Source organism: Centroberyx affinis, unplaced genomic scaffold, assembly GCF_046629955.1.
Source record: "Centroberyx affinis isolate AG114_WGS23_722 - 3 ecotype Tasmania unplaced genomic scaffold, CSIRO-AGI_Caff_v1 ptg003943l_1, whole genome shotgun sequence".
Lineage (NCBI taxonomy): Eukaryota > Metazoa > Chordata > Actinopteri > Beryciformes > Berycidae > Centroberyx > Centroberyx affinis.
Window position 1 is genome coordinate 24123 of NW_027281769.1, and position 72089 is coordinate 96211.

The 72089-nt window shown below is 39.5% G+C and overlaps 1 protein-coding gene across 1 annotated transcript; it reads right to left on the minus strand.

The window, feature by feature from the left end:
- Positions 1-34788: 34788 nt before the first annotated feature.
- On the minus strand, positions 34789-60108 carry brinp1 (bone morphogenetic protein/retinoic acid inducible neural-specific 1). The gene is made up of 5 exons (XM_071541734.1): positions 60066-60108; positions 59434-59670; positions 58469-58705; positions 52029-52251; positions 34789-35929 (listed from the first exon to the last, which is right to left on the minus strand). The coding sequence occupies exons 1-5, from the start codon at positions 60106-60108 to the stop codon at positions 34789-34791; spliced, it is 1881 nt and encodes a 626-aa protein (XP_071397835.1).
- Positions 60109-72089: the final 11981 nt, after the last annotated feature.

The following is a 72089-nucleotide window of genomic DNA, read 5'->3' on the forward strand; positions in this document are numbered from 1 at the left end:
ACTGTCCAGAAATTTGACTAGGTCAGGACACTGGTTATGGACCTTGATTAGCTGCCATGTAATGATGGATCATACATAGTAATACAAGTATACACAAAGCATCTCTTATTTTGTGCGGTCCTCAGAATTTTATACTAAGGGCTGCACATACAGTCATTATACACTGTATTTTTGAGTAAAAGAAACATATCAGGCAGACACAGTCACCCTTCCAAAACGTGATGTTTAGAAACATTTTACAAGTAATTAGTCATATAGTTAAACACATGTACATTCTTGATATATGTCAGCTGGCAGTGAAATTGAGTAAAAATGACCATCATGTCACAATGGCTGACTAGTATGGTATCACCATAGACTAATTACCTGTTGTACAAATGATAATTTGTTTTGCTTCAGATTCCTCTCAGTGGCATGCAAAATTAGGGCAAAGGTAAACCCATTGATTAGTGTCGTGTGAACTCAGCACCTTTCAACAATGAGGTGAGCGTGCCATCCCATTAAATTAATTAATTACCTTTTGCCATTTGGGAACCGTATAATAATTTGTAAAAATGTGCCTGGGCCAGGCAAGGTTAATTGGGCATTTAGCTCTCATAGCGCTCCTCTCAACACCCAGGAGGAGCTTGTCCCTAAAAACAGAAGCAGCTCCTTAGTAAAAGTAGCACACTGACCCTCCCTTGGACAATACCTGGTTGCTTGTCTCTGACCCCACCCATGCTGGTGCTGACAGATGAAAAGGTGCATACGGGTGACTCCACAGTATCCTACTCCATAGTAAACCCTTGGCTTACTACATTCTAGGAGGAGGAAGGGTAGAAAGGTGTGGCAGGCTTGCTGTGTTTTGAAGCTATGATTGTTGTGGGGTGTGTGTGTGTGTATCTGCCTGCCTCCCCTGACAGAGACAGATGGAGTGGGAGCCACCAGATTTACCAGAGGAAGCAGTTTATAGAACACTGTCAGGGGGGAATAGGCAGAGTTTCTGAAATACAGATCTGAAGTCATAGCCATCAATCTCACCAATGCCTGTATAGATCATGCAAGCTGGAGAGCTAATTTGTTGGTGTTCACAAAACAACAGATATGAGTGTATCATGCTACACTATTCTGAGGCCTTAGTCAAGTCAAGTTTATTTATATAGCCCTTTACCACATCATATATATGGGCTTCACATACCATATACATGTCATATACCATACTACATCACTATACCATATACCGTACTACATAATATATATACATACTACATATACAATACATCATACGATACTACATCAAAAACACTCCCGCTCACATTCACACCTATGGGCAATATAGAGACTATTTCACCTTTGGAACTGTGGGAGGAAACCCACACAAACACGGGAAAGGACCATGGCCGAGAATTTAACCCAGGACCAGTGCTAACCACTGAGCCACCGTGCTGCCTAGGGACAACCAAGCACAAGCAGCTTCATGTGAAGCACCAAATGGTAAATGTGAGGCTGTGGTCATCAGTATGTAAATAAATTCCCACATTCTGTCAATCCTGGCAGTGAAATTGGTGCAAATTGATGACACTGGCGGTCCTGTGTTAATGGACAGTCCCTGGGAACTGTTAGCTTTTACATACACATTGGGGAGCAGCAACATGTGATAAAAATTTGGCCATCCACATTCTGACCCCCTTTTAACCCACTAACCTCATTAACTCCCTAAAGTTTCCTCTGCTGAAGTAATTAGTTAATACATGGAAATGGATTCGCACTGATTTATGTCATCATTGTTGAGTGTTATGGTGAAAATCATATAATCATGTTCTTCCTTTTATAGCATTCATGATTTCAACTGTGTAGCAGTCCATATTAATGTTTGATTTCCACTTTAGTCTGTTCTGTATGTATTCTACATAGTGTAATACATGCAGCACTTATAGTTAAATGCCACATATCATGGCATTTTTCATTATTATTATGACATCAAACATTATTGAATTTGACAATTAAATACAATGTAATTGGTTTAAAACAGTATTTCTACCTATTTAAAATCTCACGCTTTTATTTTGAAGGCTAAACGGCCAAACCGGAAGCCTTGTTTCTGGTAATTCGAGCTAGTCTTACCCATAGAGATATAACACTAGAGGGGCCATGACGTCATTAAGCGTGGGATAATCGTCCGCCATCTTAAGGCTCATTTATGCTCCCTTTATGGACGAAAATAAATACGTCCGTTTCAAACGATGTAACCGTCACTGCCCACATACTTCCATGCGTCCTCTACGTTGGCATAGATGTTCAGCAATACATCCACTAGAGGGCAGTAGAGAGTCAAAAGTTCAACTCACGTTCAATTCCTGTCCAATCTCCTCCCAGCTGTTCTGTATCAATTGTTTGTCCCTGTGCCCGGGCGAGGTAACATCATAGATATGTTTATAATTTCTCACCAACTCGCACAACCTCTCGTCAGAGAGTTCCGCCATTTTTTAAATGTCTTCGTCGTGTCTCCCTGGTCTCGCTTGAACTATTGGCTACACTGCCCCCATGATTTCCGGTGGTACTGCGTTGGTACTGCGGTGGTACTGCTCCGTTTCGTCCATAGGGTTAGGGTTAGTAGGCCGTAAGCTTTCAGAAAACGTGCACAAATACGGACGAAATGAACGCAGAGTACAGACAGAAAGCTCCGTCCGTATCCGTATTTAACGTTGAACATAATTGAGCCCTTACCTGGGTCCAGTTTACCTGTACAGCTGTCTATGGGAAGCAACCATTGTTGTCCTGATCTGGACCTGCTGGAACTGTTGCACTAAAAGGACCAAAGAGACCAGAGAGGCTGGCATCATCTTCCACAGCTGTAGTATTACCGGTGTCCACTTAATGTTGAAAACATCAGTCCTTAGTTGGAGTTTAGCTGTTATGCTTTCCATCAAATATACACTTTTTAACCTTTCCCTCCATTGTTGGACAGTTGGTGGCTTTACATTTCTCCATAACACTGTAATCATCTTCTTTGCGATCAGCAGCAACACCTCAAGTAAATATGTCTGATTTTTGGTATCTATATCCTCTGGAGTCTCTCCTAAAATAAAGAATGCTGGCTCTAGAGGCAGGTCTACCCCCATGATTTGCTTGATCTCTGCCTGAATGTCTCTCCAATATTGATACAATTTGGGACAATCCCAAAAAATATGGGTATGGTCGCCAATCTTCCCGCATTCTCGCATTGCTGTATCTCGCTAACACAAGAGAAGTCTTAAATACTCTCATTCTAGTTTTCCATTCAAACTCCCTCCAGGTAGGACTGCTTGTTAGCCTGTGACCATCAAGGCATGTCTTTTCCCACATTTCATCAGTGATACAAATATTCATTTCTAATTCCCATTTCTGTTTCGTTTCCATAGTATTTCCTGTTACGTTATCTTGAAGCCATCTGTATAAGTGGGCTATCAGGTTCTTTTTTATCACTCTATCCATAGTCAACATAAAAATCGTTTCTAAATTAGATGGTAGTTTGCATATCTGCTCCCAATCTGCATGTGTCTGTAAGTAGTGTCGCACTTGAAGAAATCTAAAAAAATCCATCCCTGACAGACCAAATTCTTTCTGAAGATGTACATATGATTTCAAGGTTTCCCCACAAAAAAGCTGATCCACAATAGTTAGCCCTTTATCTGCCCATTTTCTGAAGCCGTTATCTATTTTGCTAGGTAGGAATTCTGGAATAGCCGGTATTTTTAATGATCTGGATATAGAATTAAAAAGGTTTAGTCGTTTTCTAATAACTAGCCAAGTTTTCATTGTGAATTTAATCCATTCATTATCTACTTTTAATTTCTTCCAATATGCTTGACTCAGGAATGGTAGCCCTTCCAGGGAAATACTGGGGCATGAATTTTGCTCTATACCCACCCAACCCGTTTCCATATCATTTGTTATCCATGCTATCAGGGTCCTCAGCTGTGCTGCCCAATAGTAGAATTTAATGTTGGGCAGATTAAGGCCCCCTTTTTGCTTTGGTAGTAACAAAGTCTTGAGTCTAACTCTAGGTTTTTTATTTTGCCATACGAATCTTGATATCAATTTGTCAAGAGCGCTGAATGCTACCATAGGGACTCCTACTGGCAAAGATTGAAATAGAAAAAGCAGTCTGGGCAAAACATTCATTCGGATAGTTTCAATTCTACCAATTAGTGATAAGGGGAGCTACTGTGGATTTTAAGTTGATTCAAGTGTAGAGATGTTTGTTTTTACTGTAGTAGCCTAGTTGTTTACATGATGGCATCTATATAAATTATTTCTTTATTGATTATAATCTTAATTGTAGACTAAGATGCCATGCCAATAAAGTAAAAAAAAAAATGTGAGGGCTTATGTCCATTATTACCTGCTTAAATTGGCTTAGAGCTGTCACACTAACCACTTAATGACATTACATTTGCCTTTTATTGTATATTTTATCAGGGTATATTGTTAGGTGTGTTTCAGTGATGGTGATATTTAATTGCTGCCAACATCTGTCTATTGCTACCTAAACAGATCATTTGGGGGTTTTACATTAAAAATAAGCAGATTTTCATATATACTCTTAATACAACTACTCAGTACCAAAGAGTACCAAAGAAATCTGAGAATGATAAAGTCTTCTTGAAAAAAGGATTCATAGTTTCTGTAAACTAAATGCACCATTAAAATACTTCTAGAAGATAATCTTTATGATTTAAAACATAATAACTTAACATAGTTTAGCTATTTTTATCTACAAACTACAAAAAATGCTCATGTTTGGTACCATTTTAGACAGTCACAGTTGTCTTGCATACAGTGAGCCAAATAAAAAGTAGTAGTGATGTCTCAATAAAAAAATATTAGCATTATAATGGCAGCATAAGGCACTATCACCATTGATTCCAATTACAGTCAGCTGAGAAGTTGACCCAGGTAAGATGGCTGCCATATGGCCCCATTCCAGAATAGGAATTCTCTTTGACATGTCCCCTCTAGTGTTATATCTCTATGGTCTTACCTATCTAGTTTCCAAGGCCGGGGTGCGCGCAAACGTGGTATTTTTTATATCAACAGCGAGAGTGATGATTTCAGCTAAAGAATGGTGTAAATGTCGGTCTTTTCAAGTCACTTTGGGATCGTTTGGCTTCAAGAGATGCCGAGGGCATCACAAGCCAAATTCAGGTCTGGCAGTCAGTCAGTCAGTCAGTCAGTCAGGTAACACTCAGTGAGATGATGTGCTTCGTCAGATGGCCTCTAGACGGCGTTTTTTACTGTGAGATGCAGTGTTTCCCATACAAAGGCACAAAATCAAAAGTTGCTCAGTGTAGGCCTATATAAATGGATCTAAATCGATCTCTAATGTGCCTGTTGTGCGCATCACGTCATGTCTATAATTTGGAGATGTACAGACAACAGACCAGCAGCACTGAACTGAATCCACAGAGTCTCCCGATGTGAAAACAAAAGTGCAACTTAACATTCCACAGTCAGTAACGGGGATTTGTAGACAGTAACTATTTAAGTATCGTTAGTGGAGGTAATTTAACCGTGTCGCAGTGCTTCAGTGCATAGAATTGAACATGCGCCGTGGGTCTGTATGGGATCTGTGCTTGTTTAACTCTGAAGACAGGACCCCAGCAACTTTAGTTTTTTTGGAGAAGGCTGCAACGTACTTCAGCTGGGAAGCTCAGGGACTGTTGTATAGACTAACAAACTTCACCCGATTTTCCACTGGCATGGTGGTGAGTATATAATGACAGAATTTTTATTTTTGGGTGAACTATTCCTTTAATAAAGGAGAGGATGTATGGACCAACTACTACATTGAGGACTTCCTTCAGGAATTTGGTGGGAAGAACATCCAGCATGCATGTCCATAGATAATTCTATCGTCTTCCAGAGAGCACCCTGTAGCAAAAGTCAGTAAACTCTTGATTGCAATGGAAAAGAGAATCCTCAAGGTGAAATTCAGTTTGAAATATTGTCCCCAATTATACATCTATGCACTCCAACAAACATAACAGTAACTGTTCTTAGGTTTAAATTTAGATATTTGACTCTAAATGTCTTTCACCCAACCAGATGAAGTAGACATCAGTGATGATGATTCCAGTGAATATTTCGTATGACGGATCACATCACTGACGGAATTTAGATAAAATAAAGATAAATGATATGAATGAAGATAAATGTTGTCTTTTCCCTTTATTTTCTTCTCAGAGTGCACCAGAATGCTTTGTTTATATGTTAAAATCACAAAAAATTTCTTCTGGGGGAGAATGCACCCAGACCCCCCTACAGGGGTTTGGTTTACAAACGTCACCTTTTTCACCTCTTATGAGTTTGCAGGTCTGGTAGCACACTGCATGCAAGGAGAGAAGCACCTTAAGCTAGTGTGGCTAAACGTGACTAGCGTAACGTTACCTAAATAAATTATTTGAACAACTTTTTTTAGTGCTTGTTATCTGGCAAAATTTTGTTGATAATGATAAGATTGATGTAGGAGTAAAGTTAATGGATAAAATCAGATTGTGTGTGTCGTGGTTGTCAAGGTAACGCTATCTTTGACCCTCGTTTTTCCCTTGTTAGCTACCATGAACCATCGGCACTGACTGCTGAAGTGGCACTAAGCAAAACTGATAAGGTAAGAACTAAATTCAACAGCCCAGTTTTTGCTAGCCTAACCTTACTTTTTTAGTCTCTCCCTTCATTTTACTTTACAGCCCCTAGATCTACTAGACAGCATAACACATCCAACTGAATGGACATTTTTTGTTTTCCAGATTTTTATGTGCAGTGTCTTTTTTTGTACCATTTGGTCTTTGTTTTCTTTCTTTTTCTTTGTTTTTTTTCAAAACCACTATAGTCAATTCTACCACATACAGCAATAAACTAGTACACATACGAAATGTTTCTAAAATGTAAACATTGTTATTTCTCTGCAGACACCATTCCTAGATATATTAAGCAAGTCGAAGTACACTGGAACCAAGCAAACTTCAGGTTTTCATGTGGGATTGATCAGTGCCTGTGTAATTTAAAGACATTTTGCGCATTACAGACACATGTATCGAAACCACACAAAACCTAAACCAGCTAGATTTCAGTGGTGTGAATTTAAATTGTCAGGTTGAGAGATGTGCTTTTATTTCTGTAAATTTCTCAAGTCTGTGAGTATTTAAAGTGGCATATTAGGGATGCGACAAAAAATTGTTTGCCCTTTCAGTACTTCAGAATGAGATCTTCATTCACCTCACACCTAAGCAGGAAACATGCAATGGACCAGGTAGCATGTAGAGATAGAGATGTGGCCAGTGATGATACTGGCATGCATGATGCTGTTGATATGGGCAATGATGACATGACACAGACTGTAGAATTTCCTGAGGTTGCATAAAGGGAAGTAATTCTTCTGGGTATGTGTGTGTATACATCTTGAGTACTGTTGTCAAGTAATTGCTACTGTTGCTCTTCAGCACCGGGCTGCCGACAGAGATGAGCTGTGGAGGACCCTCCTGAACGAGACCAGAAGGCATCAAGCCACCGGCCTGAGGACAGAGTGAATAGGCCATCGGGACCCTATTGACACTGACTGCATGGTGACTATTGAACAGCATCGCCGGGGGGACTATTGCTGGTTGAGGACAGATCTCTATGGTTGTTTTTCCATATTAACTATACTGTGTTGTAGGTTTTAATCAGACTTGTTAGAGCTTTTAGTCTTTTGTCCTGTTTAAATTGACATTGTTTATTAAAATGATTGACCTTATTCTCAGTGTCTGTGTTAGCCCTGGGTTTCGCTTGCCTAAATATACAATTAAGGCTAACCTCTGTTCATGTCATTTATTCTCTGCCCATTGTATGATGACTGTGGTAAGTTTCCAAATGCTTTAGTTCCTCTGGTATGCTATGGTTAATGTTTAAAGCAATAGTTCACCCAAAAATGAAAATTCAGTCATTATCTACTCACCTCCATCCCAGTAGAAAATTGAGTGAAGTTTGTTAGTCCATACAACAGTCCCAGAGCTTCCCAGCAGAACTCCATAGCAGCCTTCTCCAAAACAACTGAAGTTGCTGGGGTCCTGTCTTCAGAGTTCAAAAAATAACTGGAAATAACCATAAAATGACTCCATACAGCTTGTCCAGCATAATCCAAGTCAAGTGACTTGAAAAGACGACATTTACACCATTATTTAGCTGAAATCATCACTATAGCTGTTGATTTAAGCTCAGGTTTGCGCGCACTGGAGATACGAGAACTGGATGCATAACTCTTTACTCAAATTACTAGAAAACAAGACTTCTGGTTTGGCTGTTCAGCCTTCAAAATGCACGCGTGAGATTTTAAACATGTAGAAATACTGTTTTAAACAAATTACTTTGTATTCAAGTTTACTTTGAGTTATGCATCTAGTTCTTCTCGTTCTCGTATCTCAGGTGGATAACTAGCATTTTTTAAGTCTTTCGTGACAACCCGAGTTTATTCCTTGTTGGGCAGTTGATTGACCATTTTCCAGGTGGACATATTGTTGTTTGAATATTCTTTGAATTTATTGCTAAAATATCTTTGTTCTTGGATACCTTTCGTAGATGGTTATTTGTTTTTATGTTTTTTTTTAATTCACTTTAATTCACAGATACATTTTCCAAAATGCTAACCTCTAAACCTCTCAAAACTCTAATTGCAATTCCCGAAACAGTAAAAGCTCTCAAAACAATTTATAAAATCCAATATTTAAAAGACAAGATATAAAATAGTCCATAAAATCCCAGTTGCTAGTCTTCCCTTGCTGTGGGCGCATTGTCAAGGATAAAATCAGTTCCAGAAATAACAGATGAGAGTTCAAGCTATAACAATTGTAAACTGCTATAACACTCAAACTGATCGTCCGCCTCCGTTCCGGGCACCCTCTGCCATGTGGCGAAACCACAGGGTATCGTCAACTCTGCGCCAGCCTCCTCTTGGGCGACCACTCCAGCTCACGGCTCCACGCCCATCTCTGAATCGGGGGACGTTAACTGTAGGCTTGTCGGCGGAGTGCGGTTCGGTCTCTCCCCTCCTCGTCTCCCTCTGGTCTGGCCACACAGGTACAGCTAGGCCTACTTCGCACGCTGGAGCTGGAACAAACCGAGGAATCCTCAGTGCCACAGATACACATCGACATCAAAACACATTCACAGCAGTTCCGTGCATTGTCTAGTTTCCTTCATTCAAGAAGTGATGCACCCATCAATATTTGTCTTGGTGGTCCAGTTGAGGGAAAGCTGCTGCACCACCACCGGAGATGGGTCTACACTGCGGTCCGACCGTGTTCTCACTCCTGGGAAGAGCCAGCCACAGGTGAATCTTGTTTGCCTTCATCGAAGGGCAGAGCTTGGCATGGACGAATCATTGTGGTTAATTAGGGGAGATGGAGGGGACAAGCAAGACAGTGGCAACATGCAATGTCCAACTCTAGATTAGTCCTAGCCTCGTTGGGACTGGCACTACACTGCGTGTGTGGGAAAACAATCTTTGCAGCACCACTTTGACTTCATTTAGTCAAGGTTTCCAGACTGAATTTTGCCAATCTGACAAGCTTTCTTACATCCTTGACCGCTTTTCTGTTACACAAGTAAAACATTGTTTGAAAGTATTTGCAATTAAGTATAAAATCTCACCTATGTGTGGCTTGTCCTAGTTGTTTTCTTAGGGATGTCTTAAAAATGGCTGCCACTCTTCTTCTACGCTTTTTCAAGTCAAAGTGCCACAAAGATTGTTTTCCACACGGTTTTTGATGGAAGTGGACCATTGACCAGTGGACTGGCACGCAGTGTAGTGCCAGCCCCAACGGGGTTAGATTAGTCCATGCTGTTAGTGTGCACTACACAGTGAAAATAAACACAGCAAACCAAATAAATACAAATTAAATGCAAGTGCAAGAAAATGCAGAAATTAGTTTAATTAGTATTAGTAACACAAAATCACAGCAAAAAAATCACACAAAAGAGTTACATTATGTTGCGCCTACTCACTCTGACGAACACTGACCCAAAAAATGCTAAGTTAAGTAAGCACTCATTCAAAGGCTTTTCAATTGTTTGAAACTTAATGGGGAAATGACTCACTGGAATTACATGTCACACTGGCCTCTCTTTTGTACAAACACAATGCTTGTTGTACATAGTATTTTGCATGGAATGATTTACGCAATGAACTGCGTCAATGAAGTGTGAAATGTACATTGCTAACTGACAAAAGTACAATCTGTTTTGACCAGCATGTCAAATGAGAATTGCGTCTTTGCAATGACAATTGCTGTTTTGCAAAATGTGCTTTAGCATTTGCATTTTGTGTGAATGCAATGCGAGTTGAAATAGTGCCATGGCCAATTGCATAAATGTTGTGGGGTTTTGAGGTACTATTTTGAGAAATGCATATAAACGATTGAGAAAAACTGTAACAGAGGATTTGTGGAGACTGGTTGCAAACCAAGGATTCCAGAGCCCTTCAGCAGCTTTCTTGCAAGGTTTAACTAAAGGAAAGCAGTGATAAAATCTTCTGAAGCGCTCAGTATGTTGTAATATTATACATTTAAGGCTGTTGTCCATTCCCACCTGTTCTTTTTTATCTGACAAGAAGAAATTAAATATAGGAAAAATGATCTGAAACAGCTATAAACAAAATACCTGGTTTTGTTACATTATTCAAGGAATAATAAAAAAAATTGTTATCAATAAGGGTGGCAGATGAATTGGTCACCCTTGTTGGATTATATTAGATTAGATTAAATTAGATTAGATGGACTTTATTGTCCCTAAGGAAATTTGTCTTGGACACAGCTGTATAAAATACACATAAAAGTTGGCTTATAAATGAGGGGATATAAATAGCTGGAGTACAGAGTATTTTGGGCCTCATGCAAGAACATTTTCGTATTTTTATGTTAAATTTCTCTTACTTTTTTTCATGAGGTGGATTTGTACTAGTGTGCCAAACGCTCGTATCTTCAGAAAACTGCTGTAAATGACCTGCATAAACATGATGAATGGCACCTAAATGAACGCGCATTCACGACAATAACATAACTGACGCCCCAATCATGATATATAAGGTTAGGCGTCCGGCCCCAAGCTTCATTCATAAAAATGACATGGAAGACTAAGAAGAATTCTCTGAGAACTCTGAGATTGAAGTCCTACTATTAGAAATAAGTCAACGAAAACATATAATATTTAATAGCCTAATTAAGGCCCTGCTAAAGCCAAGGAATGGGAAAAAATTACTTGTTATACAGTGTTGTCTGTTGTACGTTCCCTTACAAAAAACAACTACAGTATCCCTATACATTTTAGATCAATACTAAATAAATATCACAACAAAACTATAATTCCCTATAGGAATATTATAGTGATACCACAGAATACAACTAGAAATAACCACCTCACGGTTGTATGCCTCCGCCAATAAACCTTGTTTTATCATTGCAAGGACAGTCTTTATTTATTGAACATATATAATTAATGTGATTATTAGGTCAACTTAAAGGATTTTGGTGCCTACAAAAGTAAGTGACAGCACTTAGAACGTATGTAGAATACGCAGCATGTAGAATGACCCAACATCGTTTTCTCAGCTACAGTGGTAAGCAAAACATTATGATGTTGATTATGATGAAGTGAAGTTGACCTTTGAACTTTTGGATATAAAATGTCATCACTTCATCATTTTATCCTATCATTTGTGTGAAATTTTGTCATAATTAACGTATGAATTCTTGAGTTATGGCCAAAAACGTCTTTTGTGAGGTCACAGTGACCTTGACCTTTGACCACCAAATTCTAATCAGTTCATCCTTGAGTCCAAGTGGACATTTGTGCCAGATGTAATGAAATTCCCTCCAGGCATTCCTGAGATATCGCGTTCATGAGAACGGGATGGACGTGAGGTCACAGTGACCTTGACGTTTGACCACCAAAATCTAATCAGTTCATCATTGAGTCCAAGTGGACGTTTGTGCCAAATTTGAAGAAATTCCCTCAAGGCGTTCCTGAGATATCACGAGAATGGGACAGACGGACAACCCTAAAACATAATGCCTCCGGCCATGGCTGTCGGCGGTGCGGAGGCATAAAAATATCATGATAAGGTCACTATAAACTCACTATTGAGTACCACAGCCACAATAATTCCCTATCGGAGTATGATAGGAATATTGTAGGACAATAGTGATTTTTCGTTAGGAAAAGAAAGAAATGGCTTGACATGAAATTAGGTGCAAAAAGCAAGGGGATCCATGACTGCAACAAGAGGGGGCCAGGAGGAAGTCTCTGTTACACTGACAGATGAAAGAATACCTGCCATAATTGGCAATGTGGCACTGTCAGGTGTTCAGTGGAAGATGTCCCCCTGAACAGCGACTTGCAAGCTGCTGCAGCATATGATGATAATAGGCCTATGCATGAGTCTAATGGTAAGACCTAAAACCATATTTCTCTTTTTTAAATTTTGATTCACTTGCACATTGCCTAGAACTCAGATTTATCTCCCTCTATAATGTATATTCCCCAATACAATCTAAACTTGCCTTTGTCTCACCTGAGTGTCAAATAACCTGGCAATTATTTGTGTTTTTTGTTTTCTCTTTGTATTGAGCGCATTTATAGGCTCATATGAGATTTTATGCAGCACTGGTAAAATAAATTACGCACTACCTTCTTTTGAAAAAGCCAACAGTGCTCCCTTGCTATTTTTTCCTGTGTTTTCACAGTTAAACAGGATAATCTCAAAATAGTTACATTTTGAAGCGTAATTTATATATTGAAACTCAAAATGTCTTCAAAGTAATGAAAGAGATATAATCCATCGGTCAATAACAAAGTTTTTTTGATTTGGAGAACTAGAGGGCGACATAAACCACAACACATTTGTAAATAACACACAACAAAGCCACTGCACTACAGCGGCCTACTAAGGACAAATGGAAGGATAAATGCTAATAGCTACACGTACCTGCTGAGAAGTCTCGCCGGTTACCAGTCTTGCTTTGCTAGAACTTTCTCCCTCTGAAGATTACATGTCCCACAATGACAAGTGAAGAGGTAGGTAGCACGTTTACTAGTTTAACAAATTTACTCGCTCACTTCATTGATTACGCCATTACGAGCATTTTTTTTTTCAGGAATGGGAGGGGGTGAGGGCTGCTTTTAATCAGCGAGAGAAGTGCCAAGCTAGTTTTAAAAAAGTTAAAAGCTACTGAAAAAGCTTTGTTTGAAGCTTTGTTTGAATTTGACAACAAGTCAAAGTCAACTTAGAAAAGAGGTGAAAACAGCAACACAGCTGATCCACGTGTGGATATTGGTTTACATTATTATGTCTCATATTGGTTTATGTCATTATGTCTCAATGATTTCAATCACAAATACTTTATTTCAATCAACATATGTCAACATATATCAACATGGATATGTGCTGGATATGTAAATATATGTACATACATGTTCTATATAGGCCAACAATACAATAGGAGAAAAACACAAAACAAACAAAAAAAAAAAGGATACAAAATGAGGCTGCATCCTGCCGCATATTTGTGTCTGACCACAGCACCTCATCTACATCACAAGCCATGTTCCCATAGACCGGTCGTCTCAGTTTTGCAGAACATCCAGAAACATGATGTTATTGGTTTGGGTACAAGAACATATATTTTTTTTTCTATATGAAATGACACATTACTGCAACATTGGCCAACCATCACTGAGTAGCAAACAAAGGAAAAAAAGGATAACATGCATTCAGTTGTTTGATAATCCAGCCTTGTATCCAAAGAGCACCTTACTACATACATTGGAATTCAGTTGAGCACTCCTCCCTTTTTTCATCAATGAGTAGCATAGGCTACAAATTTAACCCTATCGTATACTTTAAAGAACAATAGCATAGTGTAGAGAGTAGGCAGCTTGCCTGTTCTCATTTCTGAATGTCCGGATGATGGAAGCAACAGTGTAGCGGCTCAGGTTGGGCTGGACTCTCTGCCCAGCCTCCCTCATGCTCAATCCATGGACCACATGGTGAACCAAAGTGGCCCGGATCTCATCTGAGACAATTGTTCTCCTTGCTCTTCCTTGTCCTTGTCCTCCTCTTCCTTCTCTTCCTTTCACTCCTCTTCCTCTAGCTCTCACTGCAACATTGGCTTCCATTGTTCTCAAAAACAAGAGAGCTCACCTGTTGTCTTTTTTATAGCGCTAAAGCTCTGATTCGTAAGTGAACAATTCAGCTATTAGTGTTTGTACTTATGATGAGTGGATGTGGCCAACTGGAAAATGAAGTTTTAGCATTTGGAATGGCAGTGCTTTCCAAATTCAATTTTATTTTTGAATGTTGTGCCTAATGTAGAGAGTGTGTAGTGTTTTGCAGAAAGTGTGATTTAGAATTGCGAACTGAGTGAAAACCAAAAAATATGCTTGTATTTTTCCAGACTTGGTTTAGGGATTTGATACAAGCATTTCAGGTTTTAGTGATTGTGTCTCAAGTTCCAGTTTAATGTGTATTAACAATTGTGAAAAACTGTAAAGGACCAAAGAGAATAAAACACAGGACAAAAATCAAGAGGAAAACAATAGTCCAATAATCAGGATAAAGCGGAGGCAGATGGGTAAGTAGTAAGCCTGTGAGAAGGGGGGTGGACGATCAGCTGGTCATACTTCAGGTATATGCAATGTTATTACATTCCCTTTTGTTCTTTTTTCCACCATTCAACACCCTCACACTAGCCTGATATTCAGACTGAATGGCCATTTCGTTACCACTCCATTATTCAGCCCGAGATTGCCTCCTTGTTGGCCGTTTTCTGTGTAGGTGGGGGTTGATTTTCCCCTAACCAATCACTAGTGACTGACTTATCTGGCTGCTCTGACGTTATTTTCGATGCAACGTGATCTCACAGAAATTCGTGAAATGAACATGACTTGTTAACAGTAAATTACGTGTTGGTGGAACATAAAGTGTTACATTTACATTTACGTTTTCCCAGCACAAAACGGTTACATAAAGGACACACGACTATATAAACAGGAAGTAGTGTGACATTGAAGTAACATGATGGCCAGTAATGGTGTTGTGGCATATGGATGATGAGTTTCCCTTTGATGCCGGCAGACTGGTACATAATCAACATGCTACTCTTACTAGTTACTGAGGCATACCTTGGGAGATTCACATATGCTCTTTCTTCTTCTAGAATATATTTGTTTGTGGTGGATGTTGGGAGAGAGCATTAGTTGTCACCAGTATTCTAGTTTTGCTCATTCTTTATACAGTGGGAGTGTTTTAATGTTAAGGTTGACTTGCTGCTGTGCGTACTTCGTGGGGGTAAACATCGTTTATAGGAGTTTCCCTTGTTAGGGTCAGTGGTGCTTAGGGGGTTTGTAAATTCTAGTGTGTACGGTGAAAGTGGATAGAGCGTTTGTCTGGACACCTCAGTGGCCCCCGACAACTAGCTGCTTGAAGACTAGGGTTGATGTTGGTAAGTTAGTTTTGTTTGTTAGTTACTTTAGGGCTGAGGAGTCTCCTTATGTGTTTGGGCTATCCTGGTCCTTGTATTACACACAGTAATAATAGCACTTGTTTGCATTATGGCTTTCAGCCTTGTTTTGCACTAGCTTTCAGCCTTATGTTAAGGTTGTAATTGGTCATGGCTTCTGTTGTGGATGAGTTTCTTTGATCTCCTTCTGAGTGCTTATTTGATCAGTGTACTAAAGAACAGCGTCCGGAAATAGCTGAGTACTATATAATTGAAGGAAGTGATAAATGTTTGAAAGAAAAAATTAAAGCCATTTTGAGAGTAAATGTAGTAGATACTGGAGTCCTTAAGATGGATGAAAGGCTTCAGCCTATTTGTAGTCCAGTGGGTTTCAATTTTGAGCAACAAAAAGAGTTGTTGATGATACAACTGGAGCATGAGAAATTTAAATGGCAAAAAGAATTTGAATTACAACTGGAACTGGAAAAAATAAAATAAAAGACTGAGCAGGCAAAATTGGAATTAGAACAGTGCAAATTGAATCTAATCAAGGAAGGTAAATTGTCTGATATCTCCTTTCGGGAAAGTGGTGTTGGTTCCACTGATGCTCATTCCAGCTTTGACATAATCAGCAATTTAAGGTTATTTCCAAAATTTAACAAGAAGGATCCAGACACTTTTTTCTCATTGTTTGAGCACCTGGCGGACTTGCATAACTGGCCTGATGTTGAGCGCACTTTGATGGTCCACTGTATTTTTACTGGTAAAGTGCAAGAAGCATATTCCAATCTAAATCTTTCTGATGCTAAGGATTACGTGAAAGTTAAAACTGTTGTTTTAAAGGCATATGAGTTGGTTCTGGAGGCTGATCGGCAGCATTTTAGAAACCGGAAGAAAACTGACAGTGTGCACGAGATTTAGTGTCTCACTGTAATCGCTGGTGTTCTGCTTCAGGTGTTTGAGGATTTGAGGATCTTTGTAATCTAGTTACTGGAACAGTAATAGTAATAGTAAGTCCACTAAATGTGATCATGTAGGGAAATATGACCCAAACAGAAATTGTAATTGCTGTCAACATAAAGGACACAGGAAAAAACGAGTCCTGTTCTAGTCTAAACAAAGTCCGACAGTGCACAAATAAAATCAGCTGCATTTGCTGCTCCAAGTAGTTCAGTTGTTATCTCTTCAGTTACAGATGCACTCTAAAAACTTGAATCCTAAGTGTAGTGCTGGTTATTTTGACTTCAGATAGGGATTGTTTAAAGTATCACATGATAACGTGGCAGGACATTTGGGAGTCCGTAAAACCTATGACCATATGTTGTGTCATTGCCTGGATATTTCCACTTACATAAAAACATGTTAACTTACCAGTAAGCCTAATCAGGTAAAACCTGCACCACTATATCCCATTCCTGCAGTTGGTCAGACGTTTGAACACTTAATTACTGATTGTGTTGGTCCTTTGCCTCAGTCAAGGTCAGGAAGCACTTATGTACTGACTGTAATGTGCCAGATGACCAGGTATCCAGCTGCCGATCCGTTCTGCATGATTACAGCTAAATCGGTCGTCAAGGCTTTGACACAATTCATCTCTGTATTTGGTATATAGAATGTGTGAATGTGTAAAAAAATATTTAACAAAATAATTTGTAAATGTGTAGAAAAGATTTGTAGTTGTAAACAACATTTTGTGAATGTATAAAAAATTTGTGCATAAATTATTTCAAATGTGAGGTTGCAAAAAAAAAAATCAGAGTAAACAGATACAGATTTGTGAATGTGTAATAAAAGATGCAGAGTAGCAAACTGTGCATGAAAAAATGTCAAAAGTCGGTTCCTGTTTCATTGAGGTTACAAGCACATTTTTGATCCTGTCTTGCCGAGGGAGTCTGACTAGCCAATGGGAACGCTACTTTTTTGACTATCCAATCCTTTGCCTCAGTCCAATCAGGGAGTGAGTTTTACTATCCAATCAAGGGACGAATGGCTCTGGTGCACTGCGGTCAGTCAGCTGCAGTCCCCCTTGCTGTCGGAGTTCGTAGCAGCTAAGGATCTACACAAACCACCAACTCTATAAAAGTGGCCTCAAATTAAATTCAGCATTTACTAGGTCTGTGACGGTTACCGCATTACCGCAATACCGCGGTCATTTGACACCTACCGTGGGGTTGAGCTCATTACCGTCATCACGCCATTTTTTTTTTTTTTTTTTTCAAGTTTTATTGGATGCTTTGTTACATAAAATATTACAGGCATCTCATATTTCTTATAACATATCTTACAGTATATATTGTATACAATAAAAGGAACTAACCAGCATGAATATCATTTGTTTAATGTCAAATATTTATACACATATAATCTGTCCATTAAATCCTTTTGGGAACGTGATTACGCAGCACCTGTCTCTCTCCTCTGCTCTATTCCTCCGACCACAGTCAACACTCTTACGGGATTTCTCTGAAGCGGTTCTTTGGCATGGTTTGTCTGAAAAAAGTCTGTTGTCGAGTAACTGCCGATATTCATGTTTGGATATCCGTGGAAATACAGAAGCGCAATACTACTGCGCAATGAATGCTTTCAGTTGATCCACGGACAGACTATCGTACGTTTCATGTCTCTGTGCGCCTCATCGCACTGTTGTTCTAAAGGTATGCCTTTAAAGCCCAAATATTTGGAAAAACTCACAGAAGGATGAGACCATAGCATTTCTAGTGTTTGAGAAATTTTAATTTTAAATCTCAACGCCAGCCGGTGTAAAAAGGTGCTTTAGGGACAGATGTGGAATGGACATACATGTAGCCAGTGGTGTAGTGGTGCCTGGAGAAGTGGGTATACTCTTAATTTATGCCCCAATTTTTTTTCTTTTAAAGCAGCCCGTCCAGCAAAGGATAAACGCCCTGTGTTATAAACAGTGACATGTAAGACTACTCTTCACCCAAAAATGGGCAAGTAGTATTTGCACATTGTCACTTAACTTCTGCTGCTTGACTTCAGGGAGTAAGGATCATTATGAAATCATTATGCAAGTAGTCTATGGGCCAGTAGTTTCTTTTGTAAACTGTCTCTTGAAACAGCTGATTTGCAACAGAGTGTAGGCCAGAGTGTGCCACCATTATAAAATTAACATTATTTGTCGAGGGGCAGTTTGCAAATATTACTGGTCCTACACAGGCCTAATGCATGAATATAAGATATATTCAAAATGAGGCAAACATGGTGTTTCAGTCAGAGATTAGTTTATTTTTAACAAACATTCAGAATGACACAGCCGATTTTCAAAATCAAATATTTCAAAACTGAATTTGACAATTCTCAATACATGTTCACAAACCAACTTTAGGGAAGCAAAGATTGCCCAGGTGCTGGTAACAGATTATTGACGGGCAAATTCACAAAAGGATTGCGCGGCTTTTGCTGACGCTAAACCTGTGCAAATAAGACAAAAACGAAACCGTGTAATTCACAAAGCACTCGCAAAGGGTGAAATGCACCGCTAACTGTGCTGCCACACAATTGGCGTCTCGGTGCTCCTGTGCTATTTGCACATATTTAAATTAGGTAATATGCATACATTTGGTGCAAAATTGGCCCCTTTCTATGCAAATCAGTCTCATTGCAAAAACAGTCCAATTCACAAAGATCGGCACTAATTGCCACACGCAGTTACAGTGAAATTATTAGCGTCTTCAGAGAGTTGGTGGTAATTGAAGCGCATTTATAAGGGGTGTCACGCCCAGACTTTCCAGTGATCATGGCAGCAGTGATTGTAGCCAGGCGAAGGCATCGTAATGCCAGGCGTGCTTGTGAGTGGATATTTCGAAGGGGACTATCACTTGTTGATTTAACAGAATTGAATTGACCTTGCAAATGTCTCTGCAACAATTCCACCTTTGTGTGACCTAAAAAATAAAATTGTCTGTAAATACAGTCTGTAAATAATATTTTGACATTATTATTATTATTATTACTATAGAACTTTAACACAGATTGCTTCACAAACAAAAGCAAATAAATCAGTACAACCAAACAGATGAATGAAGCTCCCCTACATGCCATTTTTGAAAATACATGAGCAAAAAATTAATCAAAAATAAGGTTATTATATAAACAAATTTCTTCCCTCTATATTGCACTATAGTTATATACTATAACAGTATAATTGCACTATAGTTATTACTACTTCCCTCTAATAACAATAATAATAATAATAAACATACCTTCACAGTCCTGTAAAAGACACTTGCCTCTGTCAATTCCCTCCTCCAGGCCAAGAACTTGTTTGTTCTGGAGAGTTTGCTACACAATTTCTTCAATGCTGTTTAAAGGCTGTTCTTGAGGTGGACCTCCGCCTGTTTCTGGAGCTTGTGAGGCATTGAATGATATTTTCTCCTTTGTTCTCCACTTTAAAACATGCCATCTTCTTTTGCAGTCTGAAGGTGTGCGTTTGGAAACACCGACAGCACTGACAGACTGGGATGTTAAATCCCAAATATGGTTTCTCGCTGTCCCGGTAAATTTCTTGCCTGAAGTTTTGAGGAATGCCTCTGCACCACGTCTCGCGGTCTAAAAATTTCATTTTTCTCTTTCTCTCTGCCATTGTCCTGCCTACTGTGTTCTTTGGCGCAAAGGCAACATTTATACTTTGGCACATTGATAATTGTAATCAGACACAAAACAGGGGCAAATTGCACTCAGTTGCAACACGTGATGGGCGTGTTTGCGCTGGCATTAGCGCAGTATCTTTTGTGAATCGGTCCTTGAGACGGAGCAAATAGCGGTTTAAATGATACGCAATTCATGGTGCTATTAGCAGCCACAATCCATTCTTTGTGAATTCGCCCCTGAGTGTTTGTTGCATTATTATTTGAGGTAAACCAACACCCTAAACCTAACCAACCCAACCAACGAAGGCAACGAGTACTAGCCAATCAGAGGCAGAATAGGGCAGGTCATGCCTTCGCCATCCTAGGAAAAAAAGCACACTAGTGAACTAAAAGGGCACTCAGAGAGCGCAGACCTCCGCCACGGTTCGTGCTATTATTGCTTGTTCGTGAATTGGATACGGATCCGCTCCAAAATTGAATGGGTTCTTCCTTGGACCATGCTACACCCTTCCATGAAGTTTCATGAAAATCTGGCCAGTACTTTTTCCGTAATCCTGCTAACAGCAAAACAAACAAACCGCACCGAAAACATAACCTCCTTGGCAGAGGTAATGATGTGGGGATTTAGAAGTGGGTATACGAAATGCCGACTGAAAAATAAGAAGGTATACGCCGTATACCTGTGTATACCCTGCACTACACCACTGCATGTAGCGTTTATTTAGAGTATAAACCTACATCAGAGAGGCTATAACAAAAGGCTACAGCACGATTTTCTTGCTCATTACTTATTCATAACTACGAGTCATAGGCTATATGAGGCGCTCTAGTCGGCATCCTTCCCCTTCGTCTCGTGAGCACTGCTCCTCTCTGCACCTCAAACTACTTCTATTAACTCTTGTTCTCAGTCTTTATCATTTCACAGGAAATCATGAAACAAAATGTAAATTTGATAAATGTATCAATAGCCTACTTATACAAAATATAATATTGATAAACAATATAAAATGTTGCAGTGTCTGGGGTTGGAGGTAAACCGCCACACCGCGGGGGGCGCTACTTTTTCGCCCGTAAGAACATTTCAATACCGTCAAAGCCCTATTCAAACCATGGGGACTCAATGTTTATAGATGTGCAATTCAAAATGCCTCCATTTTTAGTAGTGTTTTATCTAGACCCCCTCCTCTTTTGGACAATGTAATTTGTTCAATACCAATGTATTTCAGAGCAGGTATCGGATGGTTTAGTTTCATGAAGTGTGCCGCCACTGGAGAGGTGTCTTTTTTGCATCTTATATTCCGCTATTCTTTGTTTAAATTCTGTTGATGTTGTGCCTATGTAGGCTTTCCCACAATGGTATGTTAGCATGTATATCACTCCCTTGCTATTACAAGAAATTACTCCCTTTATTTGTATTTCCATTCCTTTATGTGGATGTTTAAACCAGCTTTGTTTTGTACTGCTATTGCATTGAGCACATGCCCTACATTTATAATTCCCCTCTGGGATTGGGGCCAATAAGGATTGAGCTGGAGATACTTGGGGGACATATTCTGAATGTACAAGTTTATCCTTCAGATTTATGCCCTGTTTAAAAGCTACCCTTGGTAGGTCTGTATAAAAATGCTTGAGTTCTCTATTCTTTTGGAGTATGAGCCAGTATTTCGGCAAAATGTCTTATTTGTTCAGAACACTTTGTTGTTTGTTCTCATTATAATAGATTTAACCTCCTTTTTAGTTTTTTCCTTTTTTTTTTAAATAAATGAGACTGTCCTTCCCCAAAAAACGACCCCATAGGTCGTTTGTACAAGCAGCTTATTACGACATATAGTTATGTTTGAAAGTTTAGTGACCTCTAGCAGTTGTGTAAATAACAACAATGTGCTACGTTGGTCTGTGTCCACGTCACGTGACTGTCAAGTTTTTCTCTCAGTATTGAAATAACATGGTAGAAAGTAAGGGTGTTGTGGTCGGGGATAGTGGATGGGCGTATACGTTTGCCTTCGATGTCGGCGGCCGGGGTTCGATTCCCAGCGTTTCCAAAGGACATACAACCATGAGTCACATTTTAATGTTTTTTAATTTAACCATGACCAAACCATTTTCCTAACCTTAACCAAGTTGTTTTAGTTGCCTAACCATAACCCAAGTTGTTTTATTTGCCTAAACTTAACCCTAACCTTAACCAAACTTGTTTTACTTGCCTAAATTTAACCAAAGTGGTTTTAATTGCCTAAATTTAACCATTAACCAACCTTTGGGACGTAATTCAATTTGTGGGTTTTCAAATTCATCAAGGTCATGTTCATTTCACATATTTTTGTGAGATCACGTTGGAAACGCTTCTGTGGATCGTATTAGAGGGTAGGAACAAACGACCTATGTGGTCGTATGGGTTGGAGGACTTCTTGAAATAAATATGGAAATAATACATTTTCATATGATTTTTATCATATGAATTTTTATCAATGTATTTTAATTTATTTTTAGAACTTACTTATTATTACTATTTTATGTAGGCCTACTCCACTGCACATTGCTGGATACTTGCTGGATATTTTTTCTGCCCAAATAAAATAGATGAAGGATATGTAAACACTTAGGTCATTGCTTGTGATATTGATTATTCTAAGCATTTATTTTACATTAGGGCTAGGGTTACATGAGAGGTATTATTATTTGGTAGTGGTAGTAAATATTTAAGAGCTGTCACAACTGCAACAATGCAGTCACAACCGAAACACCTGCTTTTTCTGCAAATGTAGAATAACAAAAAAGGTGCTGTGAGGCTTTACATAATGTAATTAATCGGAAACTATTAAATTCATATGATCAAATTTGTCCTTTTTACAGGGAAACTTTGCACTGAAGTTTCATTAATTCAATTTTTTTATTTGATTTAAAAATTGTATATATATATATATATTTTTTATAATTTTCAGTGAGGTAAATTAAAATTATCAATTGGGTGTATAATTTCAAGGATATTGTCCATTATTCCTTGTCTGTCATTGGTTGTTCTTTCCTGTGGTTCTGTATTTTCGTTGCTTGTTTTCTCAGGTGGACTATAGAATTCTCGCAGTCTAATGCTCCTAAAGAACCAGAATAAATCAAATTTAATTTCAAACTCGTTAATGGAAGAGGTGTGAACAAAACTTAGGCCAGAGCTCAAAACACTAATTTGTTTATCAGTTAGCGGCTTACTTGATAGGTTGAATATATTTATCTCCGCTGGTTGGTTTGTAGTCGCAGTAAGATTTTGAGAGACACAGGGGCATTAGACACCTTTATTCGAGAGTCGGTGTTGCCTTTTTCATCTGAACCAGATCTTATCTCTGCACAAAATTCAGCATGTCTCAGCATGTCTTACTTGGTACAGGGAGAAGTAAGTGTTGGCATACGTCTTCAGTTGCCTCTGGATGATGTCAATGTCCAGGTAATGACTTGGCAGGGGTGAGCATGACTGGGCTGAGGGTCCACCACGTAATGTTGTGACACAGTTGCCAACTAAGTGTTCTCTCTCACAGGAACCTGTGGAAGGCGTTACAGATTTCCTGAGGTAATTACATCCTGTGCTGTAACACGTGACATGAGTCGTACAGTGTCAGATTCTAGTCGGGAGAAGGGTACTCATTCAAATAGTCAACAAAGGGAGCAGAGAGCTGACCTACCTTTACAGGAGCTGTGTGATATCGTTCTGCCTGCTGATGAAACAGAAAATACTGCCCAATTTTATTTTTTCCAAGATGATCTGTTGATAAGAAAATGGAGTTTTGTTGGAGATCCAATCATCCAGAGTGTTGTGCCATCTAAGTTCAGATAGGCAGGCTGGATGGGGCAGCGTTGTGGCATAGGTGTCTCCTGGAATTTGAAGCAAGATAATGTATCACCTGTCTTATTATCTAGGCCTGGGATATGAGCTGCTCTAAGTATGAAGTTGCCTGTAACACATATCCAAGTGACACACCTCATTAATGCTACTATTGTGTATAGTTCTAAACAGGTGGTAGATTGGATGCTTGGAGGCAAGGATAACAGTTCTTTGGGCCACATATCTGAAAACCACAGATTTTTCTAAAAGCCCCCAAAGCCAATGCAGGCTTTGGGGGCCCCTCTACATGAGATGCTGTTCCATTTTTTGCATAGCGATCAGAATCTTAGATCAGATTTGCATCCTTCGTCTAAGCTAATGTGATCATGCAATTTATCCACTGTTTTTGTAAAGTCTACGGGCCTGGAAACAAAGGAGTGTCCTTGAGGAATAATTCTCATGGCAAGATTTAATGACCTAATGAAGAAAGTAGATCCTGTTTAGATATAGTAGGCTGTGTCTCGAGACAGAGAAACTTGCATGAGAGTGGAATCTAATGAGATGCCTAAAAACTCAATGATTTTTTGAGGGCTATGGTCTTTTCTTTGGAAAGAGGAACCCGTAACTTCTTAAAAGTGTCCTTAAGCATGGGAGTGCAGTGATCTGGTTTAGACTGGGGATAATCAACTATGAGGTAATTTGCAAATGTTGAGGAGAATCCAACAGAGAGTATACGTATCATCAAAAACTACAAGGGACAACAACCAAAAGTAAAAAATCTGAACCTCTCACACCACCTAATGCCAAATAAGTGCCACTGTAATGGATGAAGAGGCATAACTTTAAAAGGCAAAGCAAACTTAACACCAAAGTGTCTGTGATATCAGCTTTTCTGAGCCAGGTGCCTCTGAGCCAGGTGTCTCTACCTGCTTTATAAACTTAATGGGGTTATCAATTGTGGCATAACAGAGTGAAAACAGGGCGAGAGGAATCAAGCTATTAATGTTAGGCGTGCTGCAATTGTGGGAACGTCAGGTGCTTTAATAACAGATTAAAGATTATTTCACATATGAGACATCTTTGGGAGAAAACACAACCCGCCAGAAACCCTTGAACTAACCCAGTAAGTACATAATTAACAAAACAGCGATTTGGATGATTTTTTAGAGCCTTGGATAGCTCACCTTGCTACCCCAGATTCATTTTTGCTGAGAGTTGGTGTAGGCTGGGGCTGGAGCACAGTTTTGGGGCACAGACTTGACTGTATGGGAGAAGGAACCACATATGGCACAGGTTAGGGCACGGTGACTGGTGAAATGCCTCTGAACAGACCAGTCCAGTCTTTGATTGAACTTCTGAATGTACATGGTGGCGTTTGCTGAAAATGACTTGTGATAATCATAGAAGTACCTCCATAAAACAGCCAGGAAATTACAGAAATTACAGCTAAGTCAGTCATGGCCAGGCTTTTTGATAGCCTTATATTTTATAGCATTATCTTTTAGAACAGCAGATATTTCCCCACAACATCAAAATCAAAAGTTGATTTTGCTGAGAGGCAGTGATCCATGACATCAATTCATAAATACATCTTATAATATCTTGTAGCAATAGCAGGGATATGGCATGTGTATAGAGTTATAGGACTATGGGGTGAAATGTTTAAAAACAAGAGAACCAAGACTTAAAACTTTGATGTCTGGTGCTGCTTCAGTGAGGGGACTTATTGGTCGTTTTCACACTTTGTACGTTTGCTTGAGTCTGAACCCGAGTTGCCTGACTTCACAGATTTATTTTCCGTCACGAGGCAACTGAAGCGCATGCACTTGTTTTTATTTCCTGAATGAGTACGGACTGTGTTCTCACTGATGTGAACTGTACTACAGTTTGCTTGGAACTGTACTCAGACCACCTTGTACAGGCAAACTCAGGTGCGGTTCCCTGGTCCACATCCGAGTTGAAAAAGCTTTCACATTACCAACTTTTGACATGAACCTTACCTGGATTTGGACTAAAAGGCCAGTGTGAAAAACCCCATAGTGTACTCAAAGAATATTTATTTTTACACCTTAATGGATAACGCTGGGCTAAACACCGTATTGGCTTGTTATGGCATAGCTGCATAGTTTTTCATTGGCTGTTGAGGTGGTCCGTTAACTTTGTGTAATTGAGGAGTATACACTACCAGATTACGTACAGATTCCACTCGTGAACATCAAACGTGTTTGATATAATCGTAGTGCCTCCGACCCTCGTCGGGAGGCAAGAGATTAGAGTCTGTGTTCCCCTCATACACTTATCTTATTATATGTGCCAACTGACCACTCCGACTGCCCCAAAATCTGCGGACTAGTGCAGACCAGGACAGACTCGGTCTGATTGTGAATCTTGGCTAAAATCGGGGCACTAGTTGTCTAGTGTATCTCCAGCTTAATACGTTGCAAAGATGTTTGCAACAGTGGGTTCACTGTTTTTGGCACTACCGCTAGGAGTCAAAACCAACAATTTTCAAATCCTACATGTAGGGGCTTTAATGAATTCTACTTGGTATAATATTGTGACGAATTTGCACTTATTTGTATCTCTTTGCTTTATGCTGTTTTTCTCCAATGTGTCATTTGTGTTCCTGTTCTTTGGAATTGAAACAATAAGGTAATGCACACCCATTTTTTGTAAATCCATGCAAACTGGATGTAGATTTTTTTTTTATTAATACTCAATATACTTTTTGAGTTTAGTTTCTGAAAAATCATTGTATTTATAACTCAGCCATTGTATACAGTAGAAACTCCATTCAAAATTAATAATGCTCAGTATGGCATGCTGTTCATAAGCTCATTATGATAGCATTTATAGTTTATGAGTTTATATTATTTATATTATATTATTTATGAACTGTAGAATGCATTGAAGTTAATGATCCTGATGCGCCATTGTATTTACAACCCAACCAAGTTCAAGTTCATTTATTTATATAGCCCTTTATCACAAGAAAGTCTCAAAGGACTTTACAGAGAATGAGCCTAACTAGATCTAACTGATCAACAATCAACCATAGAACAGAATGATATAGGACAAACATAAGAAAGCAGAACAAAGCACAAGACACACAATAGCAGATTGTGAAAAAAATGGAAGAAACCTTGGGCGGGCCAAGTCAAAGAAGAATATCCCACTGGGACGGCTAAGCGTGCAATAGATCCCAGGACAAACAGTTACAAGAACATGGACAATGACACCTGCTGCCATGTTGAGTGGTAGCGTTTTTAGTTTATGTGTTGTTTTTGAACTTTACTGGTTTTAGGTCAAACCCCAGTACTCTTGAGGGCTGGGGTTTGATTGCCGTCTTTTCACACCCCAGCTGTTATAGAACGGCCCCAACAAAAGTCACTCTGGAGGTTCCAATGATAATTCAAAATTTAACTCTGCAGGACTGCGGAGTTGTAGCAGGCAGGACACAGACACACGTACTGGCGTGTGTGTATTTGTGTCAGTCAGTCAGGCAAGGCAGCAAGTCTCTCTTCACTAGTTTCGAGATGAAACAGGATCTCTTGGCTTGTAGTGATGATGATGCTGTTGAGTCCGTCTTTGGGAGACAAATTTTGTAACAAAGTTGTTGTTAGACTCCTTTAGCACATGTAGTGCATGAAATCTGCTTTGGGAAGAGTTGCTTGTGGTTTTGTTGTGATCAGGTGAGGGGCATGTGTATGGGCTGGTATGTCTAGTGTTACAGCGGGAAGAAAAGAAATTGGATAATGCAAATAGCTATTATATACAACATCACAGTTACACATAAAACAAGAGACATACATTAGAGTCCAACACAATGTGATAGCCATGGTTTCATGAGTCTGTATCACACAGACTGTAAAAAAAGATGGATGTAGTGAGTGTGACATCCCCCATAGGTTTCTTAAGGGCCGTTTTGAAGCCAAAAGTTGGGGTCTCCGAGCGCCGCCATGTTGACAGCTTTTGGAGCTGGAGCAGCTAGCGCGAGAATGAGGGTTTCCCACAGAGCCGCAGCGCCGCCTGCTATTGGTCCATGATCGGCGAGCTGCGTGATCACCGGACAGGCGACCTGTCAGTCACTCAGAAAACTACCCCGTTTTATAACCGTTATATCCCGTTAATGAGGCAGATATTTTGAAAATTGCCATATGGACACATATTAGAAGAAGTGAAATTAGCTACTGAGACCATAATCTCTTGTCAAAAAAAAAAAATATTGACTTTATATTTTGAGTGAGAAGTTGAGCTGTGGTCCCATAGACATGAATGGAGTTGGGCGGGATTCGTCTTTTTGGACCCTAGCGGACGTTAGAGGAACTGCAGCTTTCAGACACTTCCTTATTGGCTTCAAAATTCACCCGTGGTTTTGGCCGCTTGGTCTGTATCAAAGATTTTTCATGATTTTGTGCACATTCCAATGTGTCTCATCCCAGACTTTCTGGCACCTTTGGGATTATCAACCAGGGCTGTGTATTGGAGTTTTATGGCTGTTTACCAAATCTGTTCTATGTCTTTTAGGGGTGGAAATGAGGTCATTTATGCTGAGGTACTTTGTTTTATGAGGGTTTAACATTCAAGGTTACACATGCAAAACAAAATGTAAACCTACTTTGATAACATTTAAAACCCATGAAAATCATTAAAGTTGATGTAGCCTAATTCAGTGCAATCACTGTCATATTTTGTAGGCTAATCTAGATCAGATGACTATATTTATTCTGCCTGGCACCAGCCCCTGAATCACTCTCGCTAGTCCTGCCTACTCATTTTGCAATTCAGGAAATTAATAATGAAGTTTAAAACAAAATGACCACTTAGTGTGAACATCAGGCAAATATGTCTTAGACTGTGTATTTCATTAAGATGCTATGTCGAGCCTCTTGCATTTGAACGCAACTTAGAAGAGTTTTATCCTTTATTTAAAACTGAATGTAAAACTATCCTAATTTAGAAGAAAGTTGAGTTTAATGTGTTACTGCATATGTAACTTGTAAAGTTAGAAAATATTTTTTGTAAATGCATAGTACCTAATTCAGACCATAGAAAGTTAAAATTGAGTTGACATTTTTATTATTTGAATTTCTGTCGAAGTACAAATGTTTTATGGGCATACATCATATAATATAGATATGAGCCGTGGTCCACCTGTAGGCAATCAGCAAAAGCCAGAAGTGGACTGCAGGTGGTCCACTGGCCCAAACGCTGCTTAGCTGCCAGTGGCCTGCATGATGGAGATAAAAAGGTAAGTGAAGCAAGCATCTCTTTCTGTGTGTGTGTGTGTGTGTGTGTGTGTGTGTGTGTGTGTGTGTGTGTGTGTGTGTGTGCGCGTGCGTGCATGCGTTTTGCGCACCAGGATTTCTCTCCACGTTCTCGGAGAGACTCGGAAGCAACTAGTGGTATGGGTCTCTGTCTGCTTTTTGCTTTGGTAGCTTTTTGCTTTAAGTAGCATACCTGCAGAAGCCCAGAGGCTATATGATGTTTAGCTTGTGGAGTACGTATCACTCCCATCGCTCACTCCCAATCAATAAAAAGATTTAACAAATTACGCTATTCATTGTCGTCTGATCTGCTATTTATTTTCTTCTGATCTGCTGCCTTTTGTTGTGTTGCACAATGCTGGAGTCAATACGGTAATGGTGTAAGTGTAGGGATTGCATAGTGGTTAAATAACAAAAATGCATTGTGTGATCTCTACACTATTTTTGGCCTGTAAATGATGTCAAAATGGCCCCATCCTAAACTCTGTTATCAAATATGGTCAAAATTTGTGCTTGAGGCACATGCATATCCAGTAGTAACATCAGGTAGCCTACCTGGAGTGTTTAGAGGGGAAAATACATCTTTTACCATTCATCAGACCAAAAAGTAATTTAGAAAAATTTCAGATATGCAATCAGCTTTGTAGAAGACAGTGAGATCACCATAAGAAGAATCACATATTTGCTCAAAGATTACACTTTTTTTGTGATTTTCTATTCTCACTATATTTAGTTAGTAAGATTTGTTCATCTTAGTTTATTGACAGTGCTTACTATGCTCACTTTGATGCATGGTCTGCAGGGGTTATCAATAAATTCAATATCATATGTAATAATGAACAGACATATAAAGTAGAATATTGTTGCTGATTGATGCTGATAAAACTGCATTACATTTAGGTGACCCAGGTTTTGAGCTCTATACACTGTTTTATGGAGTTTTACCAAGGTGTAAATCTGGCAACTCTCTCTCTATCTTGTCATCTGGAGGATGACAATGTCAAGGATCCTCATCCTTGACATTGTGCAGGCTTGCTAGCATGCTATAGCCTACTGACTGCAGACAGGGTGTGGGGAAGAATCCAGAGGCCAACAGCTGGCCAGTGAGAATTTAGCACACTGGCTGCATGTCAAATTTTATTTTTTGTTATTCCATTTACTAATGTGTTTTCCTATTAATTTTCCCATTGCACAATTAATATATCAACAGCTTTACCATTTGCACTTTCTGCTTGGGCCACACGTTATTATTAGACAATTTTATTTTAACTTTTTTAATGACTTCAGTAGTCATGACAAAGTTTATTAGGATGGCACAAAACACCTCCACACTAACTGCTCTCATTGGTTAGTTTTTGACATTAAAGTAAAGTTACATTTTTACAGATTTTGTCTTACTATCATAGTAAATTACCTAGGTTGACAAATGCTTTGAGTCAATCACTTTACTTAAAGCAGACAAAGAGTGGTTTATAAAGCTTTATAATACACTAAGCATCTCACTTTACTTAAAGCAAACAAAAACACATGAATAGCTGGCCATAAAGCTCTATAATACACTATAAATATGGAGTTATAATCCTCTATAAGTCCAAGGTGTGTTATCACACAAGTTTTCTAACAGGGGGTGTTTAAAAACAGTATAAACTTACTCTATATGGGATTGTAAGCAAATACTTTTAAAACATTATAAATGAGCTTAATAACCAAATCACTATAGGTTCTTATTGATAGTGTCATAAGACATTATAAACATGTTTATCGTGTGGTACAGCTACACGTATAATGTCCTATAGACTTGTACTTTATAGAAAGTGTTACCAAAGTATGTCTTGCAAGAAAGGGGAATAGATTCTGGTTGAGATATGTATTTATAGATAAACATATATTTCATATATATTTATGTTTAAGATGGATATAATGTGAGGTGACGAAAGAGAAAGTGCTTAATGTTTAGTCTGGCAGCTATGGAATTTGAGGAGATTGACATATGGAGGCCCAAGCAATACTGCAGTATGTAAGTTAACAGTTTGCACATTTGTTCAAGCTTTCATTGCAATTAAACAAAATTATCTTAAAAGCTTTGCCATTACCTCAAAATAGTTCTCCCTCAGTTTCTGCCTACAAAACCTATCCTTTTAGTGGAAATCACAGCCTTGGACTGCAGAACCATTTTCTTTGCTAAGGAAAGAAGCTCTAGCGGAACTCGGCAATCATTCATGCCCATCAAATATAACATTTATTTTCTATGAAAGATTATGCTTCTTTTCTCTTTCATTCTAAACTCTTACACTTATCCACCAGAAACCTTTTAGTGCAGATGCAGAGAAAATTAAGCTAATCTTCCACTATAGAACAGTTCCTCCTGAGCAGAGAAACTTCTGCTGTCCAACCATGTCAGTTTGCTGCTGCAGCTGTCAGCAAGTGGCTTACGTATTTCTCACTTGTCATCATGGGGGCATGTTGATGAATACATGTTAAAGACTTAAGGACAGCTCTGCTCTGATGCTGGTTCAAGTGTCACTTTTGGCCATGGGAGAGCTGCAAAAATGTTAGAACTGGGAATGGCGATTATGATGGAGCATGTCATAGTCTTCTGCAGTTGATGAGTTGATGGACACAACTGTTTCATCTGTATGATAGAGAAATACAGAATTTGATGGTGATAAATCTTACTGGCTGTGCAGCCTGAGCACAAGCATTAAGTCTTTCAGTTCATTCAGCAAACCATAAAATGTAAAGCCACACACAGAAGTGGTTGGCCAATGAAGAAGTCTTGGTTATCAGCAATCTTCAGGAAATATATTGTTCATGCTGTCCATTGCCATACACTAATAATCACACTAATAGCAAATAGTATGCCTATGTGCTTAAAGGATGTACTGCAGCTTTTGTTTTGCACTAAAAGATTCCTGCTCTTTTTACGGTCTGAATTTGGGAAAGTGGTACAAACAAACATTGCTCTTCTTATTAAATATAGCCTTTTAATGAGAAATAGATTATTATATGAAACATTCATTTGAAATAAGCTGATATAATTTCAACAGAACAGCAAAAAAGTACATAGGCAAGGTATTAGAAGCGGTATCTTCAATCAGACATATCCATGGATATACGTATGCAACACTGTGGTAGCATAATGCCAGAGGAGTAAATGTGTGCTTGTTTCATGGACCTTATGCAGTGGCTCAAAATTAAATCATAATGTACAATATATTTTGACATATCAAAACAGTCAGAAATTGTCACACTCTTGACTCGTAAATAAATCACGAGACATGGGTGCCCTATACTGCGTGCTAATGTACTCAAATGAAGGGCTTTTTGATGTAATAAAAGATTTTTCCCTTTATTACAATTACTTATATTTTGTGATATTGTTACTCTAACTTAATAGAGGTAATATTTACATATATATTGTACAACAGGGGACAAGAAATTCCCACCATTCAAGATTTCATTCTCCATCTGGTGGTTGATTTCCCCACATGCACAACCCAGCTATAGAAAGCTTTTCTCTCAGGAGGAGATGAAAGGGGTACTTTAGTTGAAGATTTATGGTCTAAAATTCAGAAGCTAATTGAATGTCACTGTTCTGTGTAGTGTCTAAGAGCAAGTTTACTCCAGCTCTAAACATGTTAAAGGGATAGATAACAGGCACTTAATAATAATAATAATAATAATAATAATAATAATAGTAATAATAACAATAATATGGTAACACTTTATTTGGATAGTCCAGTGTTTATACTCAACTATCAGGTGACAAAAAATATATGTTCAACAAAGTGACACTTGCCTATTGCATCTCTACAGACTATGTAACCCTTACCCTGACCCCATTTTTAACCCTAGCCTGGCCCTATTTCTAAACTCAACTCTAAGATTAACCCTAACCCATACATTGAATATCTATAGACTACTTTTCACACTATTGTATCACCTGAAACTCAGTACACTCTTTAGTGACACATTATTGTTACTTTATAGTAAGCTGAGTATCAGCATTGGACTATCCAAATAAAGTGTGACCAACAGTACATAGGTAGTGTTGTTTGATAGTTCTGTTTCATGATTGAGAGTGTTAAACATATTTGTAGTTGTATTGGTTTCCCCAGCAACATGTAAAAAAGGGTTAAATCTGAATCATGATATCTGGAGAGGAAAATCTATAAAAAAAAAAAAAATGAAAATCACATGTGGTCAAAAGAAGCTTTACAGATTAAACGTTGTCAAAAAGGTATTTTAAGCTTTAATATAACTATTTATCTATCCATAGGGGAAATTCAATGGCTTTACAACACAATTCTTATCCAATATAATATACCTTCTTTTGTCGCCTCCCTTTCTGCTGTGCTATGTTCTATTTAAAATCAACTCAATAGATAGACTTGAGAGGAAAAAAAGAAACAACATATAACACAAATGGAGCATTTTTTATGTTCTGAAGTAACTACTGAGTGGGAGGGAGGTGGGCCTTTATGTCTTATGTCTATGTCAGGGAAGTGTATGGCTTCAAGTTGTCTTGTAAGTGTACGTGAATGATGAATGTTTAAATTTTGCTCTTGGTGCTGAAAAGCTCCACAAGTCAGCAGTCACAACATGTACGTTTTGCAAAGCTGTACACAATAGCATCGATTGTTAATCTTCAGACCACGATATTGCACTCACGCACCAGGAGGTACTGCCTTGTGAGAAACAGCTCGAATTTCAAACACGGGAAGAAGCGCCCCAAATGCAGGATTTAGCTTGGACTGGAGTCACTCTCAAATGACACATTCAGGTAACAAACAGCAATAAGCATCAAGCGAAAAAAGGTACGCGCACACACGCACGCCCACACACACTCACACACTCACACACACACACACACATATATATATATATATATATATAAACAGCTGGCTTTTGTTATTTGACATGACTATCCATTGCTGTCCTGCTGTGTGCCTTTATGTGTCACTACAATGACAAAATGCCTCATATCTCACAAAGAGCAATGCAGATTCATTGTGGGTTTGAAATGTAGTAAAGAGTCTATAACTAATGCGCAGAGTATTTGCTCACTAGGCTATTTAATCCTTAAAATGTATAAACATTTTTAATATTAAACTGTCCATTATGTCTGAAATATTTTGCACATTTGCTGAAATAAAAGGATGATATCTGGTCTGCCCTTATGTTACTTTATTATACCTTTTTAAAAATGTTTTTCTCAGTAAAGAATGGCAGTTTCAGATATAACCTTTGATCCCTCAGAGTAAAATCAAGGCCTCTTTTTCACCAGTACATAGATTTAATATTTCTTCATTTTTTTTTCTTTCTTTTAAGTTCTTTTAGGGAATGACAGACATGCTGGGACAAATATGATACAGTCTTTATAGTGGTTCCATTAATCTTCTTAAACTGCCTAAAAGTCTTTTCATCACTGCCTTTTTCCTTTTTGTCTTTAACAATTATGCTTACAAAGTTGTTAATATTACATCAAAAGGCAGAAAAAAGGTCCAAAAATGAAAATAGAGAAAACAAAATCAAGATTAATAACCCCTCACAGTTCTCTTTGGAGGGTGTCTTTCTTTAATTTGTAGTTCTTTTGTTAATGTTACTGTACTTCAGCAGAGTTTGGCAGTCAGGTGATCTGATTGTTTCAGTATCTCTGTGTTGTACATGTCCAAGGCATGGTTTACACGAATCATCTCACTGTTGTTGAGCTTAAGCCTATGCTTTAGCATACAAGAGAACAGGTCCAGCTGGGGCTTGCCAGGTGCGACTGGAGGAGCCAGGCGGTTAATCCGATCCCTAATGTCCAGCAGCAACAGCATGACAGACGAGGATGAGTAGAATTGAGTTCCTTGGGTGTACGACTGGTTGACCTGCTGCACAGCACTACGTAGCAGGTCAGCATTGAAGCGCAGGCTATAACCAAACACTTGGATATCCGAGATCTTTATGTAGATCTGACGCTTGTTGGGGTCTGCAAGGTCCACTGGGCCCTGTCCTGTGTCGTTGCGTAGACCAGTTGGAATCTTAGCACGACTACGCAGGTAGATGTGCACCGTCTCAAAGAAGGTCTTCCACCGATTGCCCAGCAGCAAGGTCCAGTTGAAGCACTGGGAGTTCTGCAGGCGTACCTTCTCCCAGCGTGGGTAACCGTGCTCACCAAAAGGCATGCTCCAGCCTTCTGAGTGGCTACCACTAAAAGGGTTGACATAAACAAAGAACATGGGGTCAATGCTGCTGTTGCGCATTTGGCAGATCTTCATTGATAGACCAATTATCATGTGGAGGTAGTCCATCCGGTTCTTGTTGCTCTTCAGAGTCAGAGACATGCGCTTACGCCATCGCGGGTCAAAGAAGGTCTCTAGGCGAATCTCATTGCTGATGAAGGTAGTGTGAATGTAGAGTCGTGAATCCATTTTCTGCAACAGGTATTTGAGCTCCAGGTCCTGGAAGTCCAGGTCAGTTTCAAAGCTGATGAACTGCTCACTACGTTCAGAGTCCACATTCTGGGGCTCACAGCGACCACGGTATAACTTGTAGCCCTTGTTGCAGGAGCCACATTGTGAAATGTTGGCCAAGCTGCACATGGCACAGCTATTGTTGCCACCAATGACGCAAGGGATGGGTCGCTGGCACAGTGTGACACCTGTGTGGCATACGCATGTCCTTTGGCTCTCCAGGAAGGTCCCCCAAAACCCGTTCTCATTGCAGTAGAGGAAGGACTGAACCCTGTTGAGCCACTGCATCACAGACCTATGACATTGACAGAGAGAGAGAGAGAGAGAGAGAGAGAGAGAGAGAGAGAGAGAGAGAGAGAAGATGGAGGATACGATTGGTCAGAAAGAATAAAAGGACAAAAGCATTAACAATGGCCAGTTAGCAAGCCCAAAGACAAATTTTACAATCCACTGCCACTGCCAAAGTTTAATGTTGTTTGTTACAGACTAATCAGTGAACAGGATAATATATTCCCTTCAAGGGGGAGGAGTCCCTTTATTTCCCTCAAGTGGGAAGCGTTACTTGTTATGCTAATCTTGTCTCTTCTTTCCCCCTCAGGCATCTTTCCTTGTCATCTTGACAGTACTAGAACTTCTTTTGTGAGTATAGGAGGTGAATTCTGAATCCTGATTTCTCAGAGTGGAGGGATGAGTTCAAGGTTAGTTTGACATGCTAATGAACCTGAGCATTAACTATGATGGATGACCTTGCATTTCAGCAGGCCAGAAAGCCACCAAGCTATCCCCAAAATGAGCCTAGAACAGATCACTCATAGAGGATAGTGGAAGCACCCTCTTTGAACCCCAGCTAGTTTTTCTCAAAAGCGGGAAATTGATTAAAGTGAAGGGTTTGTCAGTCATGCACAGAAGATTATATAAAATCATAAGTGGAGTACTTTTCAAAATGGAAGGGGCATTACCCTTGTGACAGTGTTTTACTCAGTGATGTTGTGTGTTTTTGAATTTGTAGGAAATTAACCTTGTACTGTCGTAAAAGAAAATTCCACCATCAGATACTCTTGCAATGATCATCCATCTGTAATGTTCAATGCATTCCAGGAGTTATTTTGTGATGAATTTACCATTTTGTACCCACTTGCCAGCAACCTGCCTTGTCTACTTCTACTTCAGTTAGTGATTTCCTAGATTTCCCAGAATGCTTTTGAACAATCCCCAGAGAAGGGTGTGAACTTGTTGTAGAAACTGGTCTCTCTGCCTCTTCTGTGATGTATTTGCCCATGTATGACTGTTGAAGGTCAATGCAAACTGGTTAGTTTGTTAGTCTAGAAAGAAGCCCTCTTTGACTCGCAGGGGCCGAAACCAAAACCAGATGTTAACCATTGACGTTTTAGATAGCTGAAAATTTTTCTCCTATTGAACACTAAACTAATTTTATACAAATGTTTACTCACATACCTTTAGGACAATAGTGATGAGCACAAGATATTAGACAAAGGACACTTATGATATGCAGTCGATATATGTGTGGACCTTGCACACAAAAAACTCCCAGAGTGTGTGTTTTAGTGTGTGTGCAGAATAAGAGGAGAGGAGAAATCCTTCCATGGAGGACTTAGTGGACTGATAATATAAATACATAACAAATGTGTTTATACCTATAACATAATTCACAATGTGGCTCCTGCAACAAGGGCTGCAATTTGCACCGTGGTCGCTGTGCTTGGCTAGCAAATGAGATTAAAAATTCTGGCCACAATTGTTCATATATACAGCGATCATCTTTACCCATCTTTACTCAGTACATCTACTCTCAATAAGATTTTTCCTCATTACATTTGCATTGTCTAAGGGTGAGAGCACATTGTAAAATGATAAAGGCCCAGTTGAATGTATGAGTAGAGCTACACTGACCAAACAATGCGCTGACTGAGAGTAATGCTTTTTTCATGGGCACATATTCATACTTTTTCTCTTTACAGAACCCTTGAACATAATAATGATAAGAAGAATAAAAACCGACTTTGTTTGAATAAAGAATCCACTTCAGGTTAAGACATCCCTCAGTGAGAATATCAAATCTTTGGAGAAATCCTGACTGTGTATTTCATGCAATGAAAACCTTTGAGTAGAAGAGGTTTGAAACCCCAAACCTAACAAGATCTACTAAAGACTGAAACATACAGTATTTATGTATAGTGTATTTTCAGAGATGAATAGGTCTTGATATAATGATTCAAACTGTTTCATTCATTTCACATTTCATAACTTGCAAAGACTGCAAATGATTCCTTTGGGACTGACAACAAACATGGACGTGACACCTGTGACATCAAATATTCTTCTTCTGGCCTACACAACAAAAAGACTATTCAAAAACAGGTTTTCTGAAAACTTCTAAAATCTATGTTACATTACAAATGGCATATATTTAACAATATGGCATATAAAAGAGAAGTGACATGTTTTGCAGGTGCTTATGCTTCAAATATGAAACTATTCCCATTAATTTTTATCATCTATTCATTATTGCATTGGACACATAACAATCCCTCTCTTGAATTTATTTGCAATAAGTGTTGAATTATGCAGTCTGAAATGCTGAGCTAAAATACGTTCTATCATATAATTGCCTCCCTCGATAAGCTATTTGAGAGCATCATGCGGCCTGTTTTATTTTTGCCTTATTCGTTTCCCTCAAAAGCAAGTGGCTTGGCTTGGATTTGCCACAGGAAATTAAATGGAAATGGGAATGAATGCTGTTTGTTTTCACGAATCAGAGCACACTCTGTGTTTGTAATGGGGCATCAAACAGCTCTGGTACTCAGATGACATACATTGTAGCTCCCTCCTGTGTTGGAGCAAGGGAAAAAGAGAGAGAGACATAGAACAACAGAGCAGAATGGAATCTGCTGGAGAGAAAGGCTGATTGAGAAAGAGAGAAACAGAGATGGGGCAGACAGAAATTGAGATGGTGTGAACAACAGTGTGAGAGGAATATACTTGATGATTCCATGTGACGTGTACATAGCACATTATGTCCACAATAAAATACAAACTTTTGGTCAGGATATTTACAAAGACTCTCATTATAAGGGAGCACTTTAATTGTACACATATGCCTGTTGTCAAAACCAATAGCAAATATGACTAAATAAACAAATGAACATTCATATTTGTAAATATGCCTCATTCTGAGCATGAATAATTAAAGTCAATGCAAAGCCTGGATACAAATCATTTGCCTGGGAGTGATGCTACTTCATATGTCACTATTAATAATTTTTACATAAGACAAACTGCAATGTTCACCATACTTGAGGCAAGCTGCTACACTCATTATAGCAAAATGCAATATAGTTCAGCTAAAACGTTTCCATACAGTTCCTGCAGCGAGTGTTAACAACAGGAATGCGAGTGGGTGTACAACACAGTAAGACAAGGTGTGACATCAGTTGGAAAATGCCTATATTTACCTTACATTTCCTGTTTTTCTAATACAAGATTGGCCTGTTTTGTTCCTGGATTTATTATGGTGAGGTAAACCTAGAGAAATGGTGAGGTGATGACGGGCAATCACTGGGGAATTGTGAGGGACATCCGGTAACTTTCTTACATGATGTACAGTAGCAGGTGTAAATATGCTGGCTCATTTGACTGAATACTTAATTTAGGTAACTGCTTAATATGCATCAGTGAAGAGGAAATTAGATTTAAAAAGCAAAAACTTTATTTTAGAAATGTTGGACTTGATAACATAAGTTTGCAGTACATCATAATCATTGTACTTAATAATGAGTCACTTTCCTTTGCACCATTTTGCATAATCAATCAATTTTCCCTAATCGAACTGAACTTAATGCTTACTACACAGAGAAAAATAATGGTTCTTAACTTGGTCTTTAAAAGGCTGTGTGGTTCCACAAAAAATCATCACCTACTAAAGAACCACTTTATTTAGTGGATGGTTATTCATGTTCATCATATGGTTCTTTGGGATATTAAAAGGTTTTTATTTGAGTTATTGGATGGTAGGTGATGGCATAAATTTGGAAAATAACTATACCCCTCCATGGTCTGGGGATGGGTGGTTAACTGCCTACTAGCCTATATATATATTGTGCAATTGCAAATGAGACTATACAAGGGCAATTAAAAATGCAGGTGTCTAGGCAAAGGTGTGGAGAAATGGTTCTTACTTGTCTTGGTCTGAAAGGTTCTTTGTGGAAGCAGAAATGGTTCTTCTATTGCATCACTCCGAAGAACCATTTTCAGTTCGAGTTGGCACCTTTATTTTTCTGTGAGTAGGCGCGGTGTAAGATGGCTGCCACAATATGGCTGCATATAGGAATCGTGAAATAAAATGAAAGCAAAGAAGAGCTAGGGTCATTGAGAATGTATCGCTCTACTGTAGTTTCAGTCAATACATTGTCACTGAATGGCTGTTATAGTACATCTATCTCAACTTACACAAGGTATGAATGAACATTTATTAGCATTCACAATTATGTCTATGGATATGGGCATGATAAGCAACATATGGTTTGTTATGTAGCTAGTAGTCCCCTCACTAGTGTAGAAAAATAGAACAAAACAAGAAGGCTTTGCTCTCAATCTCAACTACTTTGAATATTTCATTCATTATCTGTGTGGAAAAAACAACAACACCATGTCCCTTGCATGTTTCACCAAGTGAAAACATGCAATGTTTCACTAAGTGAAACATGCAAGCCTAATTTACATAAAATGGGTTTGTGTGATTTTGGAGAGGTCTATGTGTGTGCGGCATCGCCAATTAACCCCTTGCACCCTGATTTTCCCCTTAAATTTCCTCTTCAGCGGCTTCAAAATTAGAATTTTTTTTTCACATACATATTCTGTATCTGGTCATTCCAATGGTTCACTGAAGCTATAGAACGCCTATACTAACTGAAATATTCAAACCCCTGGTGCCATTTTTTTATGGCTACACCAATACATCAAATGGAAAAAAGATGTTTGTGCACCATTTTATACACGTGTCCTGTCATTCAGCATGACATATTTGGTATCTTTGAAAACTTTGGGATCTTCACTAGAATTTAAAGTAAAGTTCTGTGGGTTTGAACTAAGCTTGGCTTGGCTTGGAGGCGCAAACTCATTTTTGAATACCAAATTTGAATCAACACTCCCCACTCATTTTGGTGCAAGTGATGTAATGACAAGCCACAAAATTACAGAACAGGTACAGATGGGAAGAAATGTGCTTGCGCCCAATGAAATGACCACTTCGCTGGTGCAAAGATGTTACTGCCGCAGCACACAACAGCATAAAAGAATGCACTAGCCACCACAGACTTGTGCAACATCTGCGGCATTGTACTACACCCTAAACGGCCTGAGCCTTCCTAGGAAGTACAAAGTGGTCTGTTCCTTTTTGTATAGGGCATTATTGTTTGTAGTCCACTCTGTCTCAGTCTGTCATCCAACTGCACTCCTAGATACTTACTCGGATATGTACGTTTTAACCACCTTCATATCTTTCCCACTGATGGTAACTGGTGTGAGGGGTGACTTCCCCCAAGATCAAGGAGATGGTGGTGGACTTTACACCATCTCCTTGATCTTGGTCACATTGAGCTGCAGGTGGTTCGACTGGCTCCAGTCCTCTATCAGACCCCTGTATTCCTCCTCTCTACCCCCACTGCTGTATCCTGCACAATCTGATATCGCCGTGTAAGTGTTGTTCCTGGATGATGACGATAACTTGTTTGTCCATGATTCACATTACAACCACCCAGTCAGCAGCAGCTCTCCGATTGTGATGTCATTCACAGTACGACTTGCAGCACAGAGGAACCGCGGATTTCAAATTTAGCGGGTGCGTGGCTGTCCTAACGCAGAAAAGGTGAGATTTGCTTGGATTTTACAAACGATTTTTGGGTGGGGGAATTATGCATTTAACCTCTGTGGGTTCTATTTAATGGGAAAGAAATATGTGTGAAAATAGACGTTACTAGATATTTACGACTTTTGGTAGCTCTACCTCTATCTAAGGCAGCTTGCTACTGAAACGTTTTTTCTTTTGGTTCTCATATTCAATAAAACAAAATTTGTATCGGAGCCAAGCGTGTGTCTGGCGGGAATTTTTCTGAATAATTGACGTTACCGACCAGACCTGCACCTCAGCAATGTGTGCATTAACCCTTCTCATTATCAAAATTGATAGCATATTTATGTAACGTTATGTCTCTGACACACATATACACACACTTGTATACACAGCATTTTCACGTAAGTAAGGTTTATTTAGTAATGACTTTTGATAACTTCTAATAACGTTTGCATCGGACATCAGTGTAACTTCAGGGCCAGCTAGGCGTTTACACTGACATTTGCCCAGAACCATCAGTGTTAGTCCAGGCCCACCATCAAGTAACATTAACCCAGGACCGTCATTAATGTGTTAGTCCAGGCCCACCATCATGTCTTGGTTTAATGTGTTTTGTGTTTTTCAACAGGCAGACTCTGCAGACCATGTTGGATAACGTGAAGCACAACATCAATGTGAATTCAGATTTCAGTTTGCCTGGGACCATCTCAGTACTGTTGGTCTTGGAATATATAATGTAAGCAATGTAAGTTCATTAGGTCTTAATGGAAATTAACCTAGTTCACCAGAGTCACCAATGTTAGTCCTGGATCATCATTGACAAAAGTGTTAGTCCAGGACAATCCTAGGTGTGTTTAAGCCAGGATCATCATCAACCAATATTAGGCCAATGCTATTTTCAAGGATTTCTAATTGGAAATTACCCTGGTTTACCATGTGAGGAGCAGATCACAGATAAGAGTTTTGCTCACTGAAACGTTCTCAGGGCAGCAACTAGTGTGTTGGACGAGGATCATCATAAGCAATGTTAATCCACTGCTATTGTAAGAAAAAGAAGGACTTACTCAATATGGATAGCTCGGGAATATAATCATTGACAATGTTAGTACAGGACCATGATAATAATTTGTCCAGGGCAACTGTAGTTTTGTTTTTGACCAAAATCATAATCAGGGGCCACTGCAAGAATCATCATTACAAGGACTGACCCTGAGCTATCATCAAAGACAATGTAAGTTCAAGATCATCATAATAGTTTGGGCAGGCCAGTATAACGAGCTTTGTTAAAAACTGATACACAAGTATATCTTAGATATATTATTATATTATATATATATTGTAATATTTTACCAAGAAAATGACATTACATGTTGAAAACATGTCTAAATTATAGTATATGTATATATTTATGTGTATGTATAGTTATAGTTATGTGGTAGTTATGGATAGGATGGTGGCAGTGATGTATGCTTATTTGTGTGAGTCTGTTATGTCAGTTCAAAAATCAATTTGTTTAATTCACTCTCTCTACGTCTGTCTGCGTGTTTCAAACCTGATCCAGTTTTGCAATGAGATGGGACAACACTGCAGTTAATGCGTGAGGTTCAAAAGAGTGTGTTTGCAAACTGAAATCTGAATTCACATTGATGTTGTGCTTCACGTTATCCAACATGGTCTGCAGAGTCTGCCTGTGGAAAAACACAAAACACATTAAACCAAGACATGATGGTGGGCCTGGGCCAACACATTAATGACAGTCCTGGGTTAATGTTACTTGATGGTGGGCCTGGACTAACACTGATGGTCCTGGGTAAATGTCAAAGTAAACGCCTAGCTGACCCTGAAGTTACACTGATGTCCGATGCAAACGTTATTAGAAGTTATCAAACTTCATTACTTAATAAACCTTACTTACGTGAAAATGTCATGTACACGAGTGTGTGTATGTGTGTGTCAGAGACATAACATTACATAAGAAATATGCTATCAATTGTGATAATGAGAAGGGTTAATGCACACGTTGCTGAGGTGTAGGTCTGGTCGGTAACGTCAATTATTCAGAAAAATACCACCAGACACACGCTTGGCTCAGATACAAATTTTGTTTTATTGAATATGAGAACCAAAAGAAAAAACGTTTCAGCAGCAAGCTGCCTTAGATAGAGGTAGACCTACCATAAGTCATAAATATCTAGTAACGTCTATTTTCACACATATTTCTTTCCCATTAAATAGAACCCACAGAGGTTAAATGCATATAATAATTCCCCCACCCAAAAATCGTTTGTAAAATCCAAGCAAATCTCACCTTTTCTGCGTTAGGACAGCCACGCACCCGCTAAATTTGAAATCTACGGTTCCTCCGTGCTGCAAGTCACACTGTGAATGACATCATAATTGGAGAGCTGCTGCTGATTGGGTGGTTGTAATGTGAATCCTGGACAAACAAGTTATCGTCGTCATCCAGGAACAACACTTACACGGCGGATTGTGCACTGTATCCCACTGTATCCCACTATCACAGAATTGTCAGAGACAATTCTGCAGATAGCATAACTCAGAGTTGTACCTGAAGTCTGAGGTGTAAAGTGTGAACAGCAAGTGAGATAGTACCGTCCCCTGAGGAGCCCTTGTGTTGCTTACTAGACGATACGACACACAGTTCTGTAGTCTCACAAACTGTGACCGGGTGGTGAGGTAATCCATGATCCAGGCTACCACTGGGGCATTCACCTGTAGAGCCCGGAGCTTGTCCCCCAGCAGAAGAGGCTGGATGGTATTAAAAGCACTGGAGAAGTCAAAGAATGTAATTCTCGCATTGCAGCCTGCCTTCTCTAAGTGGGAGTATACCCAGTGTAGCAGGTTGATGATGCCACTATCCACCCCTGTGGGCCTGGTATGCCAACTGTAGAGGATCCAAAGATTCTCTAACTAGGGTTCTGAGATGGTCCAGATGCTCCAGGGTCTTCATGATGTGGGACGTTAAAGCTGGTCTGTTGTCATGTAGAACGCTGGGGCAGCCGTTCTTGGGCACTTTGACTTTGACTTCGGGCAAGATGTTCCACATCATCGATACCCTCTGCAGTCTCAGTGACAGGTTGAAGATGATGAAGATGATGTTGGAAGGCCTCTGTAAGCTGGTCGGCACACACCTTAAGCACCCTTGGGCTCATGCTATCTGGGCCTGCAGCTTAGGGGCCACAGAGATGTTGAATTCAGCCTAGGGGTTAGGTACTTGTTCACAATCAGCTCTTGACTGGGACAGCCAAAATGACTTAGGTCTGCAAAAAGTGTCTCACTCGGATGTAACCTTACCTTTTTGGTCTTTGGTCTGTATCTAGCTGTTACAGTGTTGCCAGATGGAAAATATAGCAATATCGTACTGTGACTTTGAAATCATCATATTTTAACAAAAACTATTGTATATACTGAAACGGGAAGGGGCCAGGATACTACATTGAATGGCAAAACTATGTCATAAGCACCATTACAAAGCTATATTCACACTACTCCGAATACATATGCATTTGCAATAGGAACCGTCCCATGGCATTGTGCTATCCAATCACAATCCACACCAGCAAATATACACGTGACCTTGACTCAACCAGTAATCACACTGAGTTCACAGTAATAATTAGCGTACATCTGGCAACCCTGAGCTGTTAGCTTCTCTCTTTGGTCTGTGCCTAGTGCCGATATTTAAAAATTGTCATTTGTCAATTGTTAAAAAGTCAGAGTCATCTTCCTGGATGGTTCAACAGAGAGGAGGCTCCTGGCATCATTGCAGAATACAACTGTGACTTTTCTCAAACTGCAGGACCCAGAGCGGCTCCAGCTAAACGCTTGATGTCAACTTGTGTTATGTGTAATGAACTTTTTTCTCAGACGATTACCATCCAAAAGCCCGGGGAAGAAAAACAGAATTACTGCTTCTGAAGCCAACACTGTGCCGTGTTCTATACAAAGAATGGACGAATGTGAAATATTTTATATAGTAGTGTCACAGTGACCAGATGGCCCCGTTTTCCAGAGACAGTCCATTGCCAGGTTACTCTCCAGGCGGCGTACATGTAGACTATTTATCACTCCCATAAATTACAGAGGGAGCTTATCATTCCCGTCAGATTTCAGTATGTCTCTGGCACAAAGTACGCAATTTGAAATTTATGAATCACATACACCTGGGCGGAGCTACAATTGACAGGATGTGGGAGTTAAACTAGGTGTTTTGCTTGGTAACAGTAGACTACTCCTGTGCTCTGTAATAATCACAAATACAGTTGATCAGGATCAGTGATTCATGAATCACTCAGGTAAAAAACTACATTACCAGACTCTAGTAATACTAATGTTGTCTGGACAGGGCCATTGGTTTGTTCTCGTTGAGCTGCTATTGCCCGTTGGGTCATCCATCTTTCTGATTGTTATTCCTCGTCTATATCAAAGTCGTCAGACAATTTCTTCTTTGAAATGCCTAGGAGTCTAAACACGGAATGAGGAAGATTCATGTGAACGTGCAAGGTTTAGAGGTTTAGGTGAGTGCAAGCATGAATGTTTTTGAAAACGTTTGTAGTGAAGATTTGCACTAAGTAATTGTGTAAATACAGGTCTTTTCCACTCACTGTGCAATTGTTTGGCTTAAGAAGACGTGGATTATGCTGCAAACTGTATTGAGTAATTCTTTCTTTTTTTGTAAATCTAAAGAACCCGTCCCCACAGACTTCAACTGTTTTGCAGAAACAACTGAAGTCAAAGACAAACTTCACCTGTGTTTCAGCTGGCATGAGGTTAATAACAGAATTTTCATTTTTGGGTGAACTAAGTCCTTTAAGCATTCACTGCATATCTCTCAATGTTAGGTTAACAAGCTAATTGAATTAAATACTTCCTTTACAAAAATATTAGTTGTGATGGTTAGTCTGGCTAACTACAAACATGTAATAAAGGTGCATGTTCCTATTCCTTTAAGGTGCAGGACATCCATGTTTGTTTATCGTTTCTCTTATGGGTTTTATTTTCTGACAAAGTCACATGAATGCAACCCTGTTAGGCAGCCGATTTGGAAGTCCCGGATGTCAGACTTGCCCACCAGCACAAGAATGCACCAGTACAGAGAGAGAAAAAAAGGAGGATAGAGAGACGCTGGTATAATGAAGTGATGAACGCGAGTGTTCGGTTGATAAATTACTAAATACATGTTTATTTCGGATATCTACTCGATATTCCTTGCCTGTTTACACTATGTAGTAGGGATAATTACACCCTGACCTTGTTATATGTTTTTATGCATGAGCCAATGTGTGCCAATACATTCAAGTAAAAAGTGAGTACTCCATACTACTTTTATTTTTTTCCTCTAAGTTCAGTGTTTTTGGTTAAGCACTTCCTTCAAGTCTATTTTGGTTGATGCACACTACTACCTCCACTCTTACTCTCAAGATGATATTGAAAAGCCATGATTACATATATTAGTTCTTAGTTCTTTTATTAGTTATTTTCTCTTTTAGAAAAGAAACAGATGCTTGCCTCAATAGGGTAAAGCATCTGTCTCTTAAGCTGAAGATTGTGGGTTCAAAACCAGGCATGTCTTTTTGCAAGGCAGACCTGCCAAGAACAATAGCCATATGTTCCAAAAGAAAATGTATCCATTGTGATTTAACTTTTTAAAGGGCCAGAATTCCCACACCGCTGTCATAAAATCTTTTTTATCCTCTCTCCTACCTATACCTGTCCAGTAGACTGGTTGTTAGGTGTCTCGTTATAGTGCTCCGCCTGTGATCATAGAACTAGTTACAATGTGTAACTATCATTCTATTTCACACAGTCTTTGCCCTCTAACGGGGCTCTATTGGCTTAGGGGGCAAAGCCTGATGACTTCACTCCCTGCCGTGACAGTGTTACAGGTCAGTCTGATATGGTCTCTGCCACTCCCATCTGTCAATAGAGTGGGGGGGCGGAAAAAACCCATGCCACACACTACATGTTGATACACAATTGATGTAGAGCTGACCGACACAGAGGCTGGTCTCCATCGTGCCACAGCACGAGAGCCTCAAGCCTACTAGATCATTGTCTTACAGGTCTCGCGTCCCAGTACTGAGCACCGAGCCTGAGAAAGACCCAGACACATCCAGCAGATACAATCTGATGAATGGACAGGGTGTCGACCACAACGCCGCTGTGCAGATCTCCTCCACACATTCCACTGAACTGTTCCGCAGCTACACTACGTGTAGAGTGCAAACGGATGGCTGTAGGATGGTCTCTACCTGCCAACACATAAACTGGTGATATTCCATCACAAAGCCAGTGGGCGAGCCTCTGATTTGACAGGGGCTTTCCAGTCACACTGTCTGCATAGCACACAAACATGCCAACGCACGCACGGGGCATAACTGATGCAACTATTCCTCCCTCTCCTCTCCATGAGGAGGGGGATAGAAAGCTGTTGAAAGTTGAAGTTGTCCAGCTGTAGGCGTCTAATATGTAGCAGTCCCAGCGCAACCACCAGGTGGGCTGCTGCCATGAGACCCAGGAGACGCATAACGGTTAAAGCCGTCACTGTTCTGCTCTGTCTCACCCGCTGAACCGCCTCCACTACAGCCGTCTGTCTGGGTTCCGACAGACGCACACACAGTTTGGCCGAGTCGAGCTGCACTCCCAGATAAACTGCTGGTTGGCATGGAACGGGTGTGCTTTTTGTTCCAAATGATGGCGAAACCTAACTTGATTAGGTGCTGCACCAATTGTTCTTTCGAACGGGCCGTGAGAATGAGATCATCCAAGTAGAAGAAGACCCGTATTCCCCCGTCAGCGTAACGGTTTGAGCGCTGTATCAAGGTGTGGGGAGCCAGAGAGTAGCCGCACGGTAGTCTGTTGTACTCGAAGGCTACTCCCTGAAAGGCAAAACGCAGGAATTTCCTGTCTCTCGGCACAACTGGGACATGAAAGTACATCTCTTTTAAATCCACTGTGGTGAATCAATCGCCTGACTCCGCCTGCGGAATGGTCTCTGAGCGATGCCCTGTCACTGTCTGCAGCCTCGTCTCCGCTCTCACATAGCTGTTCTCTGATACAACTGTAACCTGCTCTATAGCAGCACTGGCATTAGTAACAGAGAGCGGCGTTCTCTTCATAGACTGCAATAGACAGTCCCCTCCTACGTCCGCCGTTCGTTTCGTAGTAGAGACAGCAGAAAAGAGGGCGCTGTTTTCCCCCCTGCCATCTGAGAAAGACTGTCCCCCTCTACGTCCACTTGCCTCTGCGAGGAGGCAGTGATGATGTCAGCAGGACGGCCCAATGAGCGAGGGAGCGAAGTCATTTGAATTTTCACTCACTCTAGCTCCACAGGCGATGACCGGCCTCTCGGAAATCAAGCCCCTGTGAGAAATAACGGTGGGCTTCAATCTCCCTTGGGCTGGCCTCTCAGAGAAGCCTACTCGTGAACCAGGGAGCGGAGGTTACGTAGCAACCGGTCCGCCTGCTGAGAATGGGAACAGAGCCAGCAGCCATATGGGTAGTAGGAGAAGAAAAGGAGGTCTTACCTGCTGTGATGTTTGACAGGGACACACCCAACAGACCCATGTTGTGGACTGAGCCACGAAGTGGAAAACATTCTAATAAACACTTCCACTGTCTCCTATCCTCTGGCTGTGGGGGAGTAGGCGGAACGGCTCCAGCGACAACGCCTGCACACTGTCCCACACTTCATCCAGGGTGGGAGCAACGAAGACTGGTCTGGTCCCATTGCTGGCTGGTACACACCCTGGTCTAGCCATTCAGCATGGCGCATATTCTTGACGGCCCTCCCATCATCATTGAGCGGAAAAAACCTGTTTCACCAATGGATGAGGCAGGGAAGCGGAGGTGAAGGAGGTAGCTTGAGCGGAGAAGGGAGAGAGTAATTCTCATTGTCTCCTTGCAGTATCAGTGCCTCCTAATAATCATGTGTGAAAAGCCATTATAAAATCAACCATTAGGGTGCGCCACAAATAACAAAAATGTATATCTCTGAATCGGGTTGAAATAATGTATTGAAATTTTATATACATGATCTAGGGCCAAGTTTTACACAAAATCTAAAGATTGAGGCATGTTGGTGTGGTCTTTGACATTATGGCTTATAACTCACCTATTGCTATGAAACTTGGTAATCCTATTTGAACCTTTATGTGGAACAAACACACCAATTTTCATACAGATGCGATAAAATTTTGCTCAACAGCAGCACATTTGAGCAAAAAGACACAGTTTACAGCTAACCACAGTAAAGCCAATACAAAGTTTAATATTTACACATTTTAACTTGCTAAGTTAAATCCTGGTGACTACGCCAGGGGGCCTGATGGTTTAATGACCTAATATGGCTATACTGTAATCTTGATACAAAGATGGATGCTTACACGTTTCATCTCTGGATGCTGTACTGGCTTGAATCCCACAATCACCACTAGCGGCTATATTCTTATTGTTTCTTGTCATTTAGTCAGTTGAATTCTTGGAGGGCAGCTGATTTTTTTTTCAATATATGTATGTATACTGACATGTAATATACTGCTTAAATACATTTGGATGACAATGTCAGACTTGGGTGAAAAGTGTATGGTCCTGCAGCTCAGCTCAATGGGTAGATCATGGCACTAATATTGCCAAGATTATGTGCTCAATTCCCATTGGGGCCACCCATGCTAAAGGTGAATGCACACATGGTCCTGTAAAGTGCTTTGGATAAAAGTGACAACCAAATGGCATATCTTAAATGTATTGCAGAACTTTCTATTAACTGCAAAGTAGGCTGTTGTTTAGGATTTGAGCAACACTGAGCAAGTTGAGTCATGAGAAATTAAATGCTAAACAGGCAAATCCGGGGAACTTTAACAATAATTTATGACTAATTGTGGGGAATTGTTGTTGGTGACGGTTAAGTCTGGTTAGGTGTATTCATAAATCCAATCTGATATGTTAATAAAACAGCACTTCAGGTCGATGAGAAATGCACTACAGGGACGCAAGTATGGGTTCTGATGAAGCTGAAAGAAAATACAAAATATAGGCCTATTGTACAGAGAAAAATAATAAATTATATATATATATACTGTGCAAAAGTCTGAGGCACCCCATTTTTTATATACATTTTGTCTTAGATGTTTATTTACTTATTTTCTGATTTTATGTGTCAGTAGACTGCACATTATAGTGATTTTTTGAAAGCATCTTCTCTTTATGTTTTTTTTTACATGTACCTAAGACTTTTGCACAATATATATATACATATCTATATATGTATATACATTTATATATGTATATATATATAGATTTATATACATTTATATATATATATATATATATATATATATATATATATATATATATACACATTTATATATGTATATATATATATATATATATATATATATATATATATATATATACATACATATATTTACAAATAAAAAAGTAGATATAATTTGGTCCAGAATAATTTTAGGAAGATTAGATTACAACCCCTGTGTGAACTAAGGCCTTATATGCGACACAAGTCCACACACACACACACACACACACACACACACACACACACACACACAGCTTGAAGGTGACGGAAACAAATAACTCCATCTGATGCAAAGCACAGTCTCACACAAGCAAGCAAACAAACACCCTGCTTTTATTTCCAGTGCCGTCAGCCGCCCTTGATGCATACTCCATGGAACAGGAAGTGCATACTGCAGCTCTTTGATAACACTTCAGAACGAACCTTTGCCAACTCTCACATACATGTGTGGGTGTGCTCCTTTTCCCTTAGTGACAGTTGACAGCTGCTCATTTTCAGACCACTTAAATGAATATTTTACAGATTCTGTTTCCATTTATATGTTGACATCCCTGACACAGAATAATGTTGGGGGTATTTTATGTGGCAGTGGAGAACTTTGCATACTTTGCATAGTGTTTTCTGAAATATCTTAGAATCAATGGGGAAATTCGTAGCATTTCAGACAGTGTTGGCACCATAGCACATCTGTAGCAAGGCTCTCAGGCTACAAATACAGTGGGTGGTGACAGATGTGTGCAATGACCTATCCAGAAAACTCCCACTGCTACATTTTTTTCTTCAGACTGCAATGTGAAATACAAGAGTGAGCCAGGGTGTTTTGGGCATGTGCAAGCCTCAGCACTAAGTTGAAGTGATGGACAGACACAACAGAACCAAAAGTTGAAATATATAATGGATGACATTTTTCCAGTGCATGCTATAAGAGGCAACAATGAAAATAAAACGTCTACATCATCTAAGAAGATAAATTTCCTTCCATAATGTCAATACACTCTAGGATAAAAGTTCCATCTGCAGTATCAATGCTTTTCTCCCGTGTCTAATTAACTACACATACCCAAAACATCAACACCAAAATCATCTACACCAAAAACAACACCCTTTGTTTACGTCACTCAGCAAAGCCACGTCCAATTTGCATGGTGCCAGTGGAAATATGACCGTCGATGCTGTATTTCTACCCACCTCTCCCTAGGCATCTGGTGGTTGGGATTGTGGTGACAACGGATGCTGAGGCCAAAAAGCTTGCGGGCGGTGCGCTGGATCTTGAGCCGCTGGATCTCCAGGGAACTCTGAAGGAGCCTGTAGCGGGCCTGCAGGTCCCAGTCGCTTCCCCACAGGAGATGCACACTGCTGATGGGCAGGAAGTGAGTGGAGGGCAGCCTCTTCAGGAAGGACTTGAACTCATCTGGATGACAGGGAAGGGTGGAGTGAGAGAGCAGGATGCAAAATAGAAAGACAAGGAGTGGAGAGAGAATGTGGAGGTGTGACAGATAAAGGTGGTGAGTAAGGGGCAGGGGATAGAAATGTAGGGCATAAAAGAATGGAGGTAGACAGGTAAAGAAAAGGTGAAAGAGGAATACCAGTGTGGAATTGTTTGAAAGATATGAATATGTGGGAGGTATTGAGTAAGGGAGAAGGGGGGGTGGAATAGAGGTAGGTTGCAAAGATGTTGCTTTCTCCATTTGAAAATGTTCAGCTGAGCACAACCCCTCTTAAACCAGAAGAGTTCCTAAGAGATTTGGCAATTATGCTGAACAAATATTTTTGTAGTCTACTACTGCTTAGTCAAGATTTTAAGAGTAGCAACCGATTTCAGTAGTGAATGAGATTGCAGATCTTTCCCTCATCATGGATCTCATCTACACCTTTAATCAACACTGACCAGGAAAAGGAAAATACAAGTTATATACGTTTCTCTAGAGAAAGTCTAAAAAATTCCACTGTTATTTGTTTAATTCAGGTGAAATCATGTAACAATTTTAGGATTTTAGGATTTTAGATAGTGGAATTACATGTTTAGGCTAATTAAACAAATACTGTCTGTGTAACTATTTATTATTTTATAATGTTCCTGAGCATCCTCTATAGAATCCCAAGCTAAAGCAACAGAAGGCAGCAGAAATCTGGAGACTCTGTTTGCAGGTTACATGCTGTTGAATGTTGCTTTGAATTGCTTTTTTTTTTTTTGTGTTGCTTCTCTGACAAATCATACTTATGGTAAATTTGTAAATGTTATGTGTTTATTGCAACCTGATCTCACAGAAAAACATGAAATGAACATGACTTGTTAACAGTAAATTACGTGTTGGTGGAACGTAAAGTGTTAAAATTACGTATCACCCAGCACAAAATGGTTATGTGAAGGAGACACAAATATAAACAGGAAGTGTCACATTGAAGTAGCACAGTGGACAGAAAGGGTGGTGTGGTCGGGTGTATGCGTTTGCCTTGGATGCCGGTGACCGGGGTTCAATTCCCAGCGTTTACAAAGGACATTTCAAAGATAAGTCCGTAACGTAACCATTTTCATTTTTAACAAATGTTTTTCTTATTTAACCATGACCAAGCCCTTTCCCTAACCTTAAGCAAGTTGTTTTAGTTGCCTAACCATAACCTTAACCCAAACCTTAACCAAGTTGTTTTACTTGCCTGCACTTAACTGTCAGCCAACCTTTGGAGTGTAATTCAATTTGTGGCAGAGGAACGTATTTAAATTTGTGGCGGAGGAACGTGTTTCAATTCATTGTGGGGGAATGTAATCCAGTTTGTGGTGGAGAAACATTATTTTCTCATAATACATGTCCACAGCATGTAAATCGAAGTTTCAGAGTTCATGTTCATTTCATGTGTGAAATGTGTGAGATCATATTGGTTTATTGTAGTACAGAGCAATACCACACTTCTGAACTAATTTACATCTAAAGAAATGGATATAGGACTAGTATTTTTTTAGCCTAAGCCTTCATTTCAACAGTACAGCTATGGACCAAAGTAAAAAATCTGCTTTAGAATATTTTGTGGAGGACCCTACAAACTTTAGGTTTTGGTTAGAACTTGAGAGAAGACTGCCCCTTCTACAGTATATTTTCAAAAATTAGGAAACCAGGCAGGACCCAGGATTCAGTCCCATCCTCTTCAAAGATCAACGCTAACGTTTTCTGTAGTAAATAATGGGATATCCTTGGTTTGCTCTTGAGCTTGCTGCTGCAACCAGTGACAATGTTTGTCCCTATATCCCTACCACCAATAAACCTCACCCTTCTGCTCCTCAGCCCACCTTTGAGGAGCCCAGGACCCCTATTTCAAACAGTAGCTCTTCCAATTCCCATCATCAATGGGCATGAAGATTTTGCTGAAAAAAAAATGTTTTGCATGATTCCAATGGCAAATACATAAAAACTAAGGATCTTTTACCTGGTGTGCCAATTAAGAAAATATGTCAAACAACCCACAGTACCTTAAAAATGATCTATGAAGATAAATTCAGAGAAAATAACACATCATTGTAAACAATGGATCTAACGATTTAAAGCCTAAGAATGTCAACGGAAGGACGTTGGCAGTCATGCTAGAGATAGCTCAGTAGCATCTGAAGCAAAGATCACCATCTCTACTCAGGGTCCACGTTTGTATGTTCCTCTTTATATTACCATGGATGGAAACACTGATTTATGCAAAGAATGTGTACTTATCCCTAATGCCCTTCATTATATCAATGATGATGTACATCTGAAAATTGAGAGGACACTTAACTCCTTGCCAAGGCAATGAGCTTAAAATTAAAGCTGCCAAACAACTCAACGATAGTGTTGTGGAGGTCAAGAAGACCATACATCATCGTCATCTTCACGGAGAGAACAGAAAGCTTCTTCATTTCCAACTCTTATAAGAATTGATCCTCCTCTTCTAGAGATGGAGAGACCTGCAAGCCAGGACCCCTCTACAGACCTCTCCAGGGAAGATTAACATCATTTTTCATATTCGTCACAGAGTGATTAGGGCTTTTTTCCACCCCCCACTAAGAAATGCCGGAAGTCCCTCCACTCTCCTCCCAGAGATGTCAGGGCTCCCTTCCTCCTTTTCTTCAAAGAAGCCAGATTACTTCTCCTCCCCATATTCAGACTTCCCACATTCCTCCACCCAATTTCCAGAGATGTCGGGTCCCTCCTCCACCCTATTTCCAGAGATGCCAGGTCCCTCCCCCGACCTATATCCAGAGTTGTCAGATTCCTCCACCAAAATTCCAGAAAAAGTCAAGTCACTCCCTCACACCAGTTCCAGAGTTTCCAGGTCCCTCCACCCAGATCCATAGTTTCCAGGTCCCTCCACCCAAATTTCAGAGCGAACAGGGATCCCTTCCTAGTCACAGCTTCCAAAGATGCCAGGTTCCTTGTATGAGTCCTGATTCCTATCTCAAGTCAACCAGCAAACCCTATTCAGAGATTACAGCTCTGCATCCCAGACATGGAATCATCAATATTTCATCAAACCTACTGTTTCCCAACCTACCTGGCCCTATAGATACCCCTTTTACTCATCATAGTGAGACTTCTGCTGTGGTTGTAGCAGAAGAAGTGTTGCATACAAAAGATGCAAAGCTTGTCATCCATAACATCACAGAAATTAAGGAATTGCATCCACTACTCCAAAACATCCTCACATGACTAGACCATCAAGATAGTACCCCATACATTTAGAAAAACATTTAATTGAACATTTCAATAATCCAATATGACCTCTGAACTGCTGACCTAAACAAAGCTGGCAATGTTAGTCATCCCTTTGGCTCTAACAGAACTGAATTGGTGTTCAATTGTAATCCTGATCATTTAAATCAAGATTTAACTCCTAATGTCAAGTTGGGTCTTATTAATGTTGCACTGTTGAACAGTAAGTCTTTTATCTATAGTGATTTAATTTGTTTTAATTATCTCAATTACCTCATGTTGACAGAGACATAATTAAACTCCAATGAATCTTACTAGCTTGATTGTCAAAACAAATCCTCTCCCTCACTTACCTGCAGAAACTCAGTCACTGGATGTTGAGTAGTATTGCTGCTATACATGTGAATAACTTATAGTGTAGTCTTGTGGAATTTTGGGAATTATCCCTTTTTCTCTTAAAGAGACAGGCTATTAATCTCCAAAACACTGATGATAAAACATTGATAATGTTTCTCTAATTTCTAGGACATAGGATCTCTTATCTTTGATAAGAGCTAATATAAAATTATGCAATCTACATATAATTAGATAATATGATATTTTAGAGGTTTTGATTCAGCTCTCAGTTCTGGAAATCAAACAGAGTTATACAATCATTATTTAATTTTTTTTTTTTCGGTAAGCTTTTGAATAGGATCTTTTCATGCATACATACACAAGCCAGAAAAATAGCACAGAACACAACTGTGCCTTGCGCTAGTTGTATTTTGCTCTGAAGCCCTTGTCTGCCTCTAACAGCTAGGCTTTTAACTAAACGTAAGAGAAGAGATTATGCATAAGGCATTTTAGGCACCTTATATGGGTTTCCAGTTGGATTTAGAATTGATTTTAAGATTTTATGGCGCCACGTAAACTGATATTATGGGGCGTCCAACTCCCTTTACAGAAACCTAGATCTAAAAACATCTTTGGACCTTGACAGTTTCAGACGACGGAAAAAAGTAATCACCTTACAAGTGTGATTAGAAAACTGTACCTTTTTTGTGACAACTGAAAATCCATTTTAATAAACCAGCAGAATAAATTACAATGTATTCTCATTATTAATTTATTTTTCTCTTTTTTCTTTTCTTCTTTCCTTTTCCTTTGTAAATTTGATTTTAAGAAGTGCAATACAATTCTTCTTCTTCTTTATTATTACTATTATTCTTATTATCATTATTATTATAATTTTCATCATTATTATTATTAATATAGAAAACTCCATATTACATCTGACGTCTTATGCTTATTATTACTTTTCATTACTATTACAATTACTTTTCAACTATGCATTTCTTTACCCTCTTTTTTAGATGTTTCATTTTAAAGGATCTCTTCATAAATGTATTGCAGTCAGTGACCTTCAGTGACTCACACTAAATCTTTCTTTCTTCTGTGATACATAAATATATTTATATGTTGCTGGCAGGTTTTATTTGGACACTTTTATAGCATATCAATAATATATAAGCATGGTGCCAGGTAGCTATTGGGCACTTTCCTTCAGGAATAGTTCTGCTTTTTTACTTCTATATTCTGACTTAATCAGCAGGCGATGGCTTCCCCACTGTGTATTTGTGTGTGTGTGTGTGTGTGTGTGTGTGTGTGTGTGTGTGTGTGTGTGTATGTGTGTGTGTGTGTGTGACTATCTGTCTTGGCAGACTAGATGCTATATGGGTCATCAAATGGAGCTAAGTGTATATAGAGTCTTGCTTGAAGATCTCTTCAGATGTAGGATTAGGCCTAAACATTGCTTTGCAGACACACACGCACATGCACACACACACAAACAAATGCACATAAGCTACAAACAACTTTCGAGAGACATGTATGAACTTGTGGCTGAATCCATCCCATCCATCAGGAATGGGTAGCTTAATTTTTGGGGTTCATGCAGTGGTGAGTTCTGATGGCACAACATTTAAACCACTGCCATGCTCTGGCAGAGAGGTAGAGAACCGTTACGATTAACAGCTCTGCCTTTATCTTTTCTAAAACAGAGGGTGTTCAAATGGGCCCTTGAATTATGGAATAAACTACTTTATTGCAGATTGGCCTCTGAGAAGTGAACATGCAAAGCTTTATGCAGGTTGTATTCTGCCGAAGGTTATTCTTGTATAATGACGACACCCCACATAAAAGCCAGGCTAACAATTTGAATTAAAGCTTGGTTATACCATTGTGTGGTTTACTGTTGTACAATTTGAAAATGGAGCTGAGAATAGCCTGTCTTAAGGGTTCTCAAAGCCTGAAATTCATATGCAAGGTATGATAAGAAGAACCGTGTTCACCTTCCTATTTGTTGTACTATTTTGTGTGTCTCTATATTGGAGCTGTACTGATTTACATTAGATTCCATAAATGCCTTTCTCTCTTTGTGTGGGAGAGAACATCACTTCAAACGACATGCCAACATTTTGCAACTGAAAGTTTCCTTAATCACTGACAAACATACATTCCTTGTAAAATACCACTTGAGGCTTTATCCAAATCACAAAGTGGAGGAATGGATCATAGCGATTCAGAAAAGGTAATCTTCTATGATGTATAAGTTTGTCAGTGAGCAAGGAAACACTAAGCTGTCAAATTTTGACATGCAGTTTGATATGATGATCTTCCACATACATGGACAGAAAGACAAAATGGGACATATTGGGGCTAGATTTAGCTAAACTGTCGGAGCTAGGCCCATGTGATCTAAAATCATATGTACTACATCGCTATTGAGGTGTCAGACTATATCAGGGATTTGTGAATAGAATTTCCTCTCGAGGACAATAAACTACCTATCCTATATAGCGAAATTAACCAAAATATACACAGTTTAATTTAAATACAATTACGCATTGACAGAAAATCTACTATTTACATCATTGCCCTAGCAAATAATAGATGGAGGAATTTCTGTCTTACCAGAGTTCTCAAAGTCCTTGTAAGAGGTGGCCCAGGACTCAGACATCCCCAACAAGGTGTTCTCCATGATCTGGACATCAGTGATGGGACAGTTGCATTGGGGATACTCCTCTGCGCACTGACAGATGCACTGGTTGTTACGGCACACATACTCTCCCTCACCATTGCACATAATGTAGCTCAGAGCTGAGTGGACAAACTTCTCCTGCAAATACTCTGGAAAAATGACCTGAAGACCTGGAATAGAGATAAAGACAAGGTTTTAGTAAAACATTAAGTACTTTTTTGAAAAAAGCTCTATTGAATTGGATATACAGTGCCATGAAACAGTAATCAACCCTTGTTTGAATTTCTGCATTTTGGAAGTCAATAAAAAGAAATTGGAAACAAAAAACCTCCTGAAATGCGCAGCTTCAATACTTTTCCATATAGTGAAACACACCAAACAATAAACACTCTATAAACTACAACAACCCATAAAAGACCTGATACAATATGATACAATATAATACAATGCAACTTTATTAATCCCCGAAGGACAATTTGATTTTGGGCATTAAAACACAACATAGCACAGACACAGTTACAGACACAGATATAGATAGAGGAAGTGCAATGTTGGGCCATGGGCCAAGTGCAGTTGGCCCATGATGTCTTGAGCCTTCCTGCTGTTCATAGAAAGAGGCTTCTGAGGGGCACTCCAGTTATTTTTGAGCAGGTGTTTACTATGGTTTGGAGGTGGTTTCTGTATTTGACAGTGAGCGATAGGAACCAGCAGATGAAGGAGAAACACAGAATACTTTCAATGAAGGAACTGTAGAAGGTTTGGAGGATGTTTTTTTGGGACGCTGAATGATTTCAGTTTCCTGAGGAAGTCTTGATGTTGGTGTGACTTTTTGATTATGGATTCTGTGTTTGGTTCAAACTTCAGGGTGTTATCAAAGATGGTAACAAGATAGTTGTACTGGTCAACAACGTCCACCTCCTCACCAGCTCAGACTGTGAAAGCAGTGAGAGGATGGTGTCATCGGCGAATTTGACAAGGTGGCGGTTGGGATGGGTGCTCTGACAGTCATTGGTGTGGTGAATGAACAGGAGGGGGGACAGCACACACCCTTGTGGTGAGTCTGTGCAGGTGTACAGTGTGTCTGATAGAGTGCCATTGGCAAAGACTCTCTGGGGTCTGTCAGATAAAATCAAATCTGAAAAATGTGCAGAAAAGTCAAACATGGGGTGAATAATAGGAATAATTTTTCATGGAACTGTGCTTGAATGTATAATATTTGTGTTTAAAATAAGGATTGGAATAGAAAATTGAGAAGCATTATGTGGGAGTCAGTGTTGCTGTCAATGCATGTCACACAACAGTAAGACATGATGAGTGGCATACTTACAAGTTTGAATGGGAATTTAGAATAAGGTATTTCCCTACAGATATAATAACACAGATGGGACTAAAAGTTCCCACGATGAGAAAAAGTGGTGTTGTATGGCTGGCTGCCTTTCCTAGACTGTAATGACAGATCTTTGATGTGTATTATAAGCAGTTTTTTTTTTTTTTTTTTTTTTTTTTAAATGGGGGTGTTTAAAAGTTTACCTGTGTTTGACTTTGAGTTGTTTTTCTGTGGAGGGCCACTCATGATGTGACAGAATATAACAGTGATTGATGCCTGCTGTCTTGTGGTGTCTTGGTTTATTTAACACAACATTTGTTCCCCTCTGTGTGTAACTGTGTGTGCATGTGTGTGCGTGTGTGTTTCCATTTGTGTTTGCTTGTGGTGTGTGTACCCAACTTTGCAGCATTCCTAGTAACAAGTAATTGCCTCTAATATACTAACGGAAGCGCTTGCATTGGTAATCTTGAGGTGTATTCAGACCTGTTAGCTGCAGGTACCTCTTCACTCTTACCACTGACAAGGTATTTATACTTTTTTAGACTCCTAGCCCAACCATATCTCACCCATGGGATCTCATAGAATTGAAGCTCTGACAGCTAACTGTAAAGCCTTTCTCTTCAGTCCAGGCCAGTAAAATAAATCCCTACACTACAAGCCATTGGATTGGAAAAGAACTAAATAGATTTTTCCTTCTTGTATGAAACAGCATCTTGGCATGGCAATATTTTCTTAATAGCTTTCACTTGAGCACAAACAGTGCCTCAGCAGAAAGTATGCAACCAGAAACCAGAACATAACATGTTGTTATTGAAGAAATGAATGATTGCATTATTTATTTTTTTCCACTCAGGTATTTTTTCCACCCAAAGGTGAAAATAGGCATCCATTTCTGCAAAATCAACATAATGTGGTTGAAATGGAAGGGGAAGTAATCGTACAATTTTGCACAGTGCACATGGCTTATTTTCAGGGTAGTGTCATTATTCCAAATGGCATCTCCTGTTATGCACAATGTGGGAATCAATCTGATTACACTCCTCATTAAAACCACAACAAATGCTAAACTGAAAACAAATGGGGGTAATTTAAAAGCAAATGAAGGTCTTAAGATTTGTTGTGATATTGCCCTAATACATGAATTGTAATTTCAAAGGACAACTTATCAAAGCTCAATGTCCTGTTGACCACAATAGAAGAGAAGTAATGCAAACTGCCTTTGTGTACTGTATGCATTAAAGGAACAGTTCACCCAAAAATGAAAATTCTGTCATCATCTACTCACCCTCATGCCAAATGAAACACAGGTGAAATTTGTTAGTCCATATAACACACAGGGAGGTTGCCAGCACAACTTGGTAGCAGCCTTCTCCAAAACAACTGAAGTCAATGGGGACCTGTTCTTTAGAGTTCCAAAACAAAAACAGCCAAACAATCACACTGTGAATAGAAAAACCTATACACCATTATTTGTTGCAAATCAGTCACCTGTAGTTAAGATTTGCACTAAATTATGGTGTAAATATAGGTCTTTTTGGAACTCTGAAGAACTGGTCCCCACTGACTTCAGTTGTTCTAGAGAAGGCTGCTATGGAGTTGTGCTGGCAACCTCCCTGTGTGTTATATGGGCAAACCTGACCTGTGTTTCAACTGGCATCAGGATGAGTAGATGATGACAGAATTTTCATTTTTGGGTGAACTATTCTTTTAACGTTTTCTCAATTCTATAAAAGATAAATTAAGACTAATAGTTAAGATCATAACATGTAGATAATCATGAAGTCAGTTCCATATTAAAGCTACTACCAGTAGAATTTGAAACTTGATGACTTTGGCGACCCCTTGAGTCCCTTAGTGTCAGCTGTCGCAAAGAGACTAGCACCCACTCCTTGCAGACAGCAGAGAGAAGTCATGACGTGATATTGGCATAATGTGAACTGAATAATGCAACTGGAATAAACTTGTGTAAGGAGGCAAGTTATTTTTTCCACAGCACAAGATGTGTACATCAGGAGCCAAATTCAGGTCAGCCAGTCTATCCGTCAGTGAAACAGCGGTCTCTCACCTCATACTGAGGGATGCTCGCTCACTCAGTGTTAGGTGTAGCTTTGCAACTGCAGTAGCTAATCTATGTGTAACAAAAAATAAATAAATTGCTGGTGAATATTTTACAACTACATTGAGCTAGCAAAGCTGTTTTTTGCACAATAGCTGTGTGCCCAATGCTAACAAAATGGTGCTCTCTCACTGCGTATTAAGTGATGCTCACTCATCCAGTGTTTGTATCACAATATGTGCTTGTAACTGTGGTGGCTATCTGGTGAATATTTTAGTAGAATATTTTAGTTTAGTAGATTGAGCTATCAAAGCAGTTTTGCCTAACAGATGCAGAATTTATTAAGTTTGGGTAATGTTAAATTATTTTGGCTAAGATGCTGCTATGATACTGAAAGACAGCTGACGCAATGGAGTGTGGCAATAGTAGAGTGGATCTATTCTTCTTGACAATACATTGGTGAATGATGTGGTTATCCTGATTATTCCAGGACTGTAGTAACTTATACAGCAATAGTTGATGCTGCACACCTACTGTAGCTAGGTGCCGTGAACTGTACAGCCTCTGTGCTTGTCTATTTTTGCCTAACGACTAGAGTGAGGCCCACTATATTTTGCGTCAAATCGTACCCAGGGAGACATACAATAAACATACAGAAAACACATAGAAAAAAAATATTTTTTCCCCACGATGGTCTAATTTTTCTACAGCCATTATACTATGCTATCAAAATTCATTTGAGAAATATAGCAGCAAGCAGCAATTGTAGGGTTCCAAGCACACCTTGAAAAAGAGAAAAAAATATTCACAGAATACATTTTGACACCAGCAGGTGAACCCGATGTACAGGTCACATAAAAAAGGCTTTTCCCATCAGAAACACACTGACATTACAACACAGTAGGGCCCGGATCTACTAACATGTCACAGTTCCAGGGGCAGCGCAGAAGCAATTGCAAGTGCAATTGGTCCCACCAAGGTATTTACTAAAGTGGGGCACACAAACGAGCAGAGGCGCAGATAATTAATTAGAATTGCGACTACACAAATATAAGGGCCAAACAATGTGCGCAATACCCCGCTGCAATTAATGATGGAAAAGAAGATAAATTTCTCTCCAGTGATGCTGGAAGTGTTGGTGCCGGAGACCTCAAAGAGCTCTCTGCTGCAAAGAAGAGATGTTTTACCAGCGTGTAAAAAGCCAAGCTGGGACGACATACCAAATAAAGTGAATGCAGTTGGGTACTAGAAGCACAATTTATCAGGAGTAAAAAAGTGCTAGTGTGATATGAGGAGGTGAACCAAAACGCTTGCCACAAATAAAGCCTGTGCAAGCTACCAGTGGTGTTCCCTCTGAAGAAGAGCCTTAACTGCCTTGGAGGAGCAAATGCAGGAGACCCAGACTGAGACGCAGGTGACAGGTGTGGGAGGGATGGATACCTTGGAAGGTACAGTTAAATATAGCTGGAGAAGCCGCACTCACCTCTCCATTGCATGACAATTATTACGCACAACATTTTAGCTGCATTGTTTTCATCAGGGCAATGTTGCTAACACTTCAGTTCATAATAAGTGCTAATAAGCTTCACAAATATCATCTTATAATATTGACAGTATTATTCATTAGTTTAATGAAGACTAATCAATCTGTGTACATTTGACATTGTCAAATCAACGGTCCAATTTCAGCTTGACATTTTGATGTACTGTGCGCTCAGTCTTTGAGATATCATTAACATTTTTTACATTTTTACTGATAAAGGTATGAGGATTTCAGAAATTATATTGTTTTTTTTGTTTTGTTTTTTCCCAGTCTAGGAGGGCAACACTATAGGATAACAATTTTTACTATAAACAGAGGGGTGCGACTTTAGAATTGGTGGTTGGTACCAGCATATGATAGATTTGTCTCACTTCAGCTGAATTCTGAAATGGTGTAAGTCGGTATGGAATGAGTGAGATATTTGTGGCTCCAACTATCGGTCAATTTTCATGTAATAATACAAACATTCACTTCTTCTACGGAAGAGACTGTATGTACCAAGTTTCTTGAAGTTTGGACACAGTCATGAGTTATGACCATTTTTCTGCTTGGCCACGTACTTTGTCAAGTTCGTTAGTTAATTGTGGTAGTGTAGTGAACACATTTTGCAGGTAAAATTTTAAAATTAAAAAAGTAGGAGCAGAAATGGCAGAAAATCCTATATGGCGGAAATTGACTACACTATGGAAAAAAAAAAATTAGTTTCTAAGTAAAATGGTTCAGAATTTATTGGCCAAAACGTGAAATTGCTTCACCATCTGGCCGACCACTGTAATTTTTTTGCCTGAGATTTCAAAGCTATCTGCCAACATTGGTTGCTGTGGGTCTTACAGTTTCTGAGCTCCAGATACTTTTAGGGGAAAAAAAGAAGAACAAGAAGAGGAATCAATTAGAATAGGGGTTCAAGCACACAGTGCTGGTAACCCTATCCTAATTGTTATGATTATTCTTCCCTGTTCATAATTGTACTGTCAGTATGCAAATACTTTGACTTTCCTACTGCTTAGTAAATAACCTTCTCTTGTATTCCTCTTTTCAGAGATCAGTCTGTTCTCTTCTCCTCTACACCTCATAAGAACCACTGCCTATCAGCGATGTAGAGAACAGAGGGAGGGAGGGATGGAGTAGAGGGGATGGATGGATCATATCTGACCACAAAAGAGTTAGGTTGCACAGGGCTTTTTCTCCATCAGGCCTGTCTGCGGCCCCTGGAGCCAATATTCATTTAGCTTGATGTATTCCTGAGCTTGAAAGTTTAATGTGATTTGTGGGAGAATCCAGATGGCGAGTTCACGGATCGACGCTGCTCACTGACAGTGCTGGTGCCAGCGGCCGGGTGCACAATAACACAGAGTGCCTCAGCCCTCCCTCTTTCCCGCTCCTCTCTAACCCCACCCCACCACCACCACCAACACACACACACACACACACAAATTTTATTTTCTGATATCAAAGTGAGGCTGCAGGAGGACCCATTCGGGACACTGACAAACAGCTCAGCACTATCAGTCTCTGTATCTCTTGATTTCACTCTCCTTTTCTTCTTGATCTCTCACTGTTTCTGTCCTTTTCTCTTTGTCTGCCTCTCTCTTCTACAGGCTCTCTCTCCCCCCCCTCTCTCTCTCTGTCTCTCTCTCTCTCCTCTCTTTCCCTGGCTCCATTCTCTCTATACATCTCTCTTCTTCTGTCTCACTTCATTACCCTCACTCCTACTCCGACACTCTTGCTGCCACACTCATGCTCATGCCCCCTGACTTATCCCCCTCATCCTTTCGCTCTCATTCCCTCCCTCAATCACTCTCTTTATTCCTGTTTCTCCGCCTCTTCTACTCTACTCAACTCTCTCCCACAGAACCTTTACTCAAGTATTTGAAATTTGATGTCTTGCCCTTCCACTCTGTAGAAATAACGTTATGCAATAAAATGAAGTCCATCAACATTTGTTAGTACAGTGGGGAACAATGAGAAGAGGATGAGTAAGAGAACTGGGGCCCTCAGGCAAAAGAATGAAATGAGAAATCTAATTTGAGTAAAAACCATTTATCTTTATGACTTTCCCTGCTCTTTGCCAGCTTAGAGCATTGCCATGTTAAAACACTGAGAATGATTGGACCATATGTTTTATATGTCTCTGAAACATAGGTATTTTTCTAGCAAAACACATTAGATGTTGGAGTAGCTAGCAGGACACCAGGGAGTTAAACTTACTATCCTTAAAGAGCTGCTAATGAAATGGAAGGTGAATATTGGAATTCCTATACAGCCATTTGATAACCTCCAACTTCATGCTCTGTCAGTGCACATAACTCCTTGCACCCCTATGCCTGGCTTGCTCTAAATAAATAGCACCTCAAAATGGCAGTTAATCTTATTGCATACATCAGAGGCTGATATATTTCCTTCACGTCCATTGGATACAGGCCCTCACACACTTCCATGAATGCTAAAAATGGAGGCCCTGCATCTGTGACTTTGCCGTTTCACTCTGTCTCATTTTAGAGTGCTCTATTTTTACGTCATGATAGATGGGGAGTGTAGACCGCAGCTGAGGTTTGTAACTGCCTTGGCAAGCACTTGCCTGCTCATTGCAATGCCACGCTCCACCTCATAAGTTAGAGTTTCATTAAAGATTAATTGACCATTGTGTGGCCGCAAATTCGCAAAATAATCATTACTTAATCCACTGGTGCAATAAAGTGCATTACTTCAATAGGGGCATTAAATTACCATTGGAGGTTACTGCTGCAGCCAGGATACAACATGAAAGACCTCTAAACTGGAGGTCTGCCTGTTTTTCCTCACTGCAGGCCCAGTCTGCCCTCTCTATCCCTAGATACTTACCAGAGGGGCCACAGTGTTAAGACTTAGTGTGTTGGCTCATTTCACACGGGGCTCCTCTTTCACAATATACTACAAAATAAAGGTGCAGCTAATGTAGCCATTCTTCCACTTTTCATCTCTTTGCATATAGCTCTTTAGGTCTCTGATGGTGTGTGCGCAAGCCAAAGGGCCTGACAGAGGATAACATGTTCCGCTGGAGCATCCTTAGCTCTTCAAATGTGTTTGCATTTTTTACAGTTTTGAATGAGGTGTACTTAGCATTTAAATGGATAAAGTATTGCTATGTCTGTTCTGAGTAGATTATCCCAAGTGTTGCCAGCATGCTACAAGCTTTTTTGGGTTGTCAGGCAGGACTGCTGAAGCTACATTATTGTATTTGATCTACAGCCTTATTTAAGTAGTAATGTATGGACTTAAGTGTTTGGGACATTGACTTAATATTTTCCTCTCAACTATCCAGAATGAATTCATCATTTTATCTTTTAAGTACAATACAAAGGATTGTTTCTTTCCTTAAACCTTGAGCACTCTGTAGTTCATTGGATTTTTATGAACGCATGAATGTGCTTGGGCATGCATATATTTCCAACAGCAAAACAATAGAGAAGAGGTAAATCCCATTTTCTAGAACATATCTAAACACTGCCTGCATACATGTGATACACCCCACTGTACCTGGGTAGAACAGGAAGACTTTGATGATGGGGTTTTGTAGCTGGAAGAAACCCACTTATTCATACTGCACATACAAAAACAGCAAGAACTGTTGATGCAGTAATCACTGTAAAAGCATGAATTACATATATTAATTGTCCTGGCATTCAGGGCCTGCTGCTGCTGCCTCCAGAAAAAGGGTATGGCTGAAATTGCATGTTGAAGCAATTGGTGGATTGAGGCAGGCAGGCAGCAAGATGAGCTGTCCATGGGCTGAGTTATTGCCAATTGTGCTGAACACCGGACACAGACACACAGGGTGAGTCAGAGTAACAGAGTAGTACTCCAATGTAGTGATTACTTTTTTCTCCTCTTTCCAGTGCTGGCACAAGATCACAGCAGGGACAATGCAACTATTGACTGATTACCCCTAAAGGTTTGGCGATATTCAGTAATTGCTATCATGGTGCATGTACTATTAGCAGTATAAATTAAGTGCCCTTATGCAATGTGTGCTGTGAGCAACTATGAGCAAGATACCTCCATACAAACAGTGAATATCAACTCTGTTAGAATATGGATTCAGAGTGTAATTGGAGATGTGTTTGCTGTTGGCTGCTTGTGCACTTCAGTTGCAGTGCTCAAGCTGTTCGGTCATGTGCTGCCATGTGTCGTTGCACAGCAGTAGCAGTGGGGCCTTGGCTGGTGAGATATTCTGCTGGTATCACACATTCACACATGCGTACGCGCACACACACACACACACACAATTTCGAGGCTCTTGAAGAAATCACATGTTTTACAAGAGCCCCGGAGAGGGGTGGAGAGAAGTGTGAGAAGCTCTGACATTTCCATTTCAGCTATAAAAGATACAACTGCCCTGAAAGTGTCAAGATTTCAGTACACACATTTCAGGTGAGAAAGCCAGATTTATATCATCACAAAAATTACATCAAACCTTCCTGTCAATTATTTCTGTATTCGATAGTATTGGCAGATATTAGCTATACACTTTGCTAAAAACCAACAGTCTACTGTGAGTTCAAACAGTAATGGATAACCCTTTAAATTACAGGCCATTAATTATGTGTTAATGACTGGAAATAACTAAGTAATATCCAAGTAAAATAGATGTAATAACCAGTTATAGCCACACACTTTTGAAAAATTAGAAAGGTGCTAGAAATGAATGATAAAGTAGTTGAAAAACACTCCATTGATTTATCTTCCACAGAGAGGAGCGACATTCACTACATAAAGTGACTACACCTGTACAGAATCAATCTGTGTTTTTCCATTAAGTTTTCATATGCTTATAATGTCGGATACATACAATAATACTTTATATATTTTAGAAAAGATATACCAATACTGATTATGTACAATATTCACAAATGGCCCCAGGCTTCCGAAGCACCCATGTTTATATTCATTTTTCCTCGGAATCGGTTGTTTGTTTCTGCATGTTAACCAAGCCTACTTTGTTTTAATTTTTTGGTGCTTCGTAGGTCTGGTCATCTCCTTGCCGAAGGGAACAGTTTGATCACTGGGATGTTCTGGCATTTTGATTCAATTTGTGGGCAGGGTCTTGGATGATGGCATAATCTGTCACTGTCTCAAATCCAAAGGAAGCAACGGCGGATGAAAATGTAAACATTGATTGATTGAAACAGTTCTCAAGAAACTGAATGCAGCTATACCTGCATAAGAGCCCGAGCAATATATGCTTTTAAAAGCATTTGTTCGGGGACAAGTGGCATTTGATGTCCTGCCAATGGGCTTCGGTAAAAGCCTAATTTGTCAACTAGACCCTTTAGTAGGCTACATAAAGAGATGGGTAGCAATAGGCCTATTGTTATGACGACCAAGGACCAAGTAAAGGAGGCGGCTGCACTGCAGCTCAGGGTCAGTCGTGAGGATGATATTTTGAATGGACATTATTCTCTCATGGTCGGCATGGTTACTGAGCGATAAGTGGAGGCAGATGCTAAATTCTGAGACATAGGCTACAGGAACAGACTGTGTGTTATCGCAGTGGATGAGCACGTAAATGGTGAATACATATTTTCTAGTTTTGCAGTGATATCAATGGCACAATTAAAAATAAGTTCTCCACAGAACCAACAGAAATTACTGTTTTGATTTGCGGTAGCCATCATGTTTTGAAATGTGAGCCAAGTGGCACTTTGCAATAACGTTATCACATTCCTTGCTTTGATTGGTCAGGAATTACATCGGGGCAATCCAATCACCATGCATGCACTCGCCTCTGTATTGACATCAGAGAAAGCCCCTAGATGGATGATTCCACCAGACCTACGAAGTGCCAGAAAATTCAAATGAACGAAAACAAATGAGGGAAACCAAGAAATGACAAATGTAAACACAGGTGCTCTGGAGGGCAGGGGACAGGCTAATCTAGAATGCTGAATGATTTACATACCCAACCTTTTAAGAGGCGCTGAAAGCACCAAGGATGACAAAGTGTATTAACATTTTACTTGAATTGTTGGTTATAAGACATTATAAGTCAGCAAACACGCATCAGAAAATGTCATAATACACTATAATGCAGTTCAATTCAGATGTCCTTATGACATTCTTATGAAATGTTATAAAAAATAACAATACAGTGGTAAATACATTACTTATAACATCCTCATAACCTGATTATACCCGATTCTGAGCTGTCAAACTGAAAGGCCCCTTACATGTAAAAAAAAAAGATGGGGAAGAAAATAAAGAAACCCAATTGATGAAACGGAGTCTGCCAGAGAGAGAGAAAGACGGCTGAGTGGAAAGCCATGGCTACTGGCAGGAATGGCAGTCTGGAGCTGGCAAGAGTAGGTGGGGGGAAAAAAAGGAGATTCATGGTCATGCTAGCCCAAGTGGAAACTCACTCTTGATTGACCACTTCCAATTGAAAGCTGACCTCCAGGTCAACACAGAGAGATTTCATCAGGTCCTGAGGTCTCAGCATGCTAGAGAGAGGTAAAAAAAATGTGTGCAGCCATCCATCTTGAAACTGATCCAGGGTTACCGGCTATCTAGATGCAAGGAAGTATGCTTTTATAAGGGGAACAGTAGCCAGGGTCAGATGCATGGGTGATACCTATAGACAGTTCAATACCACACTATATATTAACAATCAGTGAGATACACCCCATGCTTTCTAAATCACGTTAACCTTGAAGAATTTTATCTCATGATATTGTGTATGTAGTGGTCTTGGTTTCTGTTATAGCAGAGGTTATAGAGAAAGAGAAAGATAGAAGGAAATAGGACGGACTATGAATGTGTCTGTTTGTGTACAGAGAGTGAGCCAGAGCGTGAGAGAGAGCAAGGGAGAGAGAAAGATGAAAAATGTCTCTGTGTGTTTATTGTGCTCATCCAACATTTACTCTCCTTGGTTTGCGTCAAAGATTTCCCTTAAGTAAATTATTTTCTGGTAACCAAGGACATTGTGTTTACTGATATACTTCAGTCTCCAAATCAATTTCTCAACAAGTCTGTCATCAAAAACAACTTAATTGATTTGTATGTTTGTTTGTTTTCCCTGTAATGTTTACGGCATTTTCACTTGAAAAGAGGGACAGGCATCGAGCGACAGAGCAATGAGTTTCTAATTCATCACTCTCCGCACGACTTGCCTACAGGGCCAGTTTAATTTATTTTCACTTCACCACTTTGAAAACTGTTGGCTCAGGCTATTCTAACATATTCATAAATCTTCCAAGATAGGCTCATGGAGAGCTTCAGGAAAGCGGAGAGAGAGAGAGAGAGAGAGAGAGGGAGAGAGAGAGCGAGAGAAGAGAAAAGCATGTGGTGGGGGTTGAAGCAAATTAGTTTGCTTTTGTTTTGGTGCTAATTTATGACAGCCATATTGCAGGTGATTGGGTCCATGCAAGGTAATGCCTTGTGGAGGTTGCAGGGCCCTTATCTTCCCTCGGCCTTGTTTATATATATAACTAATTTTCTTTTTTCAACCCCCACCATATTTCTCCAGTTGTGTTACATCTCAGTGTTCTCCAGTCCAGTTGTATTAGATATCAGATTACAGGGAGGATTGGAATATATGCAGCCTGTGCTGTTTTGCTGTTTTATACACATGCCACTCAAACAAATAAGTTAATCAATGATTAGTAATAATAGATGGAAGGAAACAAGTCTACATCAGAAGAATCTAAAAAGCTTTCACATGATTAAACAATGACAGACCTGTGCCTGGTTGCATGAAAAAAACAGAAAAAAGTGTTTAACTTAAGTTTGTCCCTTTAGGCAAATCCGTTGCTGAGGCCAGGGATTTATTTTGGCGTGTTGCACAAAACTTTATATATTTTATTTTATTTATATAAATACTTTTATATACCCCTCTTGCCTAAGCATTTAGACTAAGCATTTAACAATAGTTTAGTATTTACTATTTATTTAATTATACTTTGCAAAGTTAAGTGAATTTAATCTAATTTAGCCTGGCTACATCATTGGCCATTATTTTCAGAAATGGACAATAATGAAAGCAACACTAGGAAAAGGATGCCAAACTGGACTAAAGATGATACTGCAATTCCTCTAGAAGAATATGGAAAAAGAAAAAACATTCTTCAAAGCCGATATAATCCATCCGTCACACATACACATAAGTAGAAGATGTGGCAAGGGGTAATGGAGAGAGTAAATGCAATAAATCTTGCTGTTAAATGGACCATGGATGAAGTGATGAAAAAATATTAAAACATTGCCATGACAGCAAGAAAGGAGATTAACAAGCACAAGAGGGAATTGGAAAAAAACGGTGAGAAGAACAAGCTAGCTAACATTATTGGAAACATTGTATCAAAAACCGTGAATGCTGACCATGGTGTAACCAAATACTCATTGATTTTACAGGAGTGGGACTACCACCACAAGACCTGTCAGAGTCAGCCAAATTGGTGCAGGACATTTTAGGGAAAGATTCTCCTACCCAGGAGGCATTCCTAAAAGAGTCTCTAGAAGCAGCTAATGGAATGAGCATACCTAGAACTGACATTAAATCTTAACCATCAACGACCAAACTACAGCTTTCAGCAAGTCACTTGTGTTGTCAAGCGGAGTGTGTGTTTGTCTGTGTGTGTGTGTGTGGATGGATGG

What these genes read in the sequence shown, in the direction of transcription:
- brinp1 (XM_071541734.1), bottom strand. Translation starts at nt 60,108, where the DNA reads ATGAGTGGCCCTCCACAGAAAAACAACTCAAAGTCAAACACAG. An exon ending in CAAGGACTTTGAGAACTCTG is followed by an intron (nt 52,252 to 58,468) that starts GTAAGACAGAAA and finishes CCTGTCATCCAG; the next exon opens with ATGAGTTCAAGTCCTTCCTG. An exon ending in CACCAGATGCCTAGGGAGAG is followed by an intron (nt 35,930 to 52,028) that starts GTGGGTAGAAAT and finishes TCAATGTCATAG; the next exon opens with GTCTGTGATGCAGTGGCTCA.